Genomic DNA, 72,089 nt, shown 5'->3' on the forward strand with positions numbered 1-72,089 from the left:
GAGAACAGATGAGAATGGCTGTGTTCCAACTAAGCTTTATTTAGAAAAGTAGGCTGAGGAAGTGACATCAGTAAATGATACAATAAGGACCTCCTAAGATTCTCTCCTCCATAAAAACAATGAAAAATGGCAAAATTATCAGAATCAACTTTTTCAGTACTCTGGAAACTAATCAAAGGCTTGCAGCAATTCAACAATTATATACTGAAAAATAAATGGCTGAAAATCTCAATAAGAACAGTGAGCTATGTGGCCATTCCCTGCCTCAGCCTTGAAACTTAACAGCCTGTAATCAGAGTGAAAACTCACAGCATGGCAGCTACCAGAGGGTGCAGAATAAGGCTGGAGCTCTTTCAAACCTCATTCCCAGACCATTGTCATTATTAACCTGTCAAGTATGTGTAGTGAAGAATTTGACCTTGTCTGAGGAGAAGTCTGTCCTTTGTCCTCAACTTCTGGGAGGTAACCAATGTCAAACCTGCTAGGAATGTCATAGTTTAGAGCAGAAACTGGCCATACCAGATCTTAGGGTGAGACTGGCCACATCAGAACCCAACCATGTGAATGAGTGAAAGCTTGGGTCACATGGTATCAGTTGGCTTGAAGACTGAGTTCAACAAAGTGGGCAATCAATCAGTCATGTATATACAATGAAATTCCCACAAAAATCTGGACAATGACTGGTGAAATTTGCTGGCTGGCAATACTTCATATGTATTGTCACACATCAATGCCAAGAGGATAATGAAGTTGGGCAACAGTAGAACTTCATGTCTGGAACCCTCCCAGACTCTGCCCTAGACATCTTTTCCTTTGGTTGATTTTAATTTGTATCCTATCCTACTAATAAAAGATAATTATGAATGTTACAGCTTTTAGTGAGTTCTGTGAGGACTTCTAGCAAATTATCAGAACTTAGGTGATTTGGAGAACCCCTCAAACCTGCAATTGGTGTCAGAAGTCTTGGGAAGACTTTCAGTCTGGAAGACTATGCCCTCAGACTTTGTAGTTTGTCTAAATCTGGGTAGTTGGTACCAGGATTGGGAGTTCCCTAGAATGATCCTGATTCACTGAAACATGTGGCTTGGAAAGATAAAGTATAATAGGGTAGGGGAAGAAGAAACTTCGAACAGTTACAGGTTCACTCATGATAACTGAAGCTGTGTTTTGATCAGTTAATGGGAGTAAAAGTTACTTCCATTTTAAATGGAATTTTACAATGTTGGCTCAAACTCCTGAGGTGTTGGTTCACTGGATACATAAAGAAGTTCAAAGTAAGAAGAAATTAGCTAAATATACAATCAATCACTTGGTTGTTGATATCTATACTTGCTAAAATTCAAGCAAGGAAGAATGTTGGGCCAGATGTGGATGCTGGCTGGTTCAAGTTATAGCCTCTAACCTCAGGTCCCATATCAATGGGTAAAGTTCAAATAAAAATTTTAAAGTATTAAGTTAAATTCTGACTCTCGCCAAGTTTGGATCCTGACCAGACTGAGTTTACAGTCTCTAGCCTCAGGGCCCCTACAAATTGGTAAAGTTAAAAAGAAAGGAAAAAGAAAATTGAAGTGGATCTTAATACTGGGTCTCAAAGCCACTTCAAAGGGGAAAATTATGCTGAAACAATAGACAGCAAAGAAGCTGAGAATGATTCTTAAGAGAATGGGCAAAACAAAGAGGATAGAAAAAGAAGTAAATCAAAGGACTCCTCCCAACATGGTGGAAATCTTTAAATGGTTATTAAGGAACAGGATAAATAAAGCAGACATTGATGGGGTCAAAACAAAGGTCTTAATCCTGCACTCTTGGAAGTTGTATGGACCAATGGAAGCCCCTGATGTTTTACCAATATTAAAGGTCTTCAAACAAATCTGCTTAATTCATCTTAGTTTGGAGGAATTTAAAAGGTTGTAAGGTAAAGACGGCAATGAGAAACATGAGCTATAATCATTGAGGACAATAGTCCCACAATGTATTTAAGACAAAGATTGATTAGAAGGTCTAGGTTGCTTGGCCTGACTCCTGACTGGGAACCAATGGCTAACTGAATAAAATGGTCAGAGGGTGAAAAGAAGACATTTCTGGGACTCTTCACATGGGAGCCCCATGCACTGTGTTTCCAAAAGAAAAATAAATATTATCTCAAGGACATGGGATACACTACCAAATATACAGCAGACACATAATGTGAGATCCAAAAGACACCAGAGTAGGAAAAGGCCAAAAAAAAATGTTTGAAGACATAATTGCTGAAGTCTTTCTAAATTTGATGGAAAAATATTAATGTACACATCTAAGAATTTCAATGAATTCCAAGTGTAATATACTCAGAAAGATCTATACCTAGACACATCATAATCAAATGGTCGAAAGCCAAAGAGAGAATCTTGGAAACTGCAAGTGAGAAGAGACTCATAATTTACAAATAATCCTTGATAAGATTAACAGCTAATTTCTCATCAAAAACTATGAAAGTCAGAAGACGGGAGAACGACATACAAAAATGTTCAAAAATAAAAACTGTCAACCAAGAATTTTATACCAGTAAAACTATTCTCAAAAGTTGAAGGAAAAAAAATATGACATTCAATTATTAAAAAAACAACTCCCCCCTACCAAACCCAGATAATTTGTTGCTAGTAAACCTGTCCTACTAGAAATACTGAAGGAAGTTGTTCAGGCTAAAATGAAAGCTTATTAGACAATAACTTGAACCTATGTGCAGAAATAAAGAGCACTGGTAAAAGTAATTACATGGGTAAATACAAAAGATAATATAAATATATATTTTTAAACTCTTTTTTTCCCCTCCTGATTTAAAAGACAACTGTATAAAGCAACAATTAAAAATCTGTGTTTATGGGCACACAATATATAAAGATGTAATTTGCATGAAAATAACATAATAAAGGAAGGAGGAGGGAATGGGACAACACAGGATCATTGTTTTTGTTTACTAGTGAAGTTAAGCTGGTATTAACTAGATGGTTATAAGTTAAAATGTTAATTGTAATCATCAGGGAAACCACTAATAAATAACAAAAAAATTATGAGGAAAGAAATAATATGGAAATTAAGTGGTACATTAGAAAATACTTAACACAAAATAAGGCAGCAATGGAGGAGTAGAGGAACAATGAGAGACATAAGACATAAAGAAAACACTGAAATAACACATAAATCCAGTCTTATCAGCAGTCATAGGAAATGAAAATATATTTATGTTTCTACATTTACTTTCAATTGCCTTGCAAGACTCTCTTTCATTAGAAAATCTCACTAGCATAGAATAATATGATAGTTGTATAAGTTAAGTTGGGCATCAATAACAGTATTTTAGTTTATCTGGTGTCCATTTACAGACCTTTGCAAAAAAAAAAAAGACTTTGAATAGGTTTTCTATTTCTTCTTGTTAGAAACAAAATTTATCTTTATCAGAGACGTTTTTCTTTTCTCGACTTCTTTGTGAGCTGTTTTGTAGATTTATCCTTTCTTATAATGTTTAATTTTAACACTATAATCATTGATCACATTTTGCTTTTATTTTAGTGGATCCCAAAAGCCCCATATCTGATATGTGACATTTCTCTTCTTCTCAATACCTTAGTCAGGACAAAGAAAAAAATCCAAAATACTGATGAGGAAATAAAGAATACTTTACTTTCCAATGACTAAAAACAACAAACAAATTGGAGAAAGGAGAGATTTCCTGGTTTGTAGACGTTTACATCTCCTATCCCATGCTGCACAGTGTGCACAATGGTGTCTCTTCTCATTAGGATTTGCAGAGTAAGCCTGAGTTTTAGTCACTGTAAAATAAAACTTTGCGTGTAGCAATGATTGCTGTGCTAGTGTTAGGCTAAGATGGGACATCTGAGATTTCATTTTAGTTCTGGGTTGAGTGGTGTTAGTCTTTTTTTTTCTCACCCACACATCATAGCATAACTGAGATCAGACATTCATGAAATATATGTAATTACTATCCCACATCTAAAGATGAATGAATAATTTCCCTTCAGTACTGTAGGCTATGAGGCATGAGATAAGTTAAAACTTTCATTAAAATTTACAGATTCAAGGTAGGTATTCTAAGTATTGCAGTCAGAGTTGTCTCCTTTCTTCCTCCATTTCTGTCTCCTCTTTTCCCACTGTTATGCTTTTTCTTACTTTGTTTCTACCTTTTCCCAATTCCTGACAAAAATTCCCCTTTCCTTCACAAAGAAGTGAGTGATTCTGAGCACAGACAGGGATTCTAGTCTTAGAGGAGCACATCATACCCTCGAGGACTGCACACTGTTTCTCCACGTGCTCTCCACTCCTGGATTTAGCATTTACACACTGCTAACGTAAGAGGGCTTAGGTGTCACAGAAAATAAACAACAAAGAACTTTGGCAGGGGGGCCTTTTCTCCCAAAGAATGACAGCATTGGGAACTTAGACTTGGGAGTCTAGTGTGGTGTACAAATAATCACCTTGACAAAGTGGCTACAATTCCCCTAGGCATCATCTCCCTTATTTGACATCCCCTCTAGAATGTAAGCTTCTTGAGGGCAGAAGTGTTTTTGTTTGTTTGCTCATTTTTTAAAGATGTGTTTATCACATTCTTCTCAATAGCTGACAGAGGGCTGTATCAACTAGGTGCTCATTAAATAAAGATTGAATGACTCTTTGGGAATAATTGAACAGGATGATGATGAACATCATTCAAGTTCAAATTTTATATGATTTAATAACTTTTATAATTAAAAGGTGAATATAATAAATATGCATTTCAATGGTATACAACTAAAATGGAAAGTAATGAATGAAATGCATCATTATTAATTGACTTACATACCCTTTGGGTCAATTAATCCTGACTCTTCCTCTCATGGAAACCCTATTATGGTATTAACTTAAATCATTTCTTTTTACAGGTTTCTCCATCAGCCATGTTTTGAAAAGGCTCAGTGCCTTTCCCAGATATAACTCTAGCCAGAGAGTCTTTTTAGCTAAAATTTAATAAGATGTCAATTTTTTGCCCTGTTTTTCCATTTCTCTCAGGAGCTGTCAAAGTGAAGTACATTGGGCTCATTTTATCAAAGAAGCTCAAAGTCTGTGGTTTAGTTATAAGAAAATGAAGCAAATGGATGCAAATGGAAATTGACATCTTTACTCCACAAAACAGAAGCAGCCTAATTTCTGAGATGCTCGCTGTTATGTGAAAATTTTTTCCCACACTGCTCTACGTCATTCCTGTAGAAATTTTAAGATTCTTTAAAAGTATCTACAAAATTAGGTGAAGGGTAAAATTATGAATTTCCCACTTGGAAGAAAGTGGCTTAAATTCTATCCAATTATTTGCCATGACAACCAGCTAAACACAAAAGGGCTAGAATGGATGTGGAGTACTGCCTCTATAATCATCACTGTGTGTCCTTCAAATCATGGATATGCAGCACCACTATCCCCGGCTACTTCAGGGCCATAAGCCTACAAGGTAATTACATGCTTTGGAACACTCCACTTAAGTGCATCAATAATATAGTGAGCGAATGTGTTCTTTAATTCTGCACCTGTAAATGGAGGGAAAAATAAAGAAAATATCTCTATCAAAAAAAAAAAGGAAGAAAAATAAATTAGACAGTCAAATTATTTTTAAGCTGCTTTGTGAAGTCTCCTTCTAAAACTCAGATGGCGAATAATTCAAAGTTTTCCATAAATATAATCAAATGACAAAATCTCTCTGTTTAAGTGACTGCAAAGGTTAGGACACAGAAGAATAAATGACAAACAAAAACTCCTAATTAAGCTTAATATTTAATCTTCAACGTACCTATTTCACCTGTGAATTACAAAATCTCAAGCTATTTTTTCTTTCTATTGCCTTGTCTTTATAAAACTGCTATTAATGGGATTTAGCAGATATCACCCTCGACTCCATGATTTCCCACACAAAAGAAGAGTTAACATAACACATCATGGCATTATAAAGCTCTATTGCTCTATATGCAATTTATACTACATTTAGTACATTTTAGAATGAAGTGTGTGTGTGTATGTGTGTATTTTTTTATTTTGTGGACCTGAAATCTACAATTTTTTCCTCAAAAATGGAAAGTTAATATAGTCAATTCAACAGAGAAGATATATCAATAGAATCACTGGAGGAATAAATAGTTGGTGTAAAACTAAGGGTTTTCTCTCACCTACATATTCCAATAAAATAAAATGAATATAAATAGAATCAAACATTTCATCTGAAAGTCAAATATTTTGAGTGACTTATTTCCTATGTTCTTATGAAATTTCAAAGAAGTTCTTATGAAAATCATGCACATAAAGTTTATAATAAAGTTAACATTCTCAGTGTTGGAAACAAACTTAGTTTTTAAGTGGGTCCATCCTAAGTTTCTCCACTTAAGGAAATAAGAAAAAAAAAAAAAAACAAACAAGGAAATCTTTATAGGTACCAATGTTTCTTATGCAAATTAGCCAACATTTTTAAATGAAGATACTCAATGTGAAATAAGTCTCTGTATATTGATTTAAAAATATGAGTGCTATTTAAATTAGAAAACCTTGCTGTAATTTCAGAAAACTCCATAAAACTCAGAATAAGAAGACATGTAATAATTCAAAATTCATAAAGGAAACAGAAAGGATGAACTGAATAACCAGAATAGAGTGTTTTGTTTTAAAAAAAATAATGAATTACTTCAAAGTGAGATTGTACTTGCTTTTCCTTATCATTTTAGGTTTGTGAATTGATAGATGTGCATTATGCTTTACTAAATTAATATTCAATACATGAGTATGACCTCGTGTTCTGTTAATTTCTACACATTTACTTCTTAGAAACGATCTTAGGTCTCAAACGTTGCTTTGGGGATTAAGAATATTTATTTTCTCCATTATGTAACCAATATACAGTCGGTTTCTAATAATAAATATCTTCCGCGAAAAATACTCAATTTAATCTACCACGTAGCTATGCTTGTTAAATAATAAAATCATCATTGTGTCTTCAAAAGTACGTAAGAAGCTTAAGCAATACATATTAGAATTATTTGGATGTATTTACTATTGACTTTGTCTTCAAGATCTTGGGCTTCCAGAGAGTTTTACCAGTAAAGACATTGGATTTTGAAATTTGTATGCAAGTCAGTATACAGATACCCTGCTACTAAAACAGTAGTTCTGTTAGGTAGAGAAACTACTGTTTTAAAGCTTAAGACTGTTCCCAGGATAGTGATTACGTTAATGTCGCCATGAACCATCAACACACTAAATCCAAGATGGAACACTAATTGTTCTTTGAAAGAAATAAAATCATTTGAGAGTTCAAACTTGTTAGTATTTTTAGCTAAAATACTTTTAGCTTTCTTTTCTCTTCTGATACAGAAATAAGAACCGGCCAATTGTTTACAACCAGTTAAAGATGCATATTGCTGAGACGTGGATTATAATAACAGCTGAATTTCAAGTTCCCAAGGTTTTATGAGAGATATATTGGCAGAACCTTTCCAAAATCATAGTTACAGTAACGACTCCTTTTGAATACCCTATTACTGGTATGTGCAGCAAGAAACAAAAGTGGAAATGTTTAAGGGTGGATGTCCCAATGACCCTATGGCCAATGTTTTTTTGTTTTGTTTTGTTTTCTTTCAGTTTGGTTTTGTTTTGACTTCTGATTAGATGATAATTGATCATAATGAAGCAAGGCAATTCTAAAAATTCAGCTCGCTTAATTGGCCTGCATCTGGGATCTCAATGAAAATCTTCACAAGAATGTCACCTTTGAATAGGCAACTGAGTGTATGTAGGTTATTAATCAGACATATAGAAACTATCTCTTGGTGTCATCTAGTGGTTGTATTTCATCACTGCATAAAAGAAAGGCCTTACTGGTTTTTCTGAGTAAAGGTTGTTTTATTACATTTGTTTCTGACTGACTGGAGTAAAAGAAGCTGCCATTTTTAACAGACAAGAGAAGGTTCGTGGTAATCAAGCCTTTCTGGGCTCTTCACCCTGGCCCTTTGCTGTGCCTTCTTATAAGGTCAAGACCCATGGTTGGGAAGCTCAGTTACTGTACACTGGTGTGAAGGGGCTGTCTGCTGCCCCACTCAGGCTGCAAGACTGGGGCACTGGGTGCTGTTAAGGGACACCCACAGCCAATACATAAGGTATTTCCTCTTAGCTGGCTGAGCAGTACTCGGGGGATTCTGAAGACTGAGCTGACATGCTCACAGTCTGACTGCAGATGGCCATGGGAGGGGGCCTGGAGTGAGAGAGGAGTCCCTTGACCTGCCTGTCATCTACTCTCTCAATCTCCATCCTAGGCTAGGAACACGGCACAATTCTCACAGGGAAAGGTGACATAGTGAAAATAACTTATCCACAAATGTGCTGAAATGTCATCTCTAATGTTATAGTTCCTTTAAGACGAACTATAATTTCCAATATAACTTTTCAGTTTTGAAAGGAAAGGGCACCAAGGCTGGGTTGACAGAAATAAATTATCCAGATAATTAAGGCTAACTACTCCACTTTCTCCCACTCCCTGGCCCACGCACAGACAATAATAGAGCTCAATTATTTATAATTCAGGAATTTTTTTTTCCTGTCAAAAAAGGATTTTCTGTAAAACTGGTGTTTGAAGAGCTCAAAATCATAATCACTAAGAAAGCAAATTATTAACAAATTATAACCAGAGAATTTACAAATTTTTAATTATTGTAGTCTCTGTTATCATATCCAATGTAACAAAGATAAGGCATGATAAAAAATGGAAAAAATGAGTATGACACTTCATTCTCAGTTTTCCATAATTACCTGATAGTTTTAGGCAAATTCTGTGGGTTTTAAAAATGATATTAATGGATTTATCAATATCAAGCTAGATATTTCTCCACATACTTACAGACACTTACTTTACATGACTAGTTGATTTTTTGTTTGTTTTTGAATTGTTTTTCATTGATGTTTGCCTTTTTTGTGTATAGGTCTTTAATTTCTAGATGTCTCACACATGTGCAAATTGAGAAAAATAATTATAAGAATGAATGTATATAAATTTCCTAAAATTTCTATTTCCCTTTGCTATAAAGGAATTTGCTACTGCTACTATCCTTGAATTGCAAATGTATGTACTACATGTGTAGATACGTAGATGTATAAGGTATATAAGGTATGTGGAAATACATGTTATATATACTTACATTAGACATACATGTACACACACTATATATACATATGTATGTTTTTTGTTGGAAATATATATCTAACAGAAATACTCTCAATTCACACAAACTTTAAGCCAAAATATATAGAACCAATTAGTGTTGTGCATAACCCCTCAAAACATTATCTTTATTCTCAAGAAAATCACAAGACTAGATCATTCAATCTTGTATCTTGTATAAGAGAAAATCAAGTTTGGTTTACAGTTGTTCCAGTTCTGATCATTGTGCTATATGTTATCTCATAGAGCAAACAATTGAGAATAATGAAGTAGTTATGTGGGAGTGTATGTGTTTGTAGCATTCATAAGTCTCTCATCAGATTTTGATTCTACTTCCTGGAACTATCCCAAGTCTGAATCACACAACTATCATAATTTTCAGTCTGTTAACATATTTTCAAAGCCTATTTCCTGGCACTAGTAAAGCTAAAATCAGAGCAAAGAGAAAAAATTTCTTTGAGAAATAAAACAGGTGATTTAAATATTTTGTGGGAAGAAGGCAAGTCTCTGCCTTAATCCCCTCACATTGACTTCATTTTAACCTTCTCAGTATACAAAATACATACTATATAATAAGAAAAACGGATGAATGTTTTCCAGATCTACCAAATAGGAAATTTAGACCTCTTTGTTAACAGAACAGGTTTACTATACCCAAACAGGAGCAACCTTAAGTAGCAGCTAAAATTGTTGGTTAATCATCAACAAAGTAAGTAAATATCAATTTAATATAATTCATTATTGTTAAAAGATATTCTTTGATATTTAAATTGGCTATGCTAAGTGGCCTTATCAAATAGATTATTTTGTTCAGTTATATGGTGATACTTTTGGGAACCAGTCCATCCCTGACAAGTCTACTGGAATTCCATTTCATTTTCCAGTAGTGTTTAGGTAAATTGTGGACAAGGTGATAGTTTAAAAACACCTATTCTTTTTTTTTTTTTTTGCTGCCCATGTTACATATTGCAGCAATCTGTGGTTTCCATTACATATTTACCCAAATGCTGAAGCTGATGTAAAACTTCTTATCTGATAAAATTAATATTCTTTACCAGAGCAACCACATGACCCACACTTCTTAGTGAGTGAGCGCAGATTCCATACTGAAGTGTAACATTTCACAATTGGCACCTTCATCTCCTATTCCACTTTGTGTTTTCACTTAATCTTTACAACAGTACTTACGCATTGGAATAATCGCCTCAATTTTACAGGTGACATAAACAAATGGAGAAGTAATGCAAGTCTCTCAAGCCACATAACTTGTAGAACCCTGATTTGATACAAGGTCTGAGCTTCTTTGTAATTTAATTTGTACAGCATACGATCCCTCTTCCAAAATTGAATAGTCTGAGGTATGTTGTAATCTAGCCCCCTAAGATAGCTTCCATTTCAAAGGGACAGTCCAGTGACAAGGCCAGCTGTTTTTCTAGATTGTCAAAATCCTTCCTTTACTCAACCACCATGCAGCTAGTATGGTTGTGTAGCTAAACAATGGCCAAGAAGATAAAAGCACAAGTGTTGTGGGCTCCCGGACTTAAAGGGAAATGGACATGCCCTCTTTCTTACCCTCTTTCTTCCCTCTGTTTACTCGTAGATGTAATTGCTGGATTTTTAGCTACAATTTTTGACATCATGAAATGACACAGAAAGAAAGGCAAAGCAATGAGACAGAGCTACCTGGATCCTGATGATTCAGATCACGTATTAGTCCTGGACTATTCATCTCTGGGCTAATTCGATGTGTAAGAGAATTAAAATTCTATCTTGTTGTATTAGATTGTTATTGCTACAGCATCCAGGTATAGGTTAGCTGTGTCCTTTGCTCACAGCCTCACAAGGCTGAATTAAAGACATTCAAGGCTGGGAATGCAATCCCATATGATGCTCTGAGGACTCTTCCAAGCTCCTTGGTTGGCAGAATTTGGTTCATGGTGGTTGTAGGACTGAAGTCCACATTTTCTCACTTGTCATTAGCTAAGGATGGCTCTCAGGTCTTACAGACTGCCTGGAGGTCTTTGCCACATGATATTATTCATAGGGTCTCTCCCAATATTACTATATTCTACTACTTCCTCAAATTCAGCAGGAGTATCCCTGGTGTGGTGCCTCAAATCTCCTTTTTTTAGGAAGGGCTCAGTTCCTTTTAAGAGCTCATCTGGTTAGGTCAGACCCACCCAGAATAATCCCCTTTTGATTCAAAGTCAAGTTGATTTGGGACCTTAACGGCACCTGCAAAATCCCTTCACCTTTGTCACACAGTATGACTTAATCATGGAATTCAGATCCATTATACTCTTGGTCCCACATTCAAGTAGAGAGAGTTCTACAGAGAGGATATATCAGGGAGTGGGAATCTTGGGGAACATCTTAGAATTCTGTCTACCACATTGGTTCAAGCTATTATTTTGTTTTTTAATATACATCCAAAACTCATTATAAATAATGCATCACATTACATTTACTTTTGAAATTGATGCAGAATAATTTGTTTAGAAAATCTTGTATTCATCATATTACAGACAGACTTGTTTGCCAAGTATCTATAGATGTATATGAATCTTTGTTTCAGATACCAAGAAATTCACTTTTAAATGTAGTACACAAATGAAATAATAATTCTGAATCAACTAGGATAGTTAATCCCTTGTGTTCTATGTCTTTCTGCACTTTAGTGACTCTATTCTGCATTGTGCTTAATTTCACAAATCACTTTAAATTATTTTTAAAATAAAAAGAAATAACAATACAAAAATAAGTAATGTAACCTTCATGGAGGGTGGAACTGAGGTATTGTTATTTCCTTTTAATCATTTGCAGTTTTCTATCCTCATATATTTTATTTAATCCATATATTAAATAATTTTTTCACAAAATCTTGCTGGGAAAATATTTGCCTTGAGCTGTCTTTAGATTCCCATGGTGAATCTAAATTTTTTACTAATTTTTCTACATGATCACCTCTTTTCATTAATTGCTTTCCTAAAAAATCTCCCACCCCAGAACTTGCTTGGTTAACAATGGTAAACATTTTACTGTTGGTTGTGAATACATGTGAAAAGCCTGACACATAATAAGTGCTCTTGAAATATGAGCTAATTTAATTTGATATTTCACAGAGTACATTCCTCTTCTTCAAGATCTTCCTCTTGTATTAAATGATACAATATAAAGATACGTAAAGGACTTTGTCATGAGATTTTTGTACATCTAATTACTTTTAATATAATAGCAAAATCCTTATATCTTATACTGTAGTTAAAACCTGATCTTTTTTTGACAACAAAGACTAATTTGTTTCAAGTAGGTATAGGATATTTTATCATCTGGGTATTATATAATAAATGGGCTCTAAAAGTTCTTTTTTTTTTCCTATGTATTTTATCTGGTCAGACAAGACTTCAATCTCCACAATCATAGTCAGCCTCTGAAAACTGAGTAAAAGTTTTTCACTTTTCGTGTTCAAAGACAAAATATGCTGTATCCAGAGAAATCTGTACTCTACATGTTTTATATAATCTTTGTTCTGCATTTATAGCTTCTGTCATAAAAATGAATCATTTAATTTCAAACCCTACTTAGACATAGTTGACCACTTGGATTTCATGAAGTCAATAGATATGATTTTGCCCATTCACAAATACGTCAGGGTATTGATAAACTTTGCTATATTATTACATTGATGAAGCAAATACACATCAGCCTTTGATCTGGGAGCTTACTTGTGCTGAACTTGTGAGAGGAACCTATGAAATCATACAACTCCTACATTTCAGTATGCAATTGAGCCTTGAACCAAATGGGGCAGGGCTAAACACATATAATTTACAGTCAGTGCTCCATCTCTGGTTCCCACTCATCTGTGATTCGACTAACCACTGACCCACTGACTAGTATAAAATACCCATGTATAAGAGGACTTAATGCAGTTCAAATCCACATTGTTCAAGAGTCAACTGTGTATTCTGTTCTCTTTGTCTTAAGTTCCCAAACTCCACATGCAGGTGCTCTGGGGCACTGCAGTAAACTCACAGGGGTGCCACAGGATGTTCAAAATTTAAAAACTTTAAATGGTTTAAAGAAGCACAGTGATACTTGACACTTGTTGGAACAACGTGAACTATAAGCCCAAGATAGTTCACAGTTTCTGTATTAGATGGTGCTGGTAGATATGATGTCATCATATCCTAACAATGTTGAGTTTTCAGTGATTCTTACAATAAAAAGAAAGTTCTGTGTATAAATCAATGTAAAACAGGAAATGAGGGTGGTGGTGTCCAATCTGATTCTAGCGTTTGAGAATTTGTGTAATACCTGACAGCTGCATGTATCTCATTACTAAGTAATTGTGGTTATTCGAGAATGAACTAACATACTACTTTTTCTTTAAATTTATGTATATTATTTATATGTATAAGTTGTTAGAACAAAAATACTCATTAAGTTGTTAGGACTTCACTTCTTACCAAATGGAATGTTAAATATTTCTTTTGGTCTAGGAGCACCAGGATAAAACTTCTTTAGAAGAGAAGTCCGTGAACAAAGAAAATTTGGAAACTTCTGTGATGGTCATTTCCACTAATCTGTAAGCTCCAGATGGTGAGGGACCAAGTCCACCTTGTTTACTGTTCCATTTCCAGCACCTACTCAAATATATGTGTTGGATTCTTTTATTCAGTAATCAAATGACGTAAATGGTCCTGATAATTAAGCCAACTGCTCCTGCAGGCATGGAAAGTAAGAGAAAACTAAGTGTTCCAAGAAAGATATGTTTCTTAGTAAAAGTTGAAGGTTTGGATAAATTTGAGTGGAAAATCAATTTTGGCAGAGGCCTGCATCTATTATGTGAATGATTCCACATTTTGATCTTCTCAGAAATAAGAGAAAGCAATTTTTGAAATCACTTTTGGGAGTGTTTCTGCTAGTGCTAAAATGCTCATCAAATGAGAAATGAAACTATTTGAAAGTCAAAAAGATAGGTAAGTTCTTGCTTATACATGTACGTAAAAAAAATCTTACTCTTAAAATTGTGATTCAAGTAGAATGCATCCATCAGTAGTTAACCTTTTCATGAAGTAACAGGTGGCAAATAGACAAGTAAAGGCAACGAGCCCACTTTTTGAGTGAATAAATATTCCGGTTATCTATTGCTGCATGATGAAGCACCCCAGAACTCAGTGTCTTTAAATAACAGTTTATTCTTATCTCTCACGATTCTGTGGGTTGACTGGACTCAGCTGATCAATTTTTAAGAGTTTCTCAGGAGATTTCAGTTAAATGTTGGGTCAGTCAGTTGGTTAGATGACCAGGCTGTCTTCCTTTTTCATATCTAGTACTTGGGCTGGGATGGCTGGAAGAGTTAGGGGTTGACTGGGATCTGTCTTTCCACAAGCAACCTGGTGATATCATGGCAATGCAGTGTCTTCCCTGGTTGCTGGCTTTCTGAGCAAATATCCCACCGACATCAAGGCAAAAACTACAAGTCTCCTTCATATTAATATAGACTTAATAGTCTTACAGAGTAATTTCGGTTGCACTGTATTACCTATAAGCTCATCACAGCATCAGCCAGAGTCAAGGAGAAGGCATGGCTCAAGGACACAAATACTTGGAGGCATGGTTAATTGTGAGGACCTCTTTGAAGATCAGCTACCACAATAAAATTTGTTTTACAGTTTTAAAGAGCTCATAGAGCAGAGGGGTTATGGGGAGGCTTACATGTTCCATGCATATGAAACTGGTCCATTTTGATGAAAACCCTGATAAATATCCATATTAAAAAGAACTGACATTATAGAGTTGTCTATAATGTCTTCTAGTATTAGACAACGTGGAAGTCTTTATGATTAGATGACCTTGGTGTACAATTTTGTACAAAGGAGAAAAATAATCCTTTTTACATTAACCATATATTGGAACAATTGTTTTCTTAACTTTCTTCACCACTTGCTTCAGTCTGCTAAATTTTATGAAACTGACCCCAGAATGATTGGACTTAGTAAAAACTGATAACTATTTCTGCTTTTTGCAGCAGGGAAGGAATAAAATCATGAAGCTTACCTCTAAAAGATGATAAGCTAGAGACTAAAAATATAGATATCTTCTAAATTTAATTGGACAATGTAATTATCATGACAAACAAAGGAAACAAGGTGGCCCAGTACATAGGAATTAATCTGGGATCTAGAGTTAGAAGCCAGATACAGTAGTCCTGGGTACTGCAGTACGTTAAGTGTTTTTTCCCCTGGTGTTCTTTCCTTAGTATTGACATATACTTTTAGGTTCTTAATTAATGTCTCTTTTCCTTCATTTTCCTAGACAGAAATCATTTCTGGCCTGGTTTAGCATGATGACCCTATTCTTTTCCTGGTTCAGATTAATATTTTCTAAACTAGCTTTGTTGAATCCTTCCTCATAATCCTTAAAGTCATTGAAGACAACTCATGGATTCCAGAGACATTCCCAGAACTTTAAGATTAAAACAACCGCCACATCATGCCCCTTGGAGCCAATGTCAGAGACAGTAGACTGGCTCAGTCACATTTCTTTTATTTATTAAATCAAATCCTATAGAAATGTGTGTATGTGTGCTTTTTTAAAGTTACTATTCTTTACTATTTTCTTTATCACTTCTAGGCAGTTAAAAAACACAGTACATAGAATATAATTAATATTTAATGAATATAGTTAAATGAATTATTTTTTCATTATTGTGTATCTTTATAAATAGGTTACCCCGTGTGTATATGTGTATGGGGGCAGGGAGGGTATTAGGTTTTACTTATTGCATCTTATGGCTACAATTGTTTTGCTCCTCAACCATCAACCAGAGATATGTCTCCTTGTTTATCCTGTTACTGCCTTAACTTAAGTCTTTATTTCCTTTTCACTAGGCTATTGCAGTGTAACTTTTGGGCTACATTCTTTATTTTGGGTACATTCTTTAATTCATCATCAGTGTAACACATAGGCCCTCTATGATCTACCTCCTTGTATTCCTCTCTACTTCTCTTCATCATTTGTATTATTCCTCTATCGTAGCATAACAATTTACCACAGACCTAGCAGCTTAAAAACAACACAATTAATCGTCACAGTTTCTGTAGGTCAGGAGTCGGGCACACTTTAGTTGCACTGTCTAAAGTTCTCACAAACCTGCAGTCAAGGTGCTGGCCAGGGATAGGTTCCTACCTGATGGCTCCACTAGGGTAGGGGCCATTTCCATGGTCACTTAGGTTGTTGGCAAAATTCATTTCCTTATGGTTGTAGGACTGAGACATTCAGCTTCTTGCTGGCTGTCAGCTGCAGGCTACCCACAGCTCCGGGATGCTGCCCACAGTTCTTTGCTGTGTGGGCTTCCTCCAAATGGGCTGCTTATTTCATTAAACCAGCAAGAAGAGTCTCCTAGCATGTCTGCTACTAAAATAGGTGTCTTAGGTAACGTAACAATCATAGGAGGAGCAGTATATCACCCTTGCATATTCTATTGGTTAAAAGCAATTCACAGGTCCTACCCACACCCAAGGGGAGAGGATTACATGATAGTATAAAGACCAGGAGGTGGGGGTCATCCTGGAGGGGGGTCACCTGAGAGTCTGTCTGCCACACCATTGTTAAGCTCCATCTGTATGGGACTCCCAAAGGTTCTATGTTGTTGTATATGTTGTGTTTGTGTACATTCTTCTCCTTATTTGAATTATCAGTTCTATTCCTATTGTTAGGCAAAATTTCACTTATCCTGCAAAGTAAAGTTCTGTTACTTTTTTGAATAGATTTTGCTGAACCTTCCCCTGATAAAAAGGATATATCACAGTCTTTTGCTTTCCCTTTTGTACCTTTTACTTCTCTTTTTTCTTATTATTTTTCATAACATATTACAAAAATTTGCTTAGCTGTCTGCCTCTCTTACCTTTGCGATATTCTAAAGAGATGGAGATTGGGGGTCTACAACTCAGTGCTAGAGCGCATGCTTAGCTTACACAAGGTCCTGGGTTCAATCCCCAGTACCTCCATTAAAAAATAAATAAAAAGATGGGGATCATATCCTAATTATACTTGAATTTTCAGTACTTTGCACAGAGCTTAACACCTAATAAGGTGATTGAATGAATAACTTAGTGATTTCCTAGAAGAAGAAACTTTCCAAATAGCCCATGTGTTGGCTCTGTTATTTACTAAAAGGGTGAAAAAAAACCCAACTCACCTTAACCATGTCAGTTTACTCTCCATTGACAAAACAATAGATCTTGTTTCTATAGGATATGCCTTGCCTCTGCTTTTGTTCTAGAACCACAGGGTCACATTCCTTCTATGACCCAAACAGACTTCTTTGGTCATCTTAAGCAGTAACAGTTTTTCTCTTACCCTTAAAAATAGAGTAGAATAATAGCAAAATACAAAACAAAATAAAAACAACAACAAAACCTCTTCCTTAACACAACCTACTCACAAAAAAATGTGAGAAATCAGAGTCAGCTCTCTGACAAAGCCACTTAATACAATGTCATTATTAGCTTATTCTGCAAATATTCACAAGGAACAGAAGGCATATCTTCTTTTCATACCAGTGTAAGATCTGTTATCATGACTGTCTGGAGATGTGAATATTTCAGTGAGATACAGGAATTACATTCATTCTATTCAGGGTTTCTTTTTAGGTTTTGTAGAAACATTTTCAGAGCATTTGTTATGTTAAATTCTGGTTTTCTAACTCATTGAATACTGTGATAACAGAACAACAGAAAAAAGAATCATGTGAAAAGCAAGAGATACATGTTTAAAGAACTAAATGTCTAATGTCAGAAAATTTTAATGCTGAATAATAATAACCATAAAAAAATCTATGATTTCATTTTCTTATCTCCTTGTTAATGTTTCCAAATCTTTGATATTTCACTTCTCCTATCAGTAAGGATAACTTCTACTGAATATCACAACCAAAATATTTAATGTTATAATCACAAATAATGTACTTTTTGTTATTGAAAAATAGGAAAATTGATGCTTCGTAAATATATGTTTTCAATGATGTAAAAGCCTGCAACTTTAGCCAACTAAGATTACTGCAAATTTAGAGTAAATGTTACAGCTTCTTTCCATAAAGGTAGGTATAGAAGATTTTTATTGCCCACAAAAATATGGAAAATAAAGTTAACCACCAAGTTTAACCTTTTATTGATAACGTGTTTTAAATGAAACCTTTCATTTTATAAATATTGATCAGCATCATGAAACTAAGATAAGGAAAATATTCGGTTATAATTTGATTTTCCAAAATCCTCCTGGTTTTTTTTTTTTTTAATAGTCACGATTATATCATGGTCTCCATAGCCTACATTCTCTTATTGTTTAAAAAAAAGACAAAATTTATGCTAAGGAACAATAATATCCATAATGGGTTTGAACTTCTTTTCTTCGAGATCAATATTTTATTGTCAATCAAGAGAAAATATAATAAAAATGCATGCTACTAGGAGGCATAAAGTATTTGTTTTAATACAGTTTTAGTATTATTTTCCTATTATAAAGATTCCAATTATATGTAATCACATTGTTACATTATTATGGTTTTTATTAGGGTTTTCTTGTGGAATTTTTTTTCAGTGCTTTGCTTTTATAAGATCTAGAAGAAATGTATAGTGTGTTAACTCAGCTAAACACAGCAAGGATTTGGGGTTGATATTTATGTTTGATTAAAAAAAGGACTTGTAGGTGAATCTTACTTTCTTTTTTATGGTTAGTTTTAATTTAGTGATATTTATTTATTTACTTGTTTGAGAGTAATAGTTCATGTTGAGTGATGGATACTTTCTACATTATGTATTTCTGTAAACTGAATTTGCATGGCTATAATTTCTTGTTATTTAGAATAATGATTTCAAGAAAAAACAAAAATAAAATATGATTTAAAAATAAATTTATTACAAACAATAGGATAATATTCATGTCATTCAAAATATAATTGAAATACTGGAACTAAGTTTAATAAAGATTAGAGGAAGTCGGAAAAAAATAAGAAATAGGTTTTTATTAACAAAACATATTTTTGTATTACCTACTCTTTTCAAAACAGACATCTTTCTACCTTAATAAATGTACTTTTATAACATCAGTTTTAATGGATTCATGGTAAAGAAATAATATAATTTATTTAACCAGTTTAAAAATACTTAAAATTTTTTTAAAAATAATGTTTTACTATTTATAATTCAAAATATTTTAAGGTTTTATTTGTAAAAAATGTCATTATGATGAACTGCTTTGTTCATAAATTCCTACTATCCGGTAGGACAAATTCCAAAATAGATAGTTCTCGAATTAAAAAACAGTACTTTTTTTAAGTTTTTGGCGAATATTTTGCTAATGTGCCTTCTGAAAGAGTTGTACCCAGTCACATCCCCATCTTCACATGTATGTGAGTTCCCATTTCTCTGTGTACATACTGGCTTCTACAAGAGAATACATGTTTGCCGATTTCAGATAAAAACTTCCTCACTTTCAGAAACCAGAGGAGTTTTATAGATATAGTTTTATAGGTTTAGAGGAGTTAAATACTTTTTTGTATGTTTGTCACTTATTTTTTGTTAGTTGTACTATCATATTATTACCCACTTTTTCTGGATTGTTGGCTTTCTCAATTTTAACAATAAGAGAGCTCTTTATTATTGGGGGCCACCCTCTGTCTGCCAATCTTGCCATAAATAATGTTCACAGTTTAAATTTGCTTTTTTTAATCTATTCATTGTGTATTTGGAAATGCAGACGTTTAAAAATCATACAATCAAATCTATTTTTATGGATTTTATACTTACATAGCTTTTCTATATAATTATTAAGAATTCTATATTTGATTTTAAGCCTTTTCCAATTATTGCCACCATCTTCTGTTTTCAGTTTAACTTTTTAAATTTTTTTATTTTGAAATAATTATACCCTCAGAGAAAGCTGAAAGCACAATACCGAGATCCTCATAAACCTTTCCAAATTTCCTTCATAGGTAACATCTTCCATAACTAAAATACATTACCAAAACAAGAAAATTGACATTGACACAACCTTGCCAGCTAGATTACAGACATTCAGATTCCAGCAGTTTTCATGCGCACTCATGTGTGGGTATGTGTGCGCTGTTCTATGATATTCTATCACGTGTACGGATTGATGTAACCAACACCACAATCAAGACACGGAACTGTTCCACTACCACAAAGGGATTCTCCTATGCTACGCTAACCCCCACTGCTTTGGTCCGAGCCCCTGGTAACTACTGCTGTTATCCACCCATAATTCTGTCATTTAGAGAATTTTTACGTAAAGGGAATCATGCATAACATTTTTTATGATTGGTTTTTTCACTTTTCATAATAACTGGGTTTATTAAATGCATATGTTTCTTTTTTGTTGTTTTGGTTTTGATTTTTGGAGGGGGGAGGTAATTAGGTTTATTTATTTATTTTTTAATGGCAGTACTGGGGATTGAACTCGACCTTGTGCGTGCTAGGCAGGCACTCTACCACTGGGCTATACACTTCCCATAATGCATGTATTTTTTTCATTAGTTTTATCTTAATACCTCCACTTCTCTCTTTATATTATTATTTAATTTTATTATTTAACTTATTACTTAATTAATCTACGCTGTTAACTGTAACGATGGACGGGAGGTGGTGGGAGCAGTCTCCACCCCTATCCGCTATCTAGGAAGTGTTTTAGGACTACTTTCATGCTGCCCTACAGCTGAATCCTGGCCTTTGGCTCTGCTAGTGGATTATCCAGCTCTTCTAACCCTGGCTCTTCAAGTAATCCTTTGTTTAGGACACAAAGGAGAACTGTAGTTTAACTCTCCCGAGGGCTAAAATCTCTATGCAGTGCTACTGAAAACTCACAGTCCTTACATAAGGCTTCTAAAACTCATGGTTTCCAATGATGATGATGATGATGATATAATACTAGCAACGATTTATTGAGTACTCAGTATACACCGAATAGTTCTCATTGAATGTCTAATTTAAACCTTACAACCACTGTGTTAAATCGATATTGTAGCCCCATTTTAAAAGTGAAGAAACTAAAAGAAGGTAATATCAAAAATTTTAACTATTAAGTCCAGAGTGAGGATTCTAAAGAAAGTCTGTGGAATGTTACAGTCTGTGTAATAAGCTATTTTATTATTAATATCACCAAATTTTGGACAAAGTGTAATAAAAAAAAATCCGAATGGTCAGGAGAAAGTATCTAAGAGATACAGTTGTGGAAGAAATCTCTCTCTTCTGCCCTTAACTACAGTGATGAATTAGGTGATGCTAAACCTTCTGATGGATTGACATAACCTCAGGCACTTTCCTGGGAGAACAGTGACTCACATCATCACTCTAACAGTGGCCTGAAGTTAGTTTGCTGATTTCCCAGTTGGTTTACACTGCTACATGAAAATCAAAAGATCCTCTCAATGAGCAACTTAGGCTGGTCCACTGCCATATTAGATAGGGATCAGCTGGCTACAATAAAAGCTGCTAGAACAATGCTTTTTAAAAAAGTGTGTCAACGTATCCTGACATCCCAGTACTTTGTATTCTTTACTTGATGGTCTAGGCTCAATTAATCGGAATGTAAGGAGTAAGGGAAAGCCACCCCTACTCCAGAAGATGACCTTGGTCCCCTCTGGAAAAGTCCTCAGGTCTTATCGTTCATTTGATGCTGGTCTTTGCTGGTCTTTTTCCTGTTCTCAAAAAGGAACAGAAGAACACCTACAACTTCCCGACTGGAAATTTGGGAGATCTCTACCTGCTGTTTGCACATGCTATTCTCAGTGAGAATCCTTGAGAAAACGACAACCATCCCTTTTCTACTCCAAGTGGCCTGGCTCAGAAAACCTGTGGACTTCTCTTTTTCTAAGAATAGTTAGACACATTCTACCTTTGGGAAGTTGAAGTCAATTTAGAGGCTGTGGGAGCAGGGCCTTATTATAAACCATATGTAAAGCTATAGGTCGAAATTTTTTTTTTCTCTTTTTCTAATGAATTGGAAGATTCTTTTACTGTACTTTTCAGTCACTAAGATTAATTTCCTGGACAATTTCCCAGTGAGCTCCTAAGTGAGCCTGATGTAGCTCACTTTTTCTGTATGCTTAATGTTGCATGTTCACAAGAGATTTAAATTTCAGAATCATTTAACGTGCAAAGGCCGTCAGGGGAAAAAAGAAAGCTAATTACACTAATTGTGGTCGACTTCAGGGATTCTTAAGTAGGTTTTCTCCTATATTATTTTCTACCCACTTTTCTCTTTCCCTTATTAAAAAATAGCTATGTTGATCATTTATCATTTTGGGGATCTGAATGCTAGGAGTATCAATGACTCCAACGCTGTCCTCTCTGGAGAGCTGAGAAATATGAGAATTATTTTCTTATGGGCCATTGTTCTAGTTAGAGTCAATATTAATTTAAATTAATTAAAAAATTCTACAAAAATTTTAAAGGCTATATGGGAGCTTTAATTTTGATTATAGCATTGCTTTTTTTTTTTTTTAATGGAGGTACTAGGGATTGAACTCAGGTCCTCATGGATGCTAAGCATGGACTCTACCACTGAGCTATAATCCCCCTCCAAGTCTACAAATTTATGTAAAAAGTGGGGGTGTTGAAAGATGGTGAAGTGGATGATTTTGAGCAGGCACGCCAAACTGTACTCCTCTCTCACCCGTGTTAAGAACCAACTAAAAATTATGCTAGTGAATCTGCAGATTGGAGCATCAAAATAATTTCTTGACTATTGATAAAAATTGGAATGAACACTGTGGCTTAGGACAAATAAGGCACTGACTCTCTGTTTTCCCTGGGTCTAGAAGTAAAAATATCTGCCCTTTGAGCATATGCTTACCAAGAAAGAGTAAAGGAGTAAGAGACTAAATTCCTCCAATCAGAATTTTTGATGGATTAGATCTATTCATTGGATCAATGGCTGGCTATTATTGACCAGCCAGGTAACCAGGCAAGTGAAAGGGGAAAAAAAAAAAAAAAAAAATCTTCAGGGAAAGAAGCAGCAGGAATGGAAGAGAGGTATTTCTCCTTCTAACAGTTGAGAGGAGGCCTGGAGAAAACTTTAGCCATAAATCTTACCACATTGTTTATACTTTCTTTAACTCCTTTCTGAGGCACTTGTATCATCTAACTCTGCCACTTGCTAGCTGTGGGACATGGGAAAACTACTTAACCTCTCTAATTTGGGGGTCCATTTTTTATATGTAAAATGGTCGTTATAATAGGACCTGCTTTATAGGTTTGTTGTGAGGATTAAATCATGTGTCTTACATCCACTCCTCATCATAGTGCCTGACACATGACAAACACTCTGTACACAATAGGGCAAAGCAGTGTCTGTACCATGGGCAGTATGGTCTCAGGTACCAGAAACTGGGTGATGCTCACTCACTCCCATGCCAAATTTAGCTCTGGGCCTGAATCTAAACTTACTTATATGTATGGTTGGCTAGGAAGATAAAGGATTGAGAAGAATTGGGTTAACTGCATTGTTGACTCTTGGCTATTTATGGCTTTTAGTTTTTTAATGGAAAAAAAATTGACTCTTGGCTAAAAGGAAAATTATTGTAAGAATAGGAGTCACTTAGAATATCAAAGGGATGCTGAAGAGACAGGCAACTGATGATAGTTCAGAAGCAAGAACTGATCTGTAGTCAACATGAAGGAACAAATGCCAGTCATTTTTTCATCTTTGTATTCTTCAGCCCTTGAAAGAGAAAAACCCATTTGATTGTATTCAAGTCATGTTCTTGCCTCTTGGCTATACAGGTGGTGAGAGAAAGGCTCTAAAGGAAGTTTTAAAACCAGATTTCCTTAGAGAAAGGACTCAGCAACTTGATTTAGCAGCTTCCCCAAATTGCACACAGCAGTGAAGAGGTAGTACCTCATACGGAAAGATGTGTGAGAAAGGGCACACTGGTCCTAGGTAGGCTAAAAGCAATACGCAGTGACTACAGTGAGCTTTCGTTAGTCAAAGACGACTGGAAATCTCAGATCAGATATCAGTGGAGAGATTCTCTTCTGAACTTCAACCAACATATTGCTGTCAGTAGAAGTAACATTTTGAATAAAAAAGATTCAGTTTAATTTTTTCAAGATAGAATTTTCCACTGAACACATTGGATCCTTTGTAGTTTATATTAATGGAATAAAAACTTCTCTTTTATCCTGACAGCCTAGATTTAGTCAACTTCTAAGAACTTCAATAGAAGGAATTAATAATGCTCCTTTCTGGGACACTATTTCAAGTTGATTTTTATGCCTATCTCTACACTGCTACCTAGCCTATCCCTTATTTATTTATTTAGTTAGTTAGTTATCTAGTTAGCTAGCTAGTTAGTTAGGTACTGGAGATATTGTGTCCATCGGAGTAACAAAGGCATTCTCAGGGGCTTTGAGGACTGGATACAAGTGAGAGCTACTTTATTTTTCTAAGTCCTAACTCTGTCTGGCTGTTATTTCTTGGAATATATTTGACCTCAAGATAATTCTTCATTTTGCTTCATTGGTCTTTGCTTTGTTTTTTAATTCTTTAAAGTGTTTTAAAACAGTAGTGTATTTTACACTTTCCTAAAGTGTTCTTAATTAACTTGGCTAATACAACTAGAGTGATATTGAAGAAGCATGCTGTACATTTTTGAATATTAAGTAACACATTTTAGTTTTATTGCAGTGGCTTTTTATGGACAGTGCATTTGGAATATAACAATATTATCTTCCAAACTGTTACTTTAGGGAGTCATTCTTATACTAAGAGGAAAATGAATAATGTATAAGAATAGTATATATTTTTAGTTAGATTGCTATTTTATGTCCTAGAATTTCCTCTAGTTTTACATTTACACTGCCTAAAATTAATATTTTTATTCAGACAAAACATTTAGGGAACTTTAGAATCTCTGTATCACACTCAATTAAAAACATGTCCCAAATGTCAGAATCTTTATCAAATGGTATGTAGTATATGGCGAAAGGAATTTCTGAGTATCTAAAAGCCAGTCAAGAATTAAATTTCTCCCAAGCATCAATTAATATATGGAACAAAATACCTTTGTTATAATTCTATTTTCTTACTATTTCACTTCTTTAAAAGTTAGTTTACCTTTCCACTCACTGTGGATATTCTTGTTTAAATCTTCGATAAAATTAAACAACATTTATTGAAATAAATGTTTATCTTTAAATGTTTTGTCTTTACATTAACTCAGGTTGAGACAAAATTGCTATATTCTGAATGTCTACAAAAAAAATGCAATGGATTAAAATGTAAATATTTTCTTTGGTACTTGTGATGCAAAAATATGAGTCTTTCAATTGCCCCACTGTTCAGGGCAAAGTAATGTCTGTACCACATCCAGTATGATCTCACGTGTACTAGAAACTGGAGAGTTTAAAAGCCCCTCTATTCTTTCTCTTTCAGGAACTGCCTTCACCCTTTGGGGCCACTTCCATGTGCCAGACCCAGTGGAGCTGTGTTAACATTAGCACAGTCCCCCTGACAGAAAATCAGATCAATTGTAAGCCAGTTCTTTACTGAGGTAAACATCTTTAAGGGCTGACTGGACACCCACTTGACAAAATAAATATATATTTGTTACCCTAGCCTTGTTTATTTCTCATATCTGCTCTTTTAACTAGGAACCCAAGACTTAATATCATTGTGAATAAAAAAAAAGCTCTCTTTCACTTCACAAAATTAAGTCTACCTAAGATTGGTTCTCTTTAAAAAGAAGGGAATTAACTTTTGCTATGTGTGTGCTGTCCTGTCATCCACTGGGTGACTCTGTGATGGCAACACTCTGTCATTCCCAGTTCACTGATGAGTCATTTCTGTAAGGGTTATACAGAGATGTATTTCTGTAAATGACACTCAGTAAACCACACTTTATCTGTTTTATCTCCTTCATCCTCCACAGCAATCCTGCAAAGAGAATATTGGTCCATTTCACAGAGGAGGCAACTGAGTCATAGAGATGCTCAGGGAGGTATTCCAGGATAAGCAACTATTTAGTTAACTTGAGCCTGTTTAAATGGAAAGTCAGAACCTTTCCATTTTTCTGCCTCATGAGTTGAATGTTTCTACTAGGGGTGTGTGTGTGTGTGTTCTGACAAAAATCAATGATGATGTTTCCTGCACTAGTAAAGAAGAGTGTATTCCCCTGGTCTGAACAGTTTGAAAATAAAATTGAATTTCTCTCATCAGATGAAAGAGAACATATTTACAGAATTTACTACACAGTTGAGTAATAAGTAACAATAACACCCTACATTTTTATACAACTTTACAGTTGGCAAGGCAGTTTCATATCCAATAATCTTATTTTGTTTTTCAAACAACACTGGGTATAGTTATTGTATGATTTTTCAAATCAAATTAATACCAGTAAGGTGGGGAAACTTAAAGAGGTGGTACAAGGCTAAAGATTGAAAAAAAATTTTTGTATATGGTCCAAAGCAAATGAGAAGCAGTATTATAATAAACAAACAAAAAAAGCTCTGCATTTGGAGTTCCCTAACCTTGTTGCTACTTTCCAGCTGCTAAGAATACAGCACAAGAATACTTTAGTCCTCACCTCTCAAAGCCCCAATTCCTTTATCTTTAAATTAAAGGACTACATTAGAGATAATTCTGAGGTTCCTCAATTTATCTCTATTTTAAGATGTCTCTTGGTCTAGATAATATTGCCTAAATTCTAAATCTATCCTCCAGATTCCTGCAATGTCACCCCTGCCCCTGGCTTGTATTCCCCAGGCCCCAGCTGCCCCTGAGCTCCTCCTTGTGTGTGCTGCCTCTGGTTTGCATTATGTCTATGCAGGTATGAAATTCTGACCCTTCCTTGGCTGCTGAGGACAGAAACAAAAGGTAAACAGTGAGCATATATGAGTGTAGCAGGGGCTACTGAAGACGTGGGGGTCACAAGGTGGAATCGCATAGTGCACGTGCACGAAAACCCTTTCAATCCCACATAAGACATTCCTTTTCATAATAGTCATGTTGGGTTCCCTGCCAACAGCATCTTTTCATTCATTCACCTACAGCTGCCTTCCTTCCATGTACTAGTCTGCTCAGGCTGCCATAACAAGATAGCACAGACTAGGTGACTTAAATCATAGAAATTTATTTTTTTCACAGTTCTGGAGATTAGGAGCCCAGGATCAAGGTGCCAGCAGGGTTGGTTTCTGACAAAACCTCTCTAACTGCCTTGCAGACAGCTGCCGCTTTCTTGCTGTTTCTTACCCAGCTTTTCCTCTGTGTACAAGAGAAAAAAAAGAGAAAGAAAAAGAAAGAGAGAAAGCGAGAGAGAGCAAGCAAGCACACTGTCTAGAGTTTCTTTCTCATCTTATACGGACACCAGTCCTATTGAATTAGGGCCCCACCCTTATGACCTCCTATAACCTTAATTACATCCTTAAAGGTCCTATATCCAAAGAGAGTCACATTAGGGAATAGGGCTTCAACATAGGAAAATTTGGGGGAGGAGCATAATACAATCCAGAACATTCCATTAATCCAACTTCTCTCTTTCCTTTTCTCTTTCTTGCTCTCGGGCTCACTCTGCTATTGCCCTGAAACCTCCAAGTTCTTCTCTTCTCAAACACCCTCAGGGATTTCATTCTAAACTTGCATTCCAAGTACTCAATCGAGGGGGTAGGGGAGGAAAGAAAGGGAGGAAACAGAAGGAGAAGAAAGACAGCCTTGCATTGCCACGTCTCCCCTTTAAACATGAGTCATGGAGAAACGGTGTTTTCTCTGTTGTGCTTGCTCTTCAAAGCATAAGAGAGCAACACCACTAAAGTACCAAGTGAAGCATACAGATATTATTGCCAGAACCTCCTCATTCTATAAGATTTTAATGACACAATGAGAGAAGTATATAAAGGACTATGAATTCTCAGGAAAGAACACTGTTGTGAATCTACAAGGCATAAAAGTCCAGGCTTCACTGATACAATGACCAAACAGTCTGTTTTAAAACTTGGCAAAAACATTAGTGTGCATGTTTTAGTTAGCCAGACAGAACTTTTGCAACTTGGCGTACATCATAATTTCATAGTTATCCCGGTGCCCAGCACAGGGATAGGCACATAGAAGATATTTAATCCATATTTGTGAAATGAATAAGCCAGGTTTACCACTTAAAGCATGCTTCTATGCCCTAAAGTTACTAGCTGTATTTTGGTAAATTGTTATTTTAAAAGATTGAGGTTAAATATATATATGTGTATGTATACACACACACACACACACACACACACACACACATAACAGCTGTAGCTGCTATCCCACCTTCAATCAGGCCTTGTGCTAAAATACATGTTAATGCTTTGTTGACAGGCTGCAGTATAACTTAGAGGCATTATGGTTAAAAGGAGAGGAATTTGCCTTCTCTGTCTTTGTGGAAGGTCTGCACCGATGCATGGGTGTCGACATCCCTTCATGCCCACCTGGGCCGAACTTCAAATATGAGCTGAAGCTTTTCTTCTCTTTCTGAATGGCATCCAGGCTGAGGGGATGGCCAAGACTCAGTTCTCGCTAAAGCGAGTTGGGATTTAGTAAAGCAGCTGGGTTACCCTCCTGGCACAAAGAGCAGCAACACAGCTGAGGAGGATTGATGATCGTTACCAGTAAGAGAATATTCCAGCATTCCTTCCATGAGATGCCTGTGGAAGAAGCTAGCAAATAGGGAGTTCAGGTTTCTTTGCTCTTGACATGATTTAACTTCTTTGGTTATGCAAAAAAAAAAAAACCAAAAACAAAAACTTGAAAGACCTATTTTAAAAGTTTCAAGCAGTTATTGGAACATCAAAACATGCTTATTCAAAAGTGACTAGCTGGTTCAATTATAAATTATCCTGAATATTGTGAAACGTTTGCCTTCACAATAATATATTTCAATGAATATGAATATGATTGGTACATTCACTGGACCTCCAAATGCAAAATGTGCCTCTATTTGCATATGTTTGCATCAAATTATTTAATCTAATTTTAAAAGGCTGTGCCTTCATAGGCGCGAAGACTAGGTACTGAATTTTTTTCTGATTAGTTAAGATTCACCCTGACTTTTCTCTTTTAAATGAGAAACAAAAAAGTTAAGTAGAAGTTTCAATATTCTTTCATTGATGAATAGCTTGAACCCGGATTGCAGCATCACTAGGTATCTTTAGCCTTGTAACCAAAGACTCCAAGGATTTGATCAGGACAATATCCCTCTTCATAGCAAGACGCCTTAGTCCTGTATTTAATTTGTTCAGGTTCTAGGAAGATCTTGCTTTTGTCCAAACAGAGTGCTGTGAAGGTTGGGAGTTTAAGTGGAGGATGGAGTTTGTCTCCGGAGGCATCAGCACAGAGAGATGGCAGAGATCAGTCATAGACATGGATACTTCTAGAGGCAAATTGCAGCTGCAACACTGACTGAGTAGAGGAGCTGACTAGAGACATTCCCAGGCTGTCAGTACAGTGGTTAGGAACCCAGGCTCCAGCATCCACTTAGGCTCAAATCCTGACCTCTCTCCAGCTGGACATCCTTGGCTGACTTACTTCATCTGTATAAGCCTCAGTGTCCTTCCTTGTAAAGCAGGGTAAAGTGGGGCTAATAAAACCTAATCCATGGCAAGTTGCAATGATTGCATAATTTAGATAATTGATGACAAGCGCAGTGCCTGTACTGCCTGCCCTATAAAATGTGAGTAGTGTTATAATTACGGGCATGGCCTGGGTTGGGTGATATCATACAGCTGTGGGTCACAACCCTGCCTGCACATTAGAATCACCTGGGTAACTTTTAAGACACACCAATGCCCAGATCCACCCTGGAGATTAATTCAATGTAAAGCTCCTCAGGGATTCTAATGTGCAGGCAGGGTTGAGACCTCCTGCCATGGACCCTCCAATTTCCCAAACTATAAGGGCTTTTAGTGATCAGTGAAACCAATGCCCTCCTTTTCCAGGTGGCAATGAGGACCAGTAGAGTTCAATGATGTGTCTAGGTTTATTTTCAGTAAGTGGCAGAGAATGAAAGGTTCCCGATTTCTAGCCCAGAACATTCTCTCCTCTATAGAATATATCAGAACCTGATGTATTTCTTCTGATCGTTTTAGGGACTTTGAAATTTATTAAGTTAACTGGTAACGAGATTCTGTAGCAAGGGGGCTGAATCTGGTTAGCATGCCACGCTCCTTGGATACGATCGTGTTCCTTGCTGTGGTTCACCTCTTACTGGAAGTGGTAGCATATAAGGGAATTAAAGTTTTTATTAGAAAAAGGAGCTGTGCCTGCTGGCTACTTGTATGTCTTCTTTGGAAAAATTTCTATTCAGTTCCTCTGCCCATTTTTTAATGGGATTTTTTTTTTCATTGAGCTGTGTGGATTTTTTAAAAGTTTGGGTAACAACCCTTTATCAGATATTTGGTTTGCAAATATTTTTTTTTTCCCATTTACAACAACATGGATGAAGCCAGAGAGTATTATGCCAATTGAAATAAGTCAGACAGAGAAAAACAAACATTGTATAATATCACTTATACTTAAGCATATGGAATCTAAAAAAGCCAAATGCGTAGAAACTGAAAGTAGAATGGTGGTTACCAGGGGCTTTGGTGGTGGGGGAGATGGGGAGATGGTGGTCAAAGAGAGTACACACTTCTAGTTAGTAGATGAATGTATTTTGGTGACCTAGTGCACAACCAGATGACTATAGTTAACAATAATGTATTACATACTTGAAAGATGTTAAGAGAGTAAGTCTTAAATGTTCTCACCATGAGGAAGGAATAGTAATTATGTGACCTGACGGAGGTATTCTCAAAGTCTAAGTTGGTAATCTTTTGTGATGCAATAGTGTATCGAATCAACACATTTTACATCTTAAGCTTACATAATGTCATATGTCAACTATATAACAAAGCGGAAAAAAAGGAGAGTTGTCTACATGATCTCCAAAGCTGCGTTATTCTTTTGGGTTTATGATCAGGATAAAAAAACGAAAGCGTTTCCCCATCATGCCTGAGTTTCTTAGGTGTGCGTACAGTATCTGACTGGCACAGACTGATCACAGTGCAGGAGGCTGGGGAGCAGCTTCAGCGGTGTTGTCTGCCTCACTCAAGTTGCCCCAGTTACACAGCTGCTGGAGCACACCATTAATTAGGTGATGTGCCTTGTTCCCCACCATCTGGACCGCAAGGCCCGGGCCCATCTCAAGTCTCCCCTGTGGCTCTCTGCTCCCTGGTGGCTCACTGTACACCACGCCCCTCCCCCTCGAAAAGCACCTGAGGACTCAGCCTCTCACTCAGGCTCCACGTGGGGTGCCCCGGTGTGGCAGGTACCACACAGGAAAGTGACGGAGTCAGCTCAAGCAAGAGTCAGTAAAGTAACCAAGAAAAGAACAGTGAAGTTGAAGGAAGCCTCATGTGACGAAGCTGGGGTATCTTTTCAGGAAGCAGTGCCAAATGTTTTATCATATTCTCGAATCAAAATGTCTGAAGCTTGCAAACATTCATGTGAAGTAGAGAGTTTATACATTAGGATATGCCTTACTGTATTTATTGTAAAATGTTTCTCTCCACTTTCCTTACATTTTCTATGATAAAGAATGGGTAGCATTTAGTGTTAGGGGAAAAACTCGTCCCCAGTACCTACATTAGAATGTTATCTTCAAGCATTTCTGAATCTTTTCTTTTTAAATCCAAGTTTCTTGATGGAGAGTCTTCAATAAAACAAAACTATTCTAAGAATATTTTATATACTTCAAGACATGTAGTATTCAAATGTTTATTGTTTCAAGAAAATTCAGTTATATAGGTATCCCGGTAGGAACTGCAAACATATTGAAGTTTTGTGTGTGATACAAAGTTAGGTTTGTTTAATAATTTGTACAAACCCTACCCTTAGAGATACTGAACTGCTCCCAGACTAAAAATTCCCCGATTCATCCTCCTTCTGCCAAATGTTATTAGCAGCAAGTTAAAAGTGGGCCTGCTGTCACTGTGACCTCAGCTGACCTCTTAATTTCTTGAGTTCAAGTCCAATTAACCTCTAGGAAGAGGCACAACTGTTCTAACCAGACAAGTCAATAGAATCCAATAGTAATCATTTCATTTTCTGCCTTGTCAAAGGGTGGCCCTCCCACCTAACCCATTTCACACAAAGGTGGTCATTTATCACCGTTTAGAGAACTGTACTGAGCCACGTCCTAGCCCGGCCTGAAGTACATTCATCAGCTGCACAGACAGGGCCTGGGTGTGCTGTGCTTTGGGGCAGCTTAGCAGAAGGTGCTGCGTGAAAACCTGCCCTGTCTCTGCAACCTGTTGGTGTGTTTTGCATAACGGCCCCCAGCGTTTAGACCCAGACTGAAAGTGGTTAATGGGGAACGTAATTCCTTCAAAGAAAGCTACCCCTGACTGATAAATATATAAAGCCTTTCTTTCCAGGGCAGCCAGACATTGTTATAATTATTTTTTAAAGACCCACTTTGAAAGTAAATGGTGAAAAAAATCACTAAAAAGAAATAGATATGTACAACCAAACCTCTTTCCCACCTAGGCTGCTCCTGGCAAATGAAGGGAAGAACATTAGCTGTGTAGTTCAGATAAACAATGCTTTAAACAACGTTTACTTTAAACCAATTTTCTAGATGACAACTCATAAATAATCTAAGATGTCCATGGTAACACATGCATTTCCAGAAGCAGTTCTTTGAAATAAGAATTTTTTTCTGGAAATGACATTTCTTTACTCCAATATTAATATGCTTTATGAATGGGCTTATTAGAAAATGAATTCTACAAATGATCTAAAAGCAGAATATTTTCAAATATTTTCAGTGCTTCCAATTAGAGAAAACATCAGTATAGAAACTTAATATTATTTTATTTATATTCCCATGACAGGGCTATGGAGATATAGATATATAGATATAGATATACACACACACACACACACACACACATATACTAATATTCTTATGCTTTGTTACTACTTAAATTAATATGAAAAATTATAAAGAAGAAACTGGTTATTGAGAAAATATGTAATGTTTAAATGGCTCTGGCAGCCATTTAAAACTGACAAAATTTCTCAATATAGTGTTTAGTTTTATATTGGCTCTTTTGGGCTCTGTGGGTTTAATATTTTTTTCTTAAAAAAAAAAACAGCTTCTGAACTAAGGGTCAAAGTCCCTTGGCATCACTAAGATACTGTATCTTCATATCTTGCTCATCATTTATGTTCCTTTATTTCTTTTTTACATTCCATTTCTACTTTTCTCACCAAAGAACACTAACTGTAAGGTGCAGACAAGGACATAAAATTGGCAGAATTAACAATTCTGGTCTGAGCCTAAATCCCTCTACAAAAGTGAGGCCACTAAAAATGTAATGAATCCTAATGTGTAAAGGAATTGGTCCCTAGCTTTCTAGAACAACACTGTCCAATAGAACTTTCTATGAAAAAAAAAAGCATAAATTTGAGACCACTAAAATGTTCTCTAAGTATGCTGTCCAAGAGAGTAATGGATGGGTACTGAGCACTTGCAACTGAGCTGTTGCTGCCGAGACACTGATAGCGTAGTACCTTGAATTTTCTCATTTTTCCATTGGGTAGGACTTAGCAGGTAGAGTCTGTCCTTTAAAATTAACAAACAACCTCATACTCTCAAATGTACAATTAACCTTCAACTCTGTTTCTGCCTTTACATTCTCATCGAGTCTGTGGCTTGAAGCCATGCCTCGAATAACACGTGCACAGGCAGGATATGTTGATCTTAATCTCACATAAATAGGACCAGAGTCTCAGCACAGATACTAACATACCCACATGGGAATTAGAGTTGTCTTCAATAGGAGTTAACATGTAAAACTTTGTGTCATCTCACGGATTTTCAGGAGGATTGTCTCAACATGATCTGAGTTTGTTGTATATGGATTAATTGGTAAGTGTGAAGGACTTAGGCTACTTTTGACAAAAGAAACTATTGCTCCTTATACTGCATGCATATATTCCTCAAAGTTAACAGAATGTCTTGTGCAAATAGGCTCACATTGGATGTGAATATTTTAAGATCATTACAAAGATTGACATAGGCAAAAATTTAGGCAGCTTTTGAATTATTATTATAGAGATATGAAATATCGCTTCTGTGAATTAGCAAACTGTCCTTCAATGATGGTTCACATGTATGAGACAAAAAACAGCAGTGAAAAAAATTCTCTCTAATTTAGTTGTTCAGTTTCCTACTGTCTTGTATTAAAAGCTACCTAATAGAATTTATAGTTGGATAAACCTTTTAGGCAGCACTCTTTGTATTTTTTATTAAGTCCAAACTCAGAGAATCTACTTAGTGTCAATTTTGTACAATGGTTATACTGCACAGCATATTTTATTTTAAATCTGCAGGACATGATGATAAATTGATAATTGACCCCAAGGCCATTATAAATAAAGAGGCCCTGTTTTTCATTAGTACAGTATTACCTAGTCATAAGGGAAAGAAGACTAACACTAATTTAGCCCTGAGAAGTGAGCAATCAAGAACTCGTGGTTTTCAAAAACACACATTTAAAGAAAGCAAATTTCTAGTTGTGTACAGTAGAAGAAAACGCAATTATGGAAATGTATGATTAGAAACATGCCAAAAACAGTTTGTGTTGTGTGTTGATAAATAGAACATTCTTAATTGTGTTTACTTAAAAAAAATCTAGCTGAGAAATAAACTCAATAATATTAGGTAATACAATTCCTGTCGGTATTCTTGTTTAGGGTATCCAAGCGTAACTGTCTCACGCTGACATCCCCACCCTAGGAGAGAGCAGTTTCCATAAAAGTCTGTTCATGTGAAGAAGTCATTTTAAACATACTCCTCATGCTTACACCATATGTAGACTACCTGTCTTTTAGCTCTACTGGCCCTTGCTTGTTTAATAAATGAACAAAATGTGTTGGGGACTCTTGTTACAAGCGAAGATACTTCATGGAGCTTACAGGGTCTATAAAACACAGTCGCTGATCTTGAGAATCCAAATGTAAAGAGAATGAACACTTTCTGAAGGTAATATTTTATAAATACAATAGCAGATGTTAACCAACTGCTATGCCCATGCAAAAAAATAAAGAGCATACATTTGAGACCACTAAAAAGACTAGCAAGAAATACACTGAACTTAAAAACAGTCTTGAAGGATGAGCAGAATTTTAACTGATAAGATACAGGGGAGGTTTCGAGCTTCAAGGACAGCACCAAGAAAGGGAAAAGACAACCATAGAATAGGAGAAGATATTTACAAATCACGTATCTAATAAGGAACTAGTGTCTCTAAAGAAGATATACAAATGGCCAACAAGCACACACAGACGCTCAACATCTTAGTCATTTGGGAAATGCAAATCAAAACCACAATAAGATACCACTTATTACCTACTAGGTTGGCTGAAATGAAAAAAGATAAACAATAAAATACGTTAGCAAGATTATAAGAAATTGCTGATGGACTATAAGGTGGGGATAGCCACTTTGGAAAACAGCTCATCAGTTCCTCAAAAAGTTAAAAATAGAGTTAACACGTAACCCAGCATCCCACTCTGAAGTATACATCCAAGGGAACTGAAAATACATGTCTACGTGAAAACTGGTACACAAAGTTTATATTAGCATTATTCACAATAGCCAAGAAGTAGAAACAACCTGAATGTCCATTAAGTGATGAGTGGATAAACAAAATATGGTATATCTATACAACAGAATATTATTCAGCCATAAAAGGGAATGACATACTGATATGCGCTACAACATGAATAAACTTTAAAAGATGCTAAGAAACCAGGCACAAAGGCCATGTACTGTATGTTTCCATTTATATGAAATGTCCAGAATAGGCAAATCCATAAAAGAGGAAAGTTGATTTCTGGTTTCAAGGGAGTAAGGGGAGGAGGGAGTGTGGAGTGACTGTTAACGGGTACAGAGTTTCTCCTTGAGATGATAAGAATATTCTGGAATTAGATAGTAGTGATGATTGCACAGTGTTATGAATATATGAAAAAATGCTGATTTGTACACTTAAAAGGGTGAATTTTATGGTATGTGAATCATATCTCAATTTTTTAAAACAGGGAAGCAAGAGGCACTCTGGATAAAGTGAGGGGGTGGTTTGAACAAAGAAGAGAAAAAGTAAGAAGGAGCAAGAACTGTTTGGAGGAGGGTAAATGGTCTTGCGGAGAGTAGTTATAGGATGGAGATGCCTATCAGTTTATATTTATATATCATAGTGGGAGGTGATGCTGAAACGGATGAAGGAAAAATCAGGGAGGGCTTCAAAAGGTAGGCTAAGGAGTCTGGCATTTATTTCTTGGTATTAAGGAGTCAAATTAATTTGGCAGTAGAATTATTTTATCTAACTTGGAAGGAAAAAAACCTAGAAGGGGCACATTCAGCTGCCCACAATGCATATCAATGTCCCTGAAAGATAAGAAAACAGTGTATCTGGTAGTTGAGGTGATGTGGAAAGAGAGTGATGTGATGGTGTGGGCTGAGAGGCAGGCAACACTGAGAGACAGTTTCTTCGAATCAAGAATTTCCTTCTTACCAGAAGAAATTGTCTCCTGTTTTCTATCACGTACTCGGTAAAATGAAATCTATATCTTTAAAAATACAAGCAGATGAATTTTATATTTTACTTTAGAAACATCATTAAGCAGCAATTATGATCTCTTCTGAGATGTTGCAAATCATTTTCACAAAGCCTTGTATTCTATACAGGAAAACAAAGTGACTCATCAACAGTGAAAAAGTTTAGCCTTAATCAGAGCTAGGAATTTAGTTAAAATTTTAAAGGACCTAGAGGCTAGAATAAATATGGGAGTCAGGGCTGGAGGAAATGTTTACCTATAAGGCACCTGCACAGCTCTCTGCCTGGTGACTAGTAAATGGTAGCGACATTAACATAGAAAGGAACATTTAGAAAGGAGACACTGAGGGCACACAGTCATCAATTCAATGCTAACAGTTGTCAATTTTCTTCTATATCCCCTGCAGTTAGGCAGTGAGACTGCAGTGGAGAAATGATATGTTCTCCACTGTTCAGGTGCTCAGAATCTCTGGGAGATTCTCTGTTCTTGCAAACAATTACAATAAAATGTCACAGGCACAAAGTTGGGCACAAGGAAAAGTTGGTGGAGGATGAGGCAGAGAAATTGTGACAGAGAAGGGTCTTTTTGAGGTGTCACAAATAGGAGCTCCCAGGCCAGAACATCAGAAAAGAACCTTAAAGGTCAGAAAGCGGTGTTTGCAGCCAGAGGGACATCAAGACTGGGGAGCGTTCTGAGCTGGATGAGAGATTTGGTGAGGCTGGTTCCTCAGGTACGGAAAGGGAGAAGGTGCTGGAAGACGGTGACGTTGGTTAGACTTCAGCTTCCAACCCACTGATAATGGAGAACCAGTGAAGTTTGTAAAGCAGAAAAAAAAAAAAAACACAGAAGATTACATTTACATTCTCAGAAGATTAATTTTGTGGCGGGATTTGAGAGCGCAGGGGTGAGGGGCTGGCTAGGATATTTGGTATCTTCCGGATGAGAGACAGGGAAGACCTCCTCTGGGGCTGATAGAGGATGTGGAGAAAGAGGAAGCGATTCAGAGCTGTTTAGAAGGCTGTTAGCAGAAACAAGTGATGTGATAGAGGGAGAAAGTGAGGCAGTGGGAGCTATCAGGGAAGGCTGTGAGGTTTCTGGTTTGTGTGACATAAAATGGATGTGTCGTTTACTGAGATATGAAGACTGGAAGGGAAGCAGGTCTCTGGAGGAGGAGGGGTAGATGGTAAATTCCCATCGGTGTCGGCTGAAATACACCCTGGGAAAAAAATTCAGAGACCTGGCCTCTCTTCTTCTTCACCTTGATGGGAAAACAGTGATTAGCCTACACTTTCCCTTGCACCCCTGGTGAGAATATGATTCATTTTCTTCTCACCAGGGTTATCAGTGCAATTTAATTGTTTAGACCTTTTCATCTTTTGGTTTAAATAAGGACTATTTGGATTCCCAAGCCAGCCTCGCACATTTTTGTACTAGGGCCTGTGCTTTTTTTTTTTTTTTTTTTTTTTTTTTACTGTTGTCATTGCAACTGAGCTGGTTATTTACTGTTCTCTGTTGAAATGGCCCACGAGGAAGGGAGGTGAGTTGAGCGTTTCAAATTCAGTACCTGGTGAATGATGTCTGCTCAGGGGGGCCTAACAATATTTACAGATAAGCCAACTCCAAAGAATGGGACTTGTATTACTGGCCCCACATAGTCAGGAAATAGAGCTTCTCCTAGGATCCAACAGCCATAATCCAAATGAAACATCTGGCTTTTACAACGTGTACTTCTGAATATTATGCAGTCATTTCTTTGTAAGCACATCAAGTAGTCCACTATCTATGTGGTGAGATTTCATCCAGAAGATTTTTTTCCCTCTCCCTTTTTAAAGTCTTTATACATAACTGTTTTTATTGAAAACATGAAATTACTTTACATGACAGACTTTTGCTATGTAATACAAGGATACTGGCTCTGCAAGATGCTGATTTAAGTTTACATTATGAGGTACTTGATTGAGAAGGTGGAGAGAGAAGGTGGGTACATAAGGAGACGAGGAGTCCAGGAAAGATCACTGGAGTAAGAACAAAACTGTGTCCTCCCAAATATAAGCTTTTTTCTATTTCACCATTTCTCTCAGGTTAGACTTTGTGTGTGCATTTATGTATGAAGAGCTTAGGAAAAATAAAGAAGCTGTAAAGTTAGTGGGAAAAGGTCAAGACTGGGAGTCTGAGGATCCTGTTTCTGAAACTAACCACTGAAACTGTCACAGCCTGAGTGTGCCCTCTTTGGTGATTGTCTCACAGGAGAGGATATTGCATAGTTATACCCAGAGGAAAGGACTGCGAGCGATGATGATGAGGATGGTGATAAGCATCACTTTGGTGGTTATATCAAGCACAAGTCTGTGGTACATTGTAAAATAGCTTCATATGTCTTTTGAGAAGTCCAAGTGCATGAAGAATAGGATGGCTCTCTTGGTACTGAATTTTTTAAATCAGTTAAGTCATTGGATTTTTATAGACCCTGTATTACAGACCCTGATACATTACCAATAATCTTTGGACAGAAAAAGAAAAAAAGAAAGAAGGAAAGAAATGAATCGAGGTAAAGGGAAAAAAAGGAAGGAAGAAAAATTTACAAAGTAAAATAATTTTTATAAAGGAAATTTTGTATTCTTTCCAGATCAAAGAGCCTGCAAGCAACTCATTAAAGAGATGATAGTAAATAGAAACTGAATTTAAAATTTTGATTTGTATTAAGTAGCTCGTTAGTGAGGCTACCTACCATATTCATTTCTATCTTGTCTTGACTAAGCTGTTGTCACCAAAATAAGTGTGAAATAAGCAAATACATGCACATTTACTCCAGCAAACAGGCCGCCCAGAATCTAATTAGACAAAACTCTGCCCATCTGCTCTGCATTATCCTGGGGCCTGCTCAAATGGATGCTGTTTCATTACTAAAAGGCAGAGAGATGCAAATTGAATTGAACTGGACTTCCTCTCAGACAGAGACCAGGGCACGAAGTCAAACCCTTGCTGTGAACTAACAAAGCACCACTGGGAAAAAGTGAGCTGAGAGGGGATTTCTTTTTCTAAGGCCACATGTCTAGTACTTAGTAGAGGCCATAAGGGAGTGTTCATCCCATTGTTCGGTACAAGGCAACATGAGTCGCCACAATACAAACCTTGTTCACTATGCAAATTGTTGATTTTAGTACTGAGTCCCCTGTGACAGATGCCCTTTTATTAGCTGTATGTCGCGGCATGTGGGATTGCGTTCAACCTGAGGGACACAAAAACTAGCAGTTCTGACATGTGAGTTTATTTCAAGAAGTTAGTAATTTGCATTTAGTATTCGGTTATATATGAAGATGAATTGAAATACTTTGATGAAACTGTTGCTTGATATAGTGTGTCTTTTATGCAGAAATGTGTGAAGCCCCTTTTATGTGCTGTTTCTGCATTGGCAGTTTTAAACTTTGACAATTTCTCTATTAATAGGGGTAGTTAATTGCTGATAGTTTCAACAAGCCTGAAAAAACCCTTTGGCTTGAAAAAGTTGTAGATTTAGAGTAGCTAAAAAGCTAATATATTGTATGAAAAGTTCTACATTTTGATCTTGGAAATAGGCTTTGAAATGACATTTTTCTCCATATGATGAATTTGTGCCATTTCCTTCAGTAAAAGCTATTTTCCTGCACAAATGGATGCATTTTATCCTGGATTCCATTCATGCTTATTTTTTAAAATGTTTATCTCTTTGTGGAAATGCACTCTAATAAGGATCCAGCTTTCCAAGCTTCAATAGGTGCAGAAGAATTAGGTTTTATGTTAAATTTAAAGGTTTTTCCTGTGAGTATTTTTCCTGATAAAAGGTTACACTCTATCAGAAAAGAACTACATACAACTGGTAAAATCTTAAAAACTGGAGACCTGTGTTGACAGATTCAATGTTTCCTCTTGTACTTTCAGCAACAGGTGAGCCTGAAGTAGGGGGAAAGTTCTGGGCCTAGGCCTTCCCTCTTCGTGTTCTACTCTCCACCCAAGGGTTCACTCAGACTGTCTCAGACAGTAAAACCCACCCCTAGGCTCCTAGGGAAGATGAGATAAACAGCTCTACCCTGCAAGGATAATGAAGGAGGTTCAAATGTTGTTTCTGCCATTCACACTTCTAAAAAACTGAAATTTCACTTTCCAGTGACTGGAGTCATTGCTTCCAAATGGGAAGAAAATATCTTTTAGTGTTGGGATAGCAGGCACTTGTGTCTCAGACACAGTCCAACACCTATGGTAGACATCAGTGATTGATAATAAAAGCTTTGTCAACCTAGAACTCAGTGTGTCCATTGCTAGCCTACCTTCTGATAAGATGAAGAATCTTTGCTAACCTTGCTCTGGTACCTGGAAGACCAACCATGAACCTTAGATGGAAGTGGTTGTCTGAGCTCTGGAGGGAGTAAATCCATTGGGGTGGCATGAAAATCCAGGAGAGGAACTTCAATGGATGTGGCAGTTGGTGGCTTTCCTGTTTAGTCAGAGCGAATAAAGTGCACACCAAAATGTGTTATGGTCCAACAATCCCTGTTGTTTATACGGCTTCCTCAGAGCCACCCCCACCTTTTGCAGATATCTGTATTGTGTCATCTGAGACCTGAACACCTGGGGCCAATACTGCCTTTTGGATATCTCATTTGGCTTGTTCCTTGCTTTTCATACAAGGATGATCAGTGTGGACTCCATGCTTTTAACTGTCCCTTCAACTGCTACTCTCACCTTTCTTTGTTGTCACAGGTGCACATCATTCTACTTGCTTGTTCTAACATTCTGAGGTTTTTTTTTTTTTTTTTTGGTCATAGGTTATTGTTGTTTGCCTTTGTTTTCTCTGTTATTGATTACATAAACCTGTATCTATGTATCTAGTTACCCTGCTTATATCTGGCTCCACCTACTCATCTGGCCAGACTTGTCTGCTTATGGATTGCCATGTTTCTAAATGTTTCCTTGCTAACTGCGTGCCCAGGACATCATCCACTTTTGAGTCTTTCTTGCTGACTCAGTCTACTGTTGATCATTCTAACAACCTATTATGCACTTAACTGTTAGCATGACAAAACACCGTGCATGTGGTAAGGCCTAGAAATGAAGTTTTATCTGTAGTGGTTTAGGTAAAAAATGATGCTGCAAATGAGCATTTCAGAGGAAACAGCACCTTCCACTGTCCTTGACATTGTCAGATGTAAGTATCAGCCTGTGCTCCTGGAATCAGCCCTTGCCACAAGGAAGAAAAGATAGCAGTAATTAATTTTTAGATAATATACCAAACAATTTAACCTGATCCAGGGACACTGCCTAACTAATTCTATATCTTTATACCAAAAGAATTATGCAGATAAAATCATTAACAATAAATGGCAGATCAAGAAAGCAATTTTGGTTCATGGAACTTTAAAATTACCTAAATTTAGATTTTGTTTCTAATGTATATGCAATTAACTTATAGGTAACATCTTTAATTCATCTTAATTATAAAATAAGATGTGCTAAGACTTTTGATTTTATTGTTAACAGACGTATTTCTTCAGACCTGGGGATATTTGAACAAGAATTAGGATAGGAGAAGAGACAGAAAAAGTTACTCAAGATAGATGGCTGAGAGGAAGACACATCCAGAGTCATTCCATCTTTTGTGGAAGAATCTAAGACAAGGATCTGAAACTGAGATATCTCAGGGGCCCAGGCATGTGACATAAATGTGTACAACTGGCTGAGCACTGTAAGGAGTGAGAACTGTTAAAAAGCCGTTGTACGTGGCCCGCTGTTCAGCTCCATGTATTTGTTATCATCTTTGAATATTTCGGAAGATGCTGGAAAGCCAGATTATTATGGGAGGTTTGTCAGTTTACAAATTCCAACTCAAATATTTAAAAAGTTTATGAACCTCCCAAAAGTCTGTAGTCCTCATTATAGCCCATGGGCTGCCAGTCTGCAATTTAGATATATGCTAATTAAACTTATTTCATGTCTACCCAAACTATAATTCTTTCTGAGGAAAAATCTTCCTCCAATAAGGGGGTTGGTGTATTTCAATTCAGGTCTCATTGAGACTGATACATAATAATCACTCAGTTTATATTTGTTGAATAATGCTGATAACTGCCTATTAAAGTAAAATCATACCTTACCCTATATACTTTAACAGTACATAAGGTTAATATAGCAGGTTATGATAGTGGGATTGTAGACATACCCATTCTAAAAACCATACTGAAACTAGCTGAAGTTTGACTCTTAAATATAAGTAAAAATTAAATTTGCTATTGCAATATGTTGATGGTTGGAAATTCTCAACCTCATGGTATTGCTAATTTATATTTATATTAGATTTTAATAATGATTAAATGTTCTAAGATCAGTGATTTTTAGTTTGTCAATATTATTCTTTTTATAAAAATAAACCAGCTTGTGCATTTATTTTCCACCAGGAGTTAGTTCTTTTGTTTGGCAGAGTTGGAACAATGCAGAGACACAGTCTGCTTTAGGGCCTGTGGCTTTCTTCAAGGGCTATGTTCATTAGTATCCTTGGGTTGATTTTAAATTGTCTCGAATGAAGGGTTCAAATTTGCATTTATTAGCAATAAAATATTTAAATACATAGCTGTGATGAGTGTAATCCATTATAAAATGGTGTTTTGGTTGCAGTTTGTCTCATATTTTGAAGGGAGAGAGTTTGTGCCATAATTATCAGTGTTAAATTTGCTGAGGAAGCATAAATCAGAGGGAATGGCTTAAATGTCAGGTTTTTGATTTATACTTGTAATGTGTGATTTTAATGTCTGGATTTGATTGGTTCCCCTTTCAGATGCCTACACACAAAATGGCCTAACATCATTCTCCTGTGACTGACTGGGTGCCACAAACACCCATGTACCACCACGTAAAAACAGATACCAGTACCGGCAAAACTTGCCAGACATCTCAAAAAGATCCTTAAACACTGGTCATTCGTGCCTGTCCCTGACATGGAATCCCTTACTGACTGTTCGAGGAGTTCATCACCAGCGGGGGAACACTTGAGATATAGCTCTGTCTTCCCAGCTTAGGTGGGATACTTTGGTGACGTGCGGATTATGACAACTAAGCTTAGAGGGTGCTACTGCCACTGCACGCTCGGTTGCTGGCCACCCGTCTGCTGTAAAGCCACATTTGGTGATGGAGGCAGTGGCTAGCCTTAGCTGTCACTCAGTACTACCTCTTCTGCAGGCTATTCTGTTAGCTGGACACAGTGCTTTACGTTTGTGCATAGTATGAGATTTTGATCAGTGTGTACAGGTTGTGGGAATTAACTGAAAGCAAGTAAGAAATGTCAATGCAAGAATGGTGGACTGAAACCATGGTCAAAGTTTGAGTGAATACAGGGAATGTGTTGCCTATATGTGGTTTTAGTGCTTTAGGCTGAAATTAGGGACAGTGACTGAGAATGGCAAAAAGTAAGACTAAGAGAACTAGCGGAAAATGGGAGGAGTTATCACGCTGCCCAATCTTAAGGTCTAAAAGCAGTAGGAGGCTTTCTGATTAACATCTGTGTTGCTGCTGGAGAGAGAGAGAGAGCGTGTGTTTTTAGATGGATATTTATTAGGGAACTGTTTTTATGTTGCATTAAATAATATCAGATATTTAACAGGAGTTTTACTGCCATATTAACTGTGATAGCAAGACATATTAGCCAGGAAAAAGAAATAGGATGGAGAAACAATAGGAGTGAGTTGTTTTCAGGAAAATATTCACTCTCAGTTTAAGGAGTACATTGAAGAAAGTAACCTCTATTTCTGCTCTTCAAAGTCTGTTCAGGTTAATTTAAGGCCACAAATATTTCCTCAAACATGTTTAACTAAAAAAAATTATGTACAAGATACATATATATGGATAAATATGTGGTAAAAATACATAGGATACATATATATATATATATATTTACCATTTCTATAAAAATTTTTATTTTCAAGGAAATATCTAGTGCTAAGTTCTTTTCATTGAAATAATCCAATACCCTAGTCACAGCAAGTTTACAAGAAACCTGTAAAACCAAATTATAACTGTGCATTATAAGTAAAAACAACAGATTATTTAACAGTAACAAAACTTATTTTCTGAAAATGGGCTTGTGTTCATAATTTAAGAAAAATGATTGTCTTTCATTTTTTTGCCAAGAGCTCTTTTGAGCATGTCCATGAAATGCAAATTATAATGCCTACTTGACTGGTTGATCATAAGTAGGAAATGTGATAATATGTGTAAAATATGACCAAAGTGTCTAAAAAAATCTGTGTGATCAGTAAATGTTTATTTCTCTATCTTACCTCCACTATGGCCCCCTCTCTCTACCTTCCTATTCCAATCTACCTTTTATCTGGACCATTTGTGGTTTTCACAGCACATCTTACTTGGTGAGTTTCAAATATCTTCAGCTATTTTCTATCTTTAATTACCCAAAGTGTTTCTTTTTAAGCAAAGTTATAAAGCTGTATTTATTTTATATCAGGAAATAGTCTTAGGTAAGTCTTATATCCCAGATCTCCCTGGGCCATTTTGAACCACAGCAGATCACACGTAGTCCTCCAAATATCACATAAACCTCGCAAGTTTTGTGCTTCTGATCATTCTTTAAAATCCCATGAATAGTTTTATCGTCTTGGTATCCAAAGCATTTAAAGATATCTTATTTTTCACATTTATAGTATACTGAAGTCACTTGTACTCTCTGATAAAGAATGACATTTTTCAGAAAAAGGATCATACATCCTTTAAAGTTGTATCTCTGGTACTTAAACATAGGGTCTGGCCTATGTCGGGTATGCAATAAACAATTGTTGAGTAAATGAGTAAATTAGACCATGAAATATTAACCAAATATAGAAATCAGGAGTGAGGCTGTGCTCCAGCAAGGCAGCATGCAAACTTTGATTAACGTCCTGATTAATGGAGGATGGAATTTAAGTACTCAACACACGCACACCAAGGGTATAACCCAGGATGCTGTACAATACCCAAGGAACTAAACTAAACTTCTCCCTTCTCCCAAGCAGTAAACATATCAGAATGAGTGAGAGTATGCTATTTAGGGACAACCATGAATGTATTAAAAATAAAACCAAGAAAAAATCATTTATAAACTTTTCTGGGATTCCTTCAGAAGCATGCTTCTAAAAGGAAATGATTATGAAGGAAATTTTCTCTGTAATGGTTAAGTACATTAGTATTTTTATGGAAAATATCATTTTTTGTTTAAACACAAGTCAGAGTGAGATAACATTTCATAGAAATTATTAGGCCCTTGACCTTGCCCATAGTGCTATATTCCGTTTTTGGAAACCCACAATGAATACTGAAGTATTTGAAAAGTCCTGCAGTAGAGGTGTATCTTGGTAAATAGGTAACAAGCACTTGTATTAGCTATGTCCTAACTATAACCATCTCTTATCTAACTTAGTCCTGAGGTTTAACTTATCTATGTTCAGCTAAACCTCTGATTTTCTGATATTGATCTGGAATACCATCTTCTAGAAGATTCTCAAACCTGCTGAGAAAATGAGACTGTTGCTTGATTACAGAGGGTTCAGCTTTTGCCCACATGGGAGGGAGAATGGAGGAGCAATTATCTTCTCCAAATTAGGAAAACATTTTGACAATTTGAAATAATTTTAGTGCCCAAGTGTGTATTCCCGCAATATATTTTGTCTATATGTGCATTGTATTTTTTTCCCTGTCCTAGAAGGGGAGAGTTAACAGAATATATGATTTATCATAACTTATCATCTATTCCACACTACTAAATTGAATTCCTTTTTATGGTATTAGTCAGGATAAGTTAAGTTTTGCCAAGCTCTCAAACAAATCCCAAATTTAAGCAGCCTGTGACAATAAAGGTCTATTCCTTGATCACATTATGGATCTGCTGTGGTAAACTAGGGACCTTCTTCTGCTTTGATTTCACTAAATGGTCGAGGCTGACAGAGAAGCCACAGTCTGGAAACACTCACTTTAGTGATTCTCTGTTTCTGCTCAGAAGTGACATATGTCACTTCCACACACATTTCTGTGTTAAAGTGAGTTGCACCCACATAAACATCAAGGAAACAGGGAAGCACAATTCCCTCTTCGACACAGAAGTTAAGAAGAGCTACATATTACCGCATTGCAGTAATGTTACCATATTAGTCAGTATTTATGAGACTAAGTGCCAAATTCAAAAGAGTTATTTGAAATACTGTATTTATTTTAAAAATTAAGTAGATTAAAAAATGATAAGAAGACTGAAGATTGAAGCTAGCTTATCCTGTGACTGCTAGGAAGAACAGCATTACAGTCCCCAAATGACAGCAGTGATAATTGTACTACACATCACCAGGACATTTTACAATAAAAATGTAATATTACAACACAACAAAATATTCCTGTAAGCTTTCTCTCCAAGATAAGGTTTGATGATTGCTTTGTCTTTCCTCATAAAATCTATGTTTTCAAACTTCCTACTGAGAAACACTTTTGCTATTTTGTACAAGCCTTTTCAAGACCTTAAAACCTCAGTTCTTTAATGGGTGGGATGGATTTGGTGGAGAGTCAGATGTCGTCCACAATATCATTTAAAGTCTCTGCCTTAAAAATATTGCAAGGTTAATGACATTTTAAAGGCTCTCATTTACTCTATGGAAAGTGTCACAAATAGATCTTTGGCAAAGAGCAGTTTCTACTAAATAGTCATGTGTTATTTGAGAAGGGTGGTAGAGATGCTATGTGAATATAGCTATCCTTATATTACTAATGACAAGCAAAAGTAATTTAAAGGCCAAAGAATTCCTAGTTTACTTTGATGAAACAAGGTAGAGTCTCTAAAATTTAGTCTTCTAAGAGGGTAGAACGCATTCTAACATGTAAGGAGAGGTGTGTTCTTTTGTTGAAATTTTGCACTTTTAGACACACTATCCTTGGTGTTAATTTAGGGAAGCTGCACATCCCAGACCTGACTTGGGACCCTCGTTTGACATATATTCTGAGTGAAGATTGCCACCTACTGGAGTATCAACACCACTCCCACAGGTCTTATAGTATATGTAAATATGGTTCCTTTACAATGACAGACTTTAAAATTTAAACCCCAGTTTGTCTACAAAACCTTCCCACATTTGTTTCAAGAGAAGCTCCTAGACATGAAATAATTTCAGTCATCCTCCAGAGAGCTAGACGTGAACTGCTTCAACACTTGGCTGCGCTGCCCCTCGTCCTGGGGTCAGTCCTACGCACTGTGTTGGGGGCGACTGGAGGAGATTCTGATTTTCTAAATGTCAAGTAGGTATCTGTGGGATACCCCATCTTGATCAAATTCAACTTTCACATTGCATCTGTAGTAGATAATTGATTCTAAAAAAGAAAAAAAAAACCCACTGTATTTTTAAAAATGTACCTGACTGCTTGAAGCAGCTTTAATCCTTATAACATTTTCATCTTTAAACTATTTTGTGGACCACATACTACAAGTATGTGGAAAAGAAGAATAACAATGCAATTTAAGATGTATTCACACGAGCAGCAACATTTCCCTGGACAAACGGCATACTATGAAATTATACTCTCCATTCAGCTGACACGGCACAGCCCCTTTTAACGTAAGCAAGAGATTTCAGCTATGTCTTTTCAGTATTGGTGCAAGGAGGGTGAATTTGAGACTACTTACAGTGCCGCTGTCAATTTTGAAGGTAAAGATGTTTTAAAAATTAGTGAGTTAATATAACTTGATAGTGTTTTAGTAGAGCAGGATAATAAAAGGCAAAGCTGCAGAATGAGGGAGACTGCCAATGAGAGAAGTAGACATAGAATAAGAGCTCAAGGAAGGAGAAAAATGGAAGTGAAAGACTGAGAATAATTATTAGGAATGAGAGTGGAAAGCTGAGATGGTAGAAATAATAGCAGAGAGGCATCTATGTAGAGAAATATCTGTGCAGGAGACAATGTGATAAAGAAATAAAAAAGCAAAATCAAAACATTAGAATGACACAGACCTGTGTTCATACACAATGTAACTTCGGGAAGGGTCTTAAATTTTGCTAAGGACCAGTTTCAACTCCTACAAACTGAGAACAGCAATTTTCCCCATAATATTTTAAATCAGATAACACATATAAAGTGCTTACGATCCTGGAACACTTGACAAATATTTCCTCATTTCACTGTTCCTCTGAAGACCTTTGGCTATGGTAGGCACACAGACACACAAAAGAGGACAGGCAATAAAACATACCTTAGGAAAGGGGAGGTGAACTAAAAAGGACTGAAATGACAGCAGCAGCAGGAAAAACAAGTCCTTGATGAGAAGATTGTTGCTGAAACAAGAACTATACTGACTCAATGTGACATCCAAATTTTCAAAATATAGTGAAATATGCTGGCAAACGTTTGTGTTGGCCAAACCATACCAAATAACCAATTTAGCTATTCCCATGACCGGGAATACCGGAATGAATGTCATTTTTAATTTCCGTCTGTAAATATTCCCTTCACCCCTCTTTGAGCTACATTTGAGCCACTTTTCAACATTTTGGACATCTCTGTCGGAAACCTTACCTACATCTCCAAATCAAAATTTCCATAATGGAATCTTATTATCTTCCTTATCAAACTTGACTCTCTCCCAATGACTATTTTCTTCTTCATTCCTAACATCACTTTTCTCCCAGGACAGAGGTTACTTAGCTCAGCACTTCAAAGTTTTTCTCTGTCTCTGTTACCAGCCCCTCCAATGTCATGTGGTGTTTGTGGTAGTGATGGTGGTGATAATGATGAAAATCAGAATGTATATAATTTTTTTTAGAATTTATATAGTACTTTCCTATACATAACATTACTTAATCTTTACCTAAAGATTCTTCTGTTGAATCAATCTCCTTATTTCAATTACTGCCACTATTATCTTAGCAAATAATCTTTCCATGTCTTTCTTATAGATGTGGTGTCTAACGTGGCTTAAGTGTCTTCAATCAATGTTCAAAAGAAAATGATTATTTTTTCCCTAAGAATAAAGTGTATATTCCTTAATAGAACATTTATGACATTCTGTGAAATTGCACAAGTTGGTTTTTAGCCTAATTTTCTTGTATATATTCTGCGACACTCGCTTCCTGAATGCTTACCTTCCAAGATGATTCTGCACGTGTTTTTCTCTCTGCCCGTCAATAGCCCATGCATATTTCAAGATCCTGATCCAGTGAGAGTTTCCCCTGCTCCCTCGCCCCATGAAAGACTGGCTGGCCCAGAAGGTGCCAGGTCCCAGTCTCTCTGGGTACCCGAACATCACTAGAATAAACTGGAGCTATTTCTGACCAAAAAAGAATACACATACACATATTATCTTCAAATGTACACAGTGATTCAAATTTAGTATTTTTGAGGTCAATGAATGACTGCTTTGAGACCAAATACTCATAGTGTAGCTCTACTTATTTGAAATTAATGGTCTATTTTATCATCAAAAATTTCAAACTTTCCCAAGTAGTTGTCTAATTCAGGGTAAGAATTTTAAAAATAAGAAATAAAGAGATAATAGGAGCCATAGAAAATCTGTGTTTTTCCCCCTTCCTCCAGAACAGTGACCCTTCACATTGGTAAGTGAATATTTCTCTATGTAACATTTATTAACAGAAAAAAAACCCATATCTGTCCACATCCACTACATAAATATTGAATAAATAATAAAATATTTTTCAAGAGACCCCAAATTTATTAGCTTGCTCAGGCCTCCAAGTGCTTACATTTCTCCATATATATATTCCCAGTCATACTTACTGTCTTGTTTCATAGAACTGAGTACAAGTTTGTCTTCTTCTCTACACCCCCAGGAAAATAGACTTTTTATTTTAGACAACATTGTGCAAAAACAGAAATATGAACAGCATCCAAAATTGGAAGTCAGGGACCATGCCCTCCACATTAGTTTCTGGGCACAGAGTCTAGTAGAAATTGACATTTTGTCTCATGTTTCACAGAGGTGATGTAGTGGAAACCAGTTTTGAAGACTTGAAAAAACAACTAGCTTGAATTTTAGGTTATTACATTGTAACTAATGGCATGAGTTGCTCAGGATTTCATGTACACACACATACATACACCCACTACAGATCAGATTTAATGGTAGAAATCATCTGTGTACCCAGTAAGGACTATTGTGTTCATAAATCCAAGTGTTAAAAAGCAAATGCACCCACAAAGCAGCTGTGCAAGTTTTCTAGTTTTTTCCCCCTGAATTTTAGATGTATAAAAACCATGTCTCAGCTGCTACCTTTCAACAATTTTACTCTGAGGCAATAAATAATTCAATGTGCTAATTTGACAGATGACTCTCCAGGAGCCTCCTACCATTACTAGCATCATTAGGCCATAATATGCGTGACGCGGATGGGCCATTCAGCAAATGTCCTTCACTTGTTTACCCCTAAAGAGCTGTACTCTGCACAATTAACTAATGAAGCATTATGGACCTTTTTTTTTTCTTCCCTACTATTTCAATATACCAATGCAGACAGTTTCAGGGAAAATATATTCTGTCTCCTTTTACTAAATAAGTATTTATGGGATGGTTAAGACTCCACTGTAGCTCCCAAGTGAATAAGGGGAAAATAATAAGATGGTCAAAATGGATTATTATCATCATCATTATTATTATTACTTCTTTTCTCTCCCATGGTTTGTGAGAAAAATGTAAAAGCAATTTGATGTTTAATTGCCAAAAAAAAAAAATCACTGTACAAATCATCTGCTTAATATTTGCTGGTTATCAAGAACTTGTACACTGTCTCTGTCAAGCTTGGAAATGTTAAACTCATCTATAAACTTGATCACAGGTGTATTCTCTCAGACTCTTATCTGAGTTTAAAATTTAATTCCAGTTTAAAAAAATACTAAAAGAGTACTACGAATATTCTAATTTTGTGTGTGTGTGTGTATGAATATACCCTTAAGGTTCAACAAAGCATGTGCCTACAGATGTTTAGATGAAGCCACTAAGTCAGTGTCTAAATTGTTCCATCCCACAGATTTGAATTAAACAAAGAAACATTAGCTGACTTGCCTGTTGTTATTGTTTCACTAAATATCTGACTGCCAAAACATTTTGTCCTTGGGAAAAGAAAAGATGGCCTAAGGCAAAAATGATTGTAGGGACCTCTTTCTCGCATTTGTAGATAGTATATTATAGGTTCTTAGTTATATTGCATCCTTTACTACTGCTGGCATGGTTCCGTGGTTTAGAGTGCAAAAAGAAAACACTGCCCAGAGCATGTCAATTGGAAGGAAAGTGGGAAGGTCCTGGGACTGAAGTAGCTACCTTTTCCCCCTTCAACCTCCATCCAGACCCATGGTGATGTTGATGCCATTTCCCAAGAGTAACAGTCACAACCATTTTTCCTAGATGTAAAAACCATTTTTTTCCCCAGTTGAAAACACATGTCCAAAGATAATTATAATGTTCCTCTTTGCACAAATAAAATAATAATAATCATGTTATGATATGAATTATAATAAAATAGCTATGATTTTTTAAGAACCAATTCAGGCTAAGCCCTTTCCACCTATTGCACGTAGGAGGCCAATGTGAAACAGTGGTGTGAAGGGCTTGTCGGTCCTTCTGTGAACCTCAAGGTCACAGAACATATTTACATTGAAAGGGAAAGAGAACCATTATATTTCAAGAGCTCTGCAGATAAATCCTGGTAGATTATCAATAGCATGTCATATTTATAAGGTTTCAAAATTACCTGACACTGTAAGTCATATCCCTCCACATACTACCCTCACTTGAACAATTTATTCATTTTTCTTTTCAGTAGAGTAAATTTTAAGCAAGCTAACTCAATAATGAGTAAATTTAGTGGAAAAATAATTCACTTTTCTCAATGTAAATGTTCCCAGTGGCCTTACTATAGTCTTTTGGTAAAGCATAGATGCAGTGAAAATCTGACAGATTTCTGATATTTTGTACTTAATAAATTGGATACTGTTTAACTTTAAAATATTCTCTTTTCTATCCACATATAAATGAAGCATATAAAAGTAATTTTTCAAAATGTAGTGACAAGTGGAAAAGACTACTTGAATACCAAGCAAAACAGTAGTTTTCTTGCTGAAATATTGGGAAGAAGGTTATGTATTATCTTTAGGAAATATATCCCATCCATGAAAATCTAAGGGATATTAGGAAAAAGTAGGAACATTTCCAATCAATAATAATGGAGGAATTTTACAACACTGGTGCAAAATCTTGCAAATTTTGCAAATTTTGGTGTGAAATTTCTTTAGAAATAAAAAAAAAATCACATTTTTATACAAATGCCCTTCCTTTCTATATAAAATTCTCCCATATAAGGTTTATTAAATATGTTAAAGATGATGGAAAATTATTTCACTCTTTGAAATATGTGCTGAATATTGTTTGTTACATGCAGAATCTATAATTTAATCCAGGTGTTCTATTAAATGGAAAATAGAGCAAAATATGGAATACCTTGTAGAATAATTAAATGCTTCATAAACATGGAAGAGGCAAACTTCATTTTAAATGGTTAGTCATTTATCCACAAGAAGCTATCCAGTAAAAACAGTACGAGTAATAATATTACAGCTTATAATGAATAAAATTATCTCTATCATTTTAGGGTGTTGGCATTTGAAATATTCCAGATATCACTAATGAGTACTAAAAATTACTAGCAACTATTACACAATAACATTTATTTTCAAATACAATTTCCATACGAAAAAAGCTGAAAATTAATAGTCAACTAGTCACTGAGATTAAAACATTACAAGTGTTCAAACAAATAGATATAGTTTCCATATGATTTTATCTACAATCAACAGAATTTAACCAAAATTATCTCAAATTTTAAGACATCTAATGACATAAGTATTCCTGCTTTCCTGTAAGAATTAAAGAAAAAGCTCCATGTGGTGTTTTCCTAGATCTTTATTTATTCTTATGCAGTAATTTCTTCTTTTTAGAGTGACTTTGCCAAAAATTCAATAATGCACCATTAAAAAAAATCATAGCTATACTAAATACATCCCAGAGGCACACTCCCATAGATATGCCACTTAACGGCAGGCTCACAGTTCATGGAAGACATTTCTGTTTATTTTGATATCTTTTGTTAAAGAAATCCACAGTAACAATGATGACCAGACAAAGAGAGGGAAAAAAGCCATTCATCCATTCGTGGGTAATTGAATTCCCTCATATTTCATAAACAGACTGCCTATCTGTAGGGTTGTGTTTTATTTGAATAACTTTCTTGAAAATGCTTCTCCTTATAAGACGAGAAATTACAATAATGTTTAAGAACTCAAGGTCAAAACATTTCTAAGTTAGTTTATTTGATGGATGCATTGCCATGAGAGAAGGCACCCCTCCCCTTCCTCTCCCCTCTCTCCCACAAATTGCCTTTAGACTGGATGTTTATTGCCCAACGTAAAGAACAAAACAGGGAGGTAATTAAGCCTAGAATTGCCTGCTGGTGCTTATGACAGTCAAGCCACCAGCCTAGGACTAGGAGTTCTCCCAAATCCGCAAAGAAGGAGCCTTGCTTCAACAACAAAGCTAAGCAGCAAGACATCATTACTGTTAATTACCTGATAAACAAAGAAGACTTGGTGTTGGTGGCAAAACACCAAACTCAGGGCGGCAGCTGATGCTGTAAAAGACAGTTGGCCTTACTTTGTCCTGTTGAGCATTGTGCTGTGAGATGATCCACCTCCATAAAGAGCTCAAGTAATTAGACTCCAACCACTGTGTTTATCCGTGCTGTACCCTGTATGGTGCCCTAATAACAACAAACAACCTGTCCTCTAGAGACAGGTGGCATCTGCTAAACATCAAATAGGGGGGGAAAAGACATGCTTTCAAATAGTAGTTCATTAATTTATAAGCCAAAGGACAATATGCATGAAGACAGGTGAGAAATATGAAAGTACACAGAAGTTTACAGCTCCCTTAATAAATGAATGAGTTAAATAAAACATGAGATCTATGTCACAAAATAGCTGTTGGCCTTTGTGAACTACCTTGGGATATAATAGCACACAAGAAGTGTTTTAACAAGAATATATATAAATGTGTGCACATGTATACATAATATGCATATATAAGCATACTATATATATATGTATTGTTTTGTTTTTATCTTTTTCATTCCTATTGTCATTGATTATGTATTAAAGTCAACCAAGAAAATAAGCAAATAAAGAGGGAAGATGAGATAAAACCAAGTTCAGACAAGACTGTGCTATGGAAGACCCATGTCCATGTAACAACAGAACGTGGAGTTGACTGGGTGGATCTGAGTGTGACACAGAATGTAGAATGTAGAATTAATGGCATCTGATAGACCTGAGTTGCTCCTCATCAGCTAGTTAGACTTAGGTGAGTTAGACTTCCTGACTTTGTTTTTCTCATATGGAAACAAAGTGAGTAAGTTAATAACACAGTTCTCTTGGCATTGTTGTGAGGACTAACAGATGTAGGGTACACATATGCATAGCACAGTGCCCGGTACATGGCAGGCTCTCGGGCAGTAGTAATTCCAATAGGTAGCTGACTTGGAATAAATTACCCACTTTTGAGGCAACTGGCTATTTCAGAAACACAGAGTGGGGGAATTGAAGCTAACTCTCCACTAGTAGAAACCCTGTCAGCTAAGGTAAGGGTACAGAAAAGCTCTGAATCTCAGAATCTTCACTACTTTGGACATTCCTCACATACTTTACAGGATAATGAGGGGGTTAAAAGCACTGAGTTTGAAGTCAGAACGACCTAGGTTCAAATCCAAGCTTTGTGGTTGCTAATTCTGTGTGCTTGGAAAGCAACTTAAACTTCCCAACTTACGTTCTCACCTGGAAAATGAGATGTATAGGGCTAACCACTTCAGAACATAAACTACGAAAGATGGAGCCTCAACTCCACTATTTACGTAGTTACTTATCCTACCTTTGATTTAGTATTTTCACCTATAAAATGAGGATATAAGTATAGTTATTTTATAGGATTGTTGTGAGGATTAAATGGGTGATTCTACATATAGTCCTTACAAGAGTGGCTGTGTTGATTTGCTCTTAATTATCTACTACTTAGGAACTTCAGAGATTCTTTCATCATGTTAAAGCCTTACCTACCTGTGAAATTAAATATTATTTTTAATAATCACTACCTGCACACGGATACCACCATCATGCTCCAAATGCTTCCCATCTCCCCATGATCTTCTGAGACTTTAAAGTGTAACCTGCACATTTGCTTATAAGACAGTCACCAGTATGATCAACGCAATGACCACCCGATACTCTGCTATTTTCCTTCCTTCTTAGTTAGGTTCACTCTATTTCACATAAAGTATTAGCAAAGGTACCTGAAAGGGACTCCCATTGCTACTGCTATTGTAAGATCCCAAGTGTTTGTCATTCAGAGTTGCCAAAGCTTCTCTTTCTTGTAGTGGGTTCCCCACCGACACGGAGAGAAAAAGTACTTCTATAACTCTCAGCCACAATTTGTCACCTGGGCCCAGAACTCTCCTCATGCCCCAAGGCTCATAAAGGCTCTCATGAAATTAGCTTCTAACTCTTGTTTCCCTAAACCTCCAACCCAACCCATAGTCAGAAGGTAATCAAGCAAGCCCAAGGTCATCCTTTTCACTATCATGGTCTCTCTCCTAATGTGTGCCAGAGCTGTAATGACATCATGCTTAAGTAGCTGGTTAAAAATGAAAAATTCATTAATGCAAATTATGTGCCCCTTCATGTAGACCCACAGAATCTATTTCTTTAATTTTATATAAATCAGTCAAACTGAATTTGCATACCTGAAGCCTCTGATCATTTCTAAATGACCATAGACCTGATTGTAAAATGTTGCTCCTTTGTTATAAAGACAAATTTCTTGCTTGCTTCACATGATGAAAAGATTAGTCTGACACAGCACTTTATTCAGTGTTGTATTCTTATATAGAAAACTTTTCTGAGCCTTTTATGACTGTCCATAATTTACATAAATAACTAGAACACTGAAGTGCACATTCTGCACTTTTGGGTAATGAAAACAAGCATTACATTTAGCTTAGTAAGTAAGCATCCTGAATAAAATCCCACAAGAAGTAATAAAAATAATAACACATATATTGTGCTTTATACTTTTGTGTACATTAGCTCATTTAATTCTAAAGTCAAAGGTAGTAATTCTTCAACTCTAAATTCCAAATTATATATATTCTGAAGTTATCTCAATCACTAGCTCAAGAACAATCATAACCTTTACCAAAGTTATCTAAAAGAGCTACTTATTTTTTTAATCAGGAACTCTTATCCACTATTCAAAGAAAGGCCTTTTGTATGCAGATTTGATCGTCCTTTTGTTTTAGTTGTTTATGCTGAGTCATCAAATATTGACTGCTGTTTTTGTTATGTGCCTTGTTCTATTTATGTTAAATGACCTTTAGTCTCTAGTCTAAAGCAATAAAGTGAATGCTTCCTGTTCTATCGATTAGGAAAGGCCTATTTTCACACTTATAAAATGAGAAGCCCAGTTTAATAAAATACTTTTTCCTACCAGTGGCCATAGGTGAACTGGAGACTTGAAAATGTTAGCAGAGGTCAACTGAGAGGACGGAGGTCAGATCTGCGGTAAATCAACTTCCAGGAGCAAATCACTGAACACTATAAAAATCAAAAGTGGTTCTTTAAGAGACCAGCTTGACCCTCCTTAACCAGAAAATAACATCTGACCTGGCAGTGAAATTTATCACAACGTTTCAATTAAAACTTGGCAGGCACGCTAGCAACACACTATTCTTCTATGGTTGGTCTTGTTAAAGGAAAAACAGAAAGGAGGGGAAAAATAAATATTCTTGCTTCATATTACATAACTGCTATGATCTGTACAGTAACATTTTCTTAGCCACATGAAGTTTTCTGGAGACTAGATTAACGTGCTAAGTGTGGATAACATACAACTTTTCATCAATTATTTTTTGTTCAGTTCTTTGTGCTTTCAGTTCAGTCTGCTTCCTAATGATATTAAAAAACAGCGGGTCGATATTTTCAGTTAAACAATAACCTGTTTGGTATTAGCAGATACTTGGAGTTTGACAGGCCAAACAAAAGCATTGTTAGGTATCTTCATTTTTAATTTATTTTTTCAATCATTTATGTATTCATATTTTAGATTTCAAGTAACTCAATTAGACCATATGGTTTTCCTCCCACCTCTACCAAAGAGAAGTACACCAGAAATCAAGAAAAATATTTGTTTTATACATGCCCGTCCTTTAGGATGCAATAACCCTGCTTTTATGCTCACTATAAAGAACAACATTTAAAGGTGAGTTCTTAATCTAAATGACACACGTTATCTCAGCAGTTTTCACAGTGGAAGTAGTACCAGGAAGACATGGACAGCTAAACTCAAATAACATCAGATTTTGGGGTCTTAATAAAGATAAAAAAATTAAGTCATATAAAAGTTTGCTAATTCCTTGAATTATTTCATTTTATACGTGATTCATGTGTGTAATAAAAGAGTCTTCTCCTTGGCTAATAGCTCACTGTGTGACCCATCAATGGTAAATTATTGTAAAATGAGATGATGGCAGAAATAAATAATTTTGAAGATCTCTTTCAGCTACAAAGAGTTTTAATCTCTAAATTTTCTAATATAAAATAATAATGTAAACCAGATTAGTTGTAGAGTCAGGATAAAGCTTAGGGATTTCTGACTTCCAGGCTACAGAAACATTTGGATTTATTGGTCTTGGTGATACTTCAAAAGGAAGGCACTATGCACAAGTTGCTATATCTAAGTCAGGCAACAAATACTAAAATCAGAGAAAGTAGTACAATTCCAGCTGAGTTAATGAGGCAGAATATGGGGAAAGTAAGGATAGTCATAGTATCTTTATGGTTAGATCAATAGCTAGATACAGATATTTATCTATATATTTAAATTACTTTATCTATCTAGTGTTGATGATATTAAAATATTAATATTGATATTAATATGCATAAAATATTGATATTAAAATAAACATTCTATTTTATTCAGTTAATGACCATATAACAGATGTCAGTGTTTGTCTTAACATTTTTATTTTCAATCAAATAGGGATTTATCATCAATTTTTTAATAGTTCTGATTTAATCATCCCAGGACCTGGTGTGAAAGACCTGAGGTGGATTGTATACCTGAGGGAAGGCCAAACAACAACTCACCCAACACACTGTGCAAATGAAAGGTTTGCAAGAAATCAAATAGAAAAAATGATGTGGACATAAAGCAGCATGTGACACACTGTAATAAAGTATGCCCAAAAGAAAGGACACTGCAAGGATATTTCCTTGTAAATGATGATTAGATTTCAGCAAAACATCATCCTTTAATTCACTAATGTTTTGCACTAGAATTTTATTAGAATTTTGACTTTGTTTTTAATTTGTAACTTCTTTTTATATAACAAAAGCTGACTCAAAGGAGTGGTGCTAAGTGGGGCTCATGTCAATGATGGAAAGGCTGTGAAAGCATGTTTTCAAGGAAGACGGAGTTGCCTGATGAAGCCCCGAGGAAGGCTAGAACTTGGACTATTCCTCAAAGAAGAATGAGGAAGCTGTTCAGAGAGAAAAAGTAGTCTCTGAAAGTGAGATGAAATTGAAGATATTGGCAAAGTTAAAATGTTCTTTGCCACATTTGTTTCATGCCTTCATTATGATTTCAAATTACTCTAATACTTGGATTTTAAAATTAAATATTTACAACTTAACATGTTAACAAATAAATATGCTTACATTTTTTTCTTTGTTAATGGAGGTACTGGGGATTGAACGCAGGACCTCATGCATGCCATGCAGGCACTCCGGCTCTGAGCTATACCCACCAGCCCCCATGCTTGCATTTTTAATTAAGATGTTGCTGAGAAGATTGTCTTGGGATGAGGCAGCCATGAAGTTTCCCACTCAGAACTCTCTTTAAAAGAAACTTCTGCAGGAAGCATAGTTGGCTGACAGCCTTCAGCTGCCACCCTTTTTGATGAATCGAGGGGGTCAACCAAGGCCACAGTTACCCTGTGCTGCACCCACCCAATGACTAAACTCCAGCAGGAAATACTGGAGTTGGCAATTCCCATTTGACCTGGAACTCCTCCTGTAGGCAAATGTCAAGAATTCAGCTAAGCTGCTTCATGGTATTGCTGCTTTGGCATCCATTTTATTCGGCCAAGCAGCCTGCAGTGACTTTAACTTAGATTAGCCCCGTCATGCAAGCTCATGCCTAAGGTAGCAAGCAGCCTGTGGAATCGTGAACAAATTTAAGTTCCTGATATGCTCTCCCCCAAGCCCTTGATCAAGTCTCCTCTGACTCCCAGTGCCTCCCCGTTATACACCCCTGTGATAGGGCCCCCACGGAGCTCACTAAAACTCCAGCTTTTTTGGTTTAAATTGACCGATCCAGCTTAGAGAGGGAGCCCGAAAGCACGCCACCCACAGACCCTAATCAAGGCATGCGCCCCAGGTCCTGCTTCTCTGTCTGCACTCTGCCTTGGCCTCCTCGTGTGACCCCGTGAAGCAGGCCAGGTCCTTCCTCTGGGACCTGCGACTAATAAACTCTATTTCAATTCCTCTTGCACTTATTTGTTGAACCACTGCTCACCATCCAGCATTCTGTATTCCACTTAATAAGGATTACTTTCACAAATATGTAACAGCAAGCTTTGGTAGCCCCTTAGCTTCCTGGCCCTGTCTTTCTCAGGACTGTGCTATTGTCTGGGGCTTTTCCTACCCAATCCCACCTTCCCTTAGTTTCTCTCCTTAAACGGGCAGTGGGGCACTCTGTTCTAAGGCTGTCCTCACCTACTCCTCTTTCTCTTCCTTTATCTTCCTTGGGCCATTCCCTCAATATATCATTGCATGTCTAATCCTTTCTTGGGCTCTGTTTCTCAGAGGCCACTCCTGGCACAGTGGGACAGCCTCAGTCTCAGTCCTCTACATTGCGTCCTCCACATTTCTTACAGGTATTTATTGAGGTCACATGTTCATTTGTCTTAAGAAGCTGCATGTTTTTTCTATTTTTTATGCCACTTGAACCTTGAGTTCTTTTAGATTTCTCCTTATATTTAACCTGCACACAAATGAAAAAATAATTCACTTATTCACAAGTCAACATAGTAGAAATATTAAAGGCTTAGTTTTCTCTTTGTTTCCCTATTTAACTCAATATGGGGCAGGAGCACAGCTCTAAATAACTGAAAATCACATGTACCATTTTGCTAAATAAAAAAAAAACTAATTTAGAATTGTGGAGTTTGTGATATGAGATAAAATCCTCTACTATTTGAATATCAACAAAAACCTAAATAATAATGGTATTGTTTACTTAATATGAGTAACATTATTTATTGAGTGATTACTATGTACTAACTTCCATAAACTATACATATTTCCCATAATTATAAAATAACTATAGATTTATTCTACATAATGACTGTCCTTTATCACAAGTTAAGGAGATTGCTTGCCATGAAACGCTCAAAAAATTTTTTTCATATGATTGTTTTTTGCAAGTATTGAAAATATCTCCACATACTTTTGAATAATGTCATTCAGGTTGTGTCTATGATTTATGCCTTGGCAAAATAAAAGGCATTGTGGACAAAAGCATGGTGTTTTGGAAGACAATTTTTATTGTCTGACATAAATTCTTTTGGTAATTAAGTCATGACTTGCTATAGTAAATTACTGATTGTCCATGAACTGATTTTTCCATGATGAGTAAGACCTTTGACATTGGCAAGTATAGGAAGAATTGAAAAACATTTAAAACAGAAAAAAAAAAATTTATGAAAACCCAAAAATGGAGAGTTTAAATGAAAGTATCATAAAAGAATTGTTGATAATTTTTAAATATAAATTTAAAAAAAGGCAAAGAACTTATTAGCATATGCTTTGCAATAATTTAAAAAAATTTAAAGACATTTAAAAAATATTTAATATTATATATTGTACACATTTATAAGTAAAGAAATTTTGTGGAAGGTGGCATAGATCTTACCCTAAAAAAGGTACCCTAAAATTTTACAGAACACAGGGAATATTTGTGTTAGATGACCTGTAGCTTTTTAAAAAATTCAAAATTACTAGAAAATAAAATTGTCTTGATTTCTGTTGTAGTATTTTGGTCTGACTATTTCATTTGACAAGATGGCTCAAAAAGGTTATAACAGACATAATTATTAATGGTTTTGTCTTTAGAAATTAGGGATGGGCATGAGGAATATTTCCATTTCTAACTTTTTTTTTATAACAAATTACCTTTATATTTTGAAAAAATGGAAATTATAACATCAGGGTCTAAAATATCTGAGTTCTCGGCATACTTATTTTTGTACCATTGGTTTTCTGAAATAAATTCAGTAGTTATATATTTATATAGAAACATTTACATATAAGATATAAAATGTATAAATAACTATAAATATTTGCATATGAAATGAAACCAAGAATTAATACATTCAATTTTTTAAATCCCCATAATTTTACAGATAAGGAAAGTGTCTCAGAAAAGCAACTTAATTTCCCAAGTTCATGTATGTACTCTGTGATAGAGCCAGGGTAGACATGCTGTCGTTTTAATCAATCAGTCTAGCAGTCAGACAGAAATGTCTTAATGAATGTATTCTATGTAACATCCTATGGTAGATGCTGAGGATACAACAGTATCAAGGCAGATGCTATCTTTGCCTTCAAGGCCAATAATTAGAAGACGTGAGTAGTATGAATAATCGGTACCGGTTAACTCAGAAACATGTAACAGGGCTCCCTGATCTTCTTGGAGGAATCAGGGAAAGCTTTCTGCAAAGGTGTCATTTGGGCTAAAATACAGACAGTTTATTTTTATAGTTTTTAACTTGACTGTCTTATCCTATGCCAGGTAGTAGTTTGTACGAAAATAGTGGTGGCATGGTTCAAGCCATTATTCTCAGTCACTACATCAGATACTCAAAATTCCCTTCATATCTAGTATTTTTTTATTGCATTTTCCAGAGAGTCATGTCTGCCAATATGAGTGGCAAAATGTAAACCACAGTGCTAATAACCAAGGCAACACTTTCTTCTGAGTGTCCCCAGGTTTTCACCTAATCATTTCTGAAGCAAACTGGGCCCTTTTTATATGGCATATCTTTTATCTTTATATAGAAAAGTAACAAATTATAATTTAACAATTTAATAGAAAATTAATAAGTTAACAAATACTTTCAACTCCTCCTAGGTGGAAGAGTAACTTTCTGATTACAAGCAGAAAATGACTTCTCCCATTTGGGGCTGCTTGGGTACCCTTCTTTTGCCTGCAGGAGGTATTTAACAATTGTGTGGCTAAATCAATTAGAATTGTCAGTTAATAGCATCAGAATCCACTCTGGCTAGTTTTAGTAGGAAAAAAATTAATTTATTGAAGGGTGTTAGTAAAAAGTCTAGAGAAGCAGACACAGAAGGTATGCAGTCAAGAACAATGCCAATGCCAACCACAGAGATCTTTCTTCTCTAGCAAGCACATCATTGCCTACCCAATTCGGTACCCATAACACGCAGAGCTGCATGCTAGCTGCTCTACCTACCAGCCACCGTTCCACAATAAACAGAAGTCTCTACCACGGTGAAGGGAATTCCTCCATAAAGGGTCCCCACTGCTTGCTTCTAAAATCAAGATTTCCATAGACGCCTTAATTAATAGAACCTGAGTCAGGTGACTGCACACCAGCTTTAAGGAAATCTGTAGCTTAACATATTCTAGGTTCTGCATTGGGAACATAGGAAATTACAAAAACAAGAGAAATATATTTAAAGATATTGGGTAGCCATACATGACAAAATTCCCCATTGCCCAATATTATGTAGGCTACAGAGTCAAAGTGTTCTGAGAATAGCTTTCTTAAAAGTGTCCTTAATCTTTTACATTTTAAATGAAATCTAATCAAAAAGCAAAATCTGTAAATACATATATGCTCATCTGTATGTACACACATATATTTATACAGCAAGTAGTTACTCAGTATAGTAGGCACCTGTCAGAAGTGTAATGAAGGTTTATGATGAAAGACCCACATTCTAAGGAAATTAAAATAATAGTATTAAATATTTTAATTTTATGATAATAAAGTTGGGGATATATGTTGAGCAATTGTTAAATAAATTTAGTACACTTTCCATTGATAGTAGTGTACTAATTTTCTATTGCTGCTACAACAGATTTTCCCAAATTTGGTGGCTTAAAAAGCACAAATTTATTATTCTACAGCTCTGTAGATCAGAAATCCAACATCAGTCTCACTAGGCTAAAGTGAAAGTGTCTGCAGGGCTGCCTTCCTTTCTAGAAATTCTGGAGAAGAATCCATTTCCTTGTTGTTTCAAACTTCTAGAAAATCCTTACATTCCTTAGCTCTTAGCCCCCTTCCTCCACCTGCAAAGCCAGCAACATTGCATCTCTCTGATGGTTCTTCTCCGGTCATAACAGGGAGAAGTTCTCCCCTTTGAAGACTTAAATTCATTATATTGGGCCAGATAATCCAGGGTAATCTCCCCATCTCATCTTTAACTGAATTGAATTAGCAACATCCCTTTGACATTAAGGTAGCATAGTCGCAGGCTATGGGGCTTAGCACAGGGACATGATACCTTAGTAGGGGCACAATTCTGTCTACCTAAGGTTACATCATCTGTCTACCCTTTCATGTTCAGCTACCTGGTGAAGATAAAAATGCAAATTGAAGATAGTAGAGAGAAAAAATTTAGATTAAATGTTAGTATGCCCACAAATATTTCAAAACTTCCCTCTAAAAAAGTCTTCACTAAAAATGTACAAAATCTGTCATAGACCTTGAACACTAAACCTTTAATAAGCCCTGTAGGACATGATTTGCAAATAGTTTCTCTATTACATTTTAAGTGACAGTGTGATGATTCAAAATACAGCAGTAACTCATATGTCCTGATAGCAGAAATAAAATTAATGATAAACAATCATGTTACACAGTTTCATAAGTAAATCACAAATTATAAGCCTTTCAAATATTCTAAATCACAGTTTCAAATGCTCTGATTTAGGACTTGCAATAATAGGTTGGTCCTACTTTGAATAGTGTCAAGATTGACAACCTTTAATGTTAAGATTTTCCATCTTTGCTTTGTTATCAAATCATCATAAAGCAGTGCAGATAACATACACCAGACATAACTACAAGGGTACAGATGAGATCCTCTGATAGTTCCTTTGTTTTTCATGAGGTAAAGGCTGAAGGTAAGTGGTCAGTACAGCCTGCATGAAGTAAAGAATCAAAGGAGTCTTTGTCCTTTGTACCATTGAGTTAGGAAAGGAACAACACCAACACTCCAGAGTGTTCCTACTATCATGTAAGGTAACTCCTTACATCATTGCTAGGTCCTTCCATATTTGATTTCTTATTGTACCATTGGACCTACAGAGGGCCTGCTATGGCCTGCTGTGGTTTTAACATACATCTAAATTTTTTCCATCTTTAAAACAGTCTTTATTTCTCTAAAAGGCACAATTTATTCTTGAGACCATTTCAATAAATTCTAATAAAATCTTTCTTTCTGGGAATAGTCAATCTGACTTCTAAAGATACCCTTTTTCAGAAGGAGCAGCTTCTAATTTGTGAGGGCTCCACCAAGTTATGTTCATCCATGGTGGCACATTGATTCTACAGGAAATGGGAAACAATAAAATGTCTCCTGCTCTAAACTCATCAGTATGTTACACAAATAAGATTGAGATCAATTGTGACTTACTATCTGAGCTGCTTTGGGAAACCAATGCTGTTGTGATTGACCCTGAGAAGAGTGGTAAGTGCAGGGTTCTCCTGGAAGGTAACAGGTGAAGAGCAGTGTAAGGTCTATAGAGTTGAGAAGGGAGATGAAAATGGAAACATATTGACTAAAATCAATTATTAGGAAAGCAAGCTTTTTATCACAACCATAATTACTTATTTTTCTAAATGTTTTAGCCATTGCATGCATGTCAGAAAAAAAATTTATCTGTTAAAACAATTACATTTCTAAACATATTTTTTCTCATTTCAGGATATTAACTATTTTATTACATCCAGACAATCAACTTAAAATTTAAAAGAAATATTAAGAGCCATCAGTAAGGTGACTGGTTATAAAATTAACCTCCAAAGTGAAATAGCATTCCAACATGCTATTAACAACCTGTAGAAAATTTAAATAGAGAAAATCACATTCACTGTAGCAGTCAAAAATAAAAACGGCAGATACATGTGAATTTTAAAATAGTGAATGATATATATGAAGGAAAGCACATATACATAGATACTTTGACAAACTTATTCTCAGGTGTATATAAAATGTGGAAAAAAGGCAAAAATAATCTCCAAGATTTTAACAAAAAATTACTAAAAAGGGACATTCCCTTCCAGATATTAAGATGCACCATATAGCTAAGATAATTAAAGAAATGTACTATTGTACATTAATGACAAATGATCAATCAGAACAAAAAACAAAATAGAAAGCTCAGAAATATACCTACAAATATTTAAATATTTTATAAATGAAATTATTGTGATTTTAAATCAATGATATCTTTTTAGTTAATAAATGTCTGATCAAAGAAACTGCTATGTTAGAAGGAAAAATCAATAGTTGAAACTTAAATGAAACAAACAAAAATACCCTAAAACATATAGGTAAATGTTTATATAATTTTATAATATGATCAACTTATGCAGGTAGTGTTTAAGAAATGATTGGTAGGTAATATTTTATCCAGGGAGAATACTCAGAAACAAATAAAACATGAATACCTCAGGGCAAATGAAGTAAATTATATAAACCAGCAAGTCACAAATTTTGAAACACTTATGTCCGGTTAAACTATAAAATATTTAAATCTCTGTATTAATAACTTTTTAATTAAATGTGATACTATTTTTTCCTCCATCAAAGAGATTTTTGATAATAGGAGTTAAACACATGAGAGTTAAGCAGTATTTTGTAATTAAGCTTAAACCTCAGCTTCACTTGAATAATTTGATGATTTTGTGTAAATTATTTTAATTCTCTACACTTCTTCCTCATCTGGAAAATTGAGTGCTGTGCCCCTACTTCACAGATTTGTTGCAATGATGAAATGAGCTTGTCTGTGTAAAACATTTGGTCCAATGCTAGGCACATAGAAAACACTAAAAAAATGTTAGATTTAACCAAATCCCCAAATATAGAGGACATGTTATATAAACGAATTCACTTTTGTAATGGAATATGATGCAAATTAAAAACAAATCATGCTGGCATGGAAAAAATGTTTGTCATCTATTGACAAGTGAAAAAAATGCTCAAACAATAGACTTTTTTTTGTTTTTTTGTCTGTAACAGTAGCTAAGACTAGCGAAGCTCTCCCACTCAAGACTATAACTGGTAAACAGATGAGGTATCTGTTTCCAGATATTGGAATGATAGATGAACAAGACTATAATTCTCAAATAATGAGAAACTTATGATTTGATTCTACAATCACCCAGATCTCACCAGGGGCAATTTCTTGACCATAACACAAAAACCTAGGGTCCAAGCAGAGCCCTACAGAGTAAGGAGGAGCCAAAGCACCAGATAGACAGCTCGAGTCTGTGCAGACAGAGATATCAGGAGGTTGCATGCGGCATTTCTGTGAATCTTTGGAGAAGTGCAGGGCAAAACTACATAAGGCTTAATGGACAATGGCTGTTGTGGGCTTGAGAACAGAACAGCACAGAGGCCATATAGATTAAATGGTTCTGGGGAACAAGGCAAGTCAGGCACGTGCAGAGTGGTGACATTATTAACAATTTAGCAAGCTGAAAAATCTGGGCAAACAGCTTGGAAACCAGAAAGCCTATGAATTAACAGTAAGGACCATGCCCTAAAATAAGGCCTACTCTATCTTTTTTTTTTTTTTTTAAACAGAGTCCAAAATCAAATCCTGACAAGATCTTCAAGGGAGATAGAGTTGGAAGGTCAAGTTCCTCTAAGAGAGGACTGAGAAAATTCCTACTTAGGAATTAGGAATCTGCAGAGCTGCCCATAAAAAAAGTTCAAAATGATCAGCCAGTTATAGAAATGCCTACAGAAACAAAAATCAACATCCTTCAGAGGGAACAAATGGAACTAGAATCTCTATACACATCATGTACAAAATACAATGCAAATCAGTAACTATAGGCAAAGAAATAGAAAAATGTGACCTAGAGTCAAGGAGAAAAAAATTCCACAGCAATTAAATAGCAGTTAATACTGAGAGGGCCCAAATGTTGAACTTAGCAGGAAAAAACTTTTAAAAAGCTATTATAAATATATTTAAAGAAATAAGGGAAAATATAGTTAGAGAATTAATGAGGGAACAGATAGGCAATACCAGCAGAGAAATACAAACCATAAAACAAGAGTCAAAAGGAAATTTTAAAACTAAAAGCTATTGAAGAAAAGATGAGATAAATGCACTGAAAGTGCTTAACAGGTGATTGGAGAGACAGAGATAAGAGTCTCTGAACTTTACAAAACATCAATAGAAATAATTTAATCTGAAAAACAGATAAAAGAGATTGAGGAAAAGTGAGCAGGCATTTTGGGAACAAAAACAAATAATTAAAATACATGTTTTTTAAAAGCCTCAAGAAAAAAGAGTGAGAAAATGGAGCAAAAAGTGTTTGAATAAATAATGACCAAAATTTTCCCAAATTTGATGAAAATATTGACTTATAGATTCAAGCCTTCAGAAAACCCCAAATAGGTTAAGAACAAAGAAAACCATACTTTGTCAATTTTTAGTCAAACTGCTGAAAACCAATGCTTAAAAGAGTCACCTTTTTAAAGTCATCTTGAAAATTCTATACCTAGAGAAATTACTCTTTAAAAATTAAAATGAAATAAAACACTCTTCTTCATGTCTTTCAGTAATATTTTCTACCTTTAAATGTTGATGTTTAGATATATATTTTAAACTAATTATTCATTATTTTAATGGTATTAAAGTATTGTTAATTTTCAATCTTACTTTCTAATTGCTCTTTGCTAGATATAGAAATACAATTGATTTTTGTATGTTAAGTTTATTTCCTGTGACTTTGCTAAAAACTCATTAATTTTAATATTATTTTAATGGTGGAAATGTAAAAGGCATAGCTGCTATGAAAAACAATATGAAAGTTTTTCAAAACCGAAAAGTAGGCTTATTATATGATCCAGCAATCTTGCTTCTGGGTAATATCCAAAAGAGTTGAAATCAGAATCTTGAAGAGATATGCACTCACATGTTCATTGCAGTAATAATTCAATAGCATAGACATGGAAATAACCTAATTGATAATGGATAAATGGATAAAGAAAATGTGCTATATACATACAATGGAATATTATTCAGCCTTAAAAAAGGAGATCCTGCCATATGTGATGACATGGATGAACCTGGAAGACATTATGCTAAGTGAAATAAGCCAGACACAAAAGGAAAAATATTGCATGATTCCATTTATATGAAATATCTAAAATACTCAAACTCATAAAAACAGAGATCAGAATTGTGTTTACTAGAGGCTGGGGTTGTGGGCAGGGAGGAAAATGGGGAGCTGCTGTTCAAAGGGTATAAACTTTCAGTTTTGTGAGATATGAATAAGTTTTAGAGATCTGCTATAAGCACTATACCAATAGTTAACAAAACTGTATTTTACTGAAAAATTTGTTAACAGGGTAGATCTTATGTTAAGTGTTCTCAACTACAATAAAAAAAACTTTAGAAAATATCATGATAAGTGAAATAAGCCAGACATAAAACAGTATATATTGTATGATTCCACTTATACAAAATGCTAGGCAAGACAAATTTATATTATAGTAACTAAAATCAGTGGTCTTGGGTGAAAGCTGAGGGGTTGGTTAACTCAAAACTGACAGGAGAGACCTCTCTGGGATTACGTAAGTGTTCTATATTTTGACTGGATGATGATTGCTTGAGTGTATGGAATTGTCATTACTCATCAACCTGTGTGATACTGTGATTTATAAGAAATATATGTTTGGTCATTCAGATGACCAAATATAATCCTCATATAGTCCATATATTTGGTCTTCATCCACAGCTCCTGGCTCATAGTTCACAAAAGCCGTGAAATTTTCTGAGTGGTAGGAATGGTGGGAGCACCTCTTGTTACACTATTTGGTTTCTGGTCCTCAGTTCCTGGAACAGCTTCAGAGCCATAAAGGTAAAATGAGTATAATGTTATTCATGACAAGTCCCTTTTCGTCACAACTGGATTTAAGTTAATGAAGTGATTTTTTGGAATGCAATTAAAATGGGGGCTGGCTACCAGTAGAGCCAACCATGTGATTTTAGCATTAGAATTTTTAGCATCTCACCAACTTCCTAGAGGGAAGAGGGGATGAAGGTTGAGTTTAATCACCTGGCCAATGATTTGATCAATTTAATCATATGTATATAATGAAGCCTCCACAAAAAAACAAATAATAAGGTTCAGACAGCTTCCAGAATAGTGAACACATGGAGATTTGGGGAGAGTGGTCTTCTCAAAGAGGGCTGGGAAGCTCTGAGCCTTTCTCCTTATCTTGTCCTATGCATCTCTTCCATCTGGTTCTTCCTGAGTTATATCCTTTCATAATAAGCCAGCAATCTAGTAAATAAAATGTTTCTTTGAGTTTTGTGGACCACTCTTACAAATTAATTAAACCCAAGGAGGGGTTGTTGGAATGTCCGAGTCTATAGCCAGTGAGTCAGAAGCACACATGATAACCTGGACTTGCAACTGGTAACTGAAATGTGTGTTGGGGGTGAAATTTTTTAGGACTGAGTCCTTCATCTATGGCGAGCCCCTTCCCCAACACACACATTGTAATTGGGTGCAGAATTCTTAACCTGCTTATTTAAAATGGGTGCATTTCATTTGATGTAAATGATACCTTAAAATTTTAGTATGTATATCATGATCTCTGTTTTTGTAAGTGTGAAATTAAACTGAGAATTGATTCACTAAAAAATTAACAGACATTATAATTTACAGTGGTATTATGGATAATTTTTTGGTTTTGCAAGGGGAGATTTTCTTTTCAATTTTCTCCATTGAATTGTATACAAGTTATAGATAGATAACTACAGTAACTATGATAGAAAAATTGTTATTAATAAATTAAGAGTGTATTAATATATTTAAGGAAAAATTAATATATTTCAGGAAATGTAGCTAAGCATAGAGTAAGGAAAATTTCAGTTGCTTGGTGGACTTTACATTGTATAGTCTGAAGAAAAATATGTTTAGAAAATCATTTGGCATTTGTCAAGACACTAATTCAGGGTTTTGCTAGGAGCTTAGTGAAGCAATTTGTTAATGAAGTTTGAAAAGGATGTTTACTTCCAAATTAAACAGGTAAAAGGATATAAAAGTAAATTCATAGAAATAAATAGCAGTTCTTGATGGATGATTAACTTTGGGATATTGAAGACGGGGGAAGCAATTTAAAATCATTTGGGGTTTGCAAGTATGATTATAATAGTGATATCATAATGACAATAGAAAAAGTCATCTGAATTTATGGCAGGTGGTTGGCTTATGACCATTGGCCACCAGTCTGAGAATTATATAAACATATATAATTATATCAGCATATATAATTATATTAAAATACATTAATAAACATTTATTTAAATAATATATGGTCAAGTAGAGTAGAAAAAAGGTCTCAGAATCTAAAACTGAGACTGCGATGTACTGACTTGCTCATGGTCATTAAACAGTGAGATTAGGTTAATAATGTTAATATTCTTTCTGGTAATAACCTTCTACAATGTAAGATTCCTGAGGGTGAGAACTTTGTCTTATTCATCCAATACTAGAAGAACTCCTGGAATTTAAGCTGTACATATATGTTAAATGAATGAATACATCAACTTCTCCAGATACCTCATCAAAACACCATGCATGTTAAACATTTGAATTATATTCAAACAATCATAAATTATATAGATTATACTAATAAATATCAGTTGCTGAAGTTATTAAGGCAGAATGATTGCCCTCAAGAAATAAGAGCCTAGAGGGAATTTCATTTTGCCCTAATTTCATACCATCCTGCTCTGACCCTCCACACCATTCCCACATTCTCCACTTCTCCC

This window comes from Camelus ferus, chromosome 3 (assembly GCF_009834535.1).
Source record: "Camelus ferus isolate YT-003-E chromosome 3, BCGSAC_Cfer_1.0, whole genome shotgun sequence".
Taxonomy (NCBI): Eukaryota; Metazoa; Chordata; class Mammalia; order Artiodactyla; family Camelidae; genus Camelus; species Camelus ferus.